Source organism: Mesoplodon densirostris, chromosome 7 (genome assembly GCF_025265405.1).
Source record: "Mesoplodon densirostris isolate mMesDen1 chromosome 7, mMesDen1 primary haplotype, whole genome shotgun sequence".
Lineage (NCBI taxonomy): Eukaryota > Metazoa > Chordata > Mammalia > Artiodactyla > Ziphiidae > Mesoplodon > Mesoplodon densirostris.
The window spans coordinates 7,355,174-7,421,874 of record NC_082667.1 but is presented as its reverse complement, the minus strand read 5'-3'; the positions used below and the strand labels follow the sequence as shown (position 1 = coordinate 7,421,874).

Genomic DNA, 66,701 nt, shown 5'->3' with positions numbered 1-66,701 from the left:
CTTAATATAAAGAGTTCTTACATATCAGTAAGGAAAAGAAAACGTGGACCATTGAAAACTGGCAAATAATATGAATGAGCTATTCACGAAAGAGCTTCAAATGATAAAACTCATATAAAAATAAACTTCACTCATAATCAAATAAATAAAAATTAAAATCAGATATAGAAGTCTATCATAAAACTGGTTACAACAGTGAAAAAGTAGGAACAATCCAAATGTTTGCCTCTAGCGTACCATCCAAAATTATAATGAAATATTGTGTATCCATTAAATATGATTTTATGAAAGTATTTACTAACAGGAAAATGTTTACAATATATTAAGTTTAAAAAGCAGATACTAAAGCAGTGTTATGGATAGGCGCATTTTCCATTTCTGTAAACACGAGTAGGTCGACATGTACAACATAAAAGTTGTGGAAGACCAGACACCACGACGTTCACAATACTAAGTTATTCTTCAACGGTGGAATTATGACTCTTATTTTCCTCTGTTTTGTTTGTCTATATTTTGTGCTTTTCTACAATGATCCCATATTGCTTTCGTCATGAAAAGAAACCTTCTTGGAGACTTTGAAAGAGTTCTTGGCAGAGGGAATGTAAAAATCGTTGCTTTCTGTATACACTTTTCATCAAGAAACGGAGAGTCTTCTCCCACTTGGTGATCACAGAGTGGGGGTGGGATGGGAATGGGTGGGAGGAAGGCTGAGGTCCAAGGTCAGCTGGGGCTGAGGAAAGAGGTCCAGGAATCCCAACTCTGATGTTGCTCTGAAGCCCCCAGGAGCCCACGACCTTGTATAGAAGGCATAGAGGATTTGAAGTCAGAGAATGTGAGTGGATCCCCGGGTCCACCAGTTGACACAAAGCAAGCCACTTTATCTTTCTGAAACTCATTGTCTAGAAAGTGGAAATCACAGTAATGCAGGATTATTACGAGGATCATATAAGACAATTATTTTCTTCGCAAGGTATAAAGCCCTAATCGGGGACTTCCCTGGTGGTCCAGTGGTTAAGACTCCATGCTCCCACTGCAGGGGGCATGGGTTCGATCCCTAGTCCAGGGAATTAAGATCCTGCATGCTGTGCAGTGCGGCTGAAAAAAAGAAGAAAAAAGAAAATCCCTAAACAAATGTTAGGTGTTGTAGTTAATAACGTTGATCAGCCTGAGCAAGAAAGCTGGCCATCTACTGTCTTCAGGGCTGTGCTGGACATGCGGGAATTGAGGGGTAAGTTCCCATGTGGTTCAGGAAAACTTGGATTTCCCAGTCCATAGTCATAGCATATAAAAATAAAATAAAAATAAAACGAGCTTGGAGGAAAGTGTTTGGGGACCCACTGTCTGCTCTTTGAGCAAAGAATATGTAGCCAGTGATAAGAGCTCCCCGGGAGTCCTGTGCTGGGCAGTGGAAAGGAGGCGAAAACGGCCCAAAATGCAGAGGTCTCTGACCCCCTCCACCTAGAGTTGTTTACTGATGTTCTGGCAAAATGCTTGGGGGCTAAGGTGGGTGGACCAAGGATGCCACAGTTTGTCATCTAAGGAGACTGGGAGAGGCTGGGTGGCAGTTCCGGTTAGATGGGTCCCCACCCTGCACGAGATGGGGGAAGCCATGGCTTCTGGGCGGAGGTGGCAGGCACACCCATGAATCATAAGCCCCTCTTGTTCAGAACCCGGGAACTGCTTCTCACAGCGCCGCTCACGGCTTTCACGAGGGATGGGCCCAAAAGTTTCCAAGGAGCACCACTTTTTTCATCCCACTGGATGAACGGGATTTACTGATCAGATGACGAGCTTTCTAATACTGACCACATTCGGAGACTTACTCTTGACTGCCCCTCTCCAGCTCCTCCAACTGAGATGCTTCCTCTTCACTCTTCCTCTCTTACGTTTTTGCTCCTTCTACAATGCCTTTCCTTCTGTTTACCCCCTTTTCAGCTTCGGGGTCATTTTAAAATTTTTATTTTATTATTTATTTATTTATTTATGGCTGTGTTGGGTTTTTGTTGCTGTGCGCAGGCTTTCTCTAGTTGAGGCGAGCAGGGGCTTCTCTTGTTGCGGAGCACAGGCTCTAGGCGTGCGGGCTTCACTACTTGTGGCATGTGGGCTCACTAGTTGTGGCACGTGGGCTCAGTAGTTGTGGCCCGTGGACTCTAGAGCGCAGGCTCAGTAGTTGTGGCGCACGGGCTTAGTTGCTCTGCGGCATGTGGGATCTTCCCGGACCAGGGCTCGAACCCGTGTCTCCTGCGCTGGCAGGTGGACTCTTAACCACTGCGCCGCCAGGGGAGCCCCTTGGGGCCGTTTTATTGCTCCTCCTCTCCTCGCTCCTTAGCTTCCTGCTCCTTCTCCCCGTGTCCACGTCCCTTTGGTTCTGGGCACAGCCAACATCTTCCTCTGTGCTCTTGATGCCACAGACACCCACCACTTGGAGCCACCCGACGCCAGGGTGTCCTGAGCTACAGCGCAGAGGACAACTGTGTGATGAGGCCACACAGACGGCCGTTGGTCAGTAGCGGGGTGGGGGGGGCTGCCCCGTCCCGCCGGGGCCACCAAGCTGGCGGATTCATGAGCTTCACTCCTCTCCTCCTCACTATTCCCCTCCTCAATTATCCACCAAGCCTTTTAAAATCTTTCCGTAGCTGAGTTTTTCTCGTGATACTCCTGCCAACCCTACTCCCTGGCCCCCAGGCCCCTCCGCCTTCGGCGGGAGCCTCTGATGTACCCAGGCCTGGCTTGTGCCGACATGCCCTGGACTGAAAGCGCCGCTCGGCTGTGGTTTCGCCTGGTGAAGAGTCACAGCCTCCTGCCTCCCCCGGGGCAGCAGGGAGCGGCCAGCAAGGACAGCCCTGCGCTGCCGCTCAGCTTGGCTGCCTCGGCTGCCTCCCTCCCATTCTAGGCTTTTCTAGGCTTTCTTGTTTATCCCCGCTATCCAGCCAAGTGCCAGGATGGGAGTTTTTCCTGTCTCCTCCATCCCTTGGAACCTCACGCCACTATATTTTTTCTAATCTGAATCTCATTTTGAAATCTCCTGCCCAAGGGGTTTCTCAGAGCCTCCCAGTTTTTTTGTTTTTTGTTTTGCGGTACACGGGCCTCTCACTGTTGTGGCCTTTTCCGTTGCGGAGCACAGGCTCCGGACGCGCAGGCTCAGCAGCCATGGCTCACGGGCCCAGCTGCTCTGTGGCATGTGGGATCTTCCCGGACCGGGGCACGAACCCGTGTCCCCTGCATTGGCAGGCGGACTCTCAACCACTGCGCCACCAGGGAAGCCCCAGAGCCTCCCAGTTTTGAATTTGCCTGCTGTTTACAGCACACCCAGATCACGAATAGAGACGTCAGGGGGTGACCGGATCTGACACTATGCCCTGAAGACACTCCTGTGTCCGCGACAGTCACTGGACTAGTGGCACCTGGACAAACAAATCTATTCCCTCCTTGTCTCCCATGAAAAAAGAAACCAAGTAGGTTCCAAGCTGAGAACAAGGACTGGCTGGAAGGCTGATGCCAACTCGGCCATGTTCCTCCCCTGGGGAGACGTGGGTGACTGTAACCACAGGTCTGGCCTGCACCCAGGGCGATGCTCTCCAAGCAGCCCCATGGAATTCTCTGCCCCCAAAGTGTCCAGTCCCTCTCAGGGGCCATTCCTCAGGAATATGCATCTTAACTCCCCATCTGTGACCAAATGGGGTGGATTTCTGGCCACAGGGATCCTAAGCCACGAGCAGCCTCAAGAACAAACACAGAGAAGTGGGTCAGTGTTTTCTTGAACAAGTGAAAACGGGTTGTTCTCTGCATACAAAGGTGACCCACCACCTGCCTGGTAACCTGAGAGCTCTCCGTCAACAGCAAAGAGGGTCAGCCTGTGGTCCCAGCCACGGGCTATGCTTATTCTCCAGAGGAAGCGGAAGGAGGAGTTTGGGGTTAAATTGGCAACCTGGGTCTCCGCATCATATTCTAGCCAATTTTATTTTCAAAATCTATTCAAAGCCCCAGTTCTGCCTCTAATTCCCAGAGAGCCAATCCTTTTATCCAAGTGAGCAGAGTGAGATCCAGACATCAAGTCAGCTTCCAGAGGCTCTCGTCACCCTCTCATTGAAGCAAATGCTGCCAACCGGAACTAAGCCTTTCTCTCTGCTCCTATAATTTGAGGCGAGAAAACATTGATGCCACAGCAAGCTCCTGCTCTTAGCACCTGGTGTCCCTCTTGCTTCACCTTGGTTCAGTGCAAAGCTTTCAATGACTGGTGGCAGTCACACCACAAAGGAGAGAACGCTCTCTCCTTCCCTCCTGCACACCCCCAACCCTCACGCGCCAGGGCAGGAGCCCAGTTCTCCTGCAGGAAGGGTAAGTGTCAGGTAAGTGCCCAGGCAGAAGGATGATGGGAGTGCCCCTGGTGAGGGGCAGGGACGAGGGGCCTCCTTTCCCAGAGCACGGCCTGGGCGGAACATCAGATCCCAGAACTGTGGGTTGTTGACCTCGCCAACATTTTCTTAAAGCTCAGAATTGCTCAGAAAACGATCACACACATGCAGACAAAAACACTAAGCGTCGCTTGGCATTAAATTGACACAGTGGCAGAAACACAGGAGCCAACCACTCATGGCTGTGAGGCTTGCCATCTCCCTTCTTCTTTTTTTTTTTTTTTTTCTTGTGGCATCTTAATTCCCTGACCAGGAATTGAACCCAGGCCACTGCAGTGAAAGCATTGAGTCCTAACCACTTGGCGGGAACTCCTCGTCTCCCTCCTTTTTAACACGTTGGCCATCACGCCTTTGTCAATCCCCAGTGCAGGACTTTGCAAATTTTGTCTGCTAAGAACACCTTTTGGCAACCCAATGAATGTTCTTTTCCCTTTTAGTGAGTCTAATTAATTAGCATCATTAAACTTCTCCTGTCGTGCTCCATCTCCGCGATCTCCCTCAGCCTCTTCTCTGTCTCTCATCAAACAGCTGCCAGGCTCCTCTCAGCAAGGATTTAATGAGCTCCCACTGGACTCTGGGCTTACTTCTGCAACCACCACCCCCCCTTTTGTCTCTAGAAGATTCCTTTGTCCTTGAGGTTCTCCTGCGGGTGAATAACCCTCATGGGCTCAGTGATTCCTCCTCTGGGGACACAGATCTAATATTCTTCTCATAAGACACACAACTCCTTCACTACCCACGAGGAAAGGTGGTTCAGGAGGAGCCTGACAGTGACAGACCACACAGGCTTAGTGGAGACGTGACCCAGGGAGTGCTGGCACGGGGAGGGCCACCTGCCCAGAACAGCCGCCCTTCAGCCACACTCCTGCTGCAGCAGGTCACAGGGTCGCCAGCCTGGAAGGGACAATAGTATCTCGCTTACAAGGCCCGTGGTTACCTTGATGTTGCCCGGTCCCTGGCTGTCTAACTGGCTGTGCTGAGTGAGAGCCCCCAGGAAGGTGGGGCGTCCCTGTGACCTCCTGCTAGAATTGTGATACCTCCACGCACAAGGGAGCGGGGCTCACTATTTCTCTGCCACCCCATCTTTGGAAACATCTTGTAAAACTGCATCTGAGGAAACAGTCCTTTCACTATACCTCTTATTAGTTCCTGGAACAGGGAACCGTGCAGCCTGGCAAGTCACACCAGGGATGGCGGAGGGCTCGCATGACGAGGGGACACAAGGGGCCAAACTACCATTTATCCCACTTCCGGGGCTGAGACTGTCGACGCCGAGGTCAGGAATGAGCAACGCTGACCCACAGTACCATGGGGTGCTGTGTCCACAGCATATCCTCCTTGCTCTCAGGCACCACCTCTGGGGCTGCCGACACAAGCCCTAGAGTGGAGATTGGTGAACTGACCCAAGTGTAACAGCGAGTCAGGTCATGCTCTTCTTGAAATACTTCCAAGTACTTTATGACAACGGTCTCATTGATCTGACCAACATCCAAGAAAGGAAAGAAAGAAGGGAAAGGGAGATGGAAGAAGAAGCCTTCTCATTTCATCAAAACAAAAGTGAATGGTTGGGGGGACTTCCCTGGTGGTGCAGTGGCTAAGGCTCCACGCTCCCAATGCAGGGGCCCCGGGTTTGATCCCTGGTCAGCGAACTAAGATCCTGCGTGCACGCCACAACTAATAGTCTGCATGTCACAGCTTCCCTTGTAGCGCAGTGGTTAAGAATCCGCCTGCCCGTGCAGGGGACACGGGTTCGAGCCCTGGTCCGGGAAGATCTCACATGCCGCGGAGCAACTAAGCCTGTGCACCACAACTACTGAGCCCGCGAGCCACAACTACTGAAGCCCGCATGCCTAGAGCCCGTGCTGTGCAACAAGAGAAGCCACTGCAATGAGAAGCCCGCACACTGCAACGAAGAGTAGCCCCCGCTCGCTGCAACTAGAGAAAGCCCACGTGCAGCAACAAAAACCCAATGCAAGCAAAAAAAAAAAAAAAAAAGTCTGTATGCCACAACTAAGACCTGGCACTGCCAAAATAAATAAATAAATAAATAAATAATTTTTAAAAAGTGAATGGGGAGGGGGAGCTTTGGGGTGAACCAGCCACTAGTCACCTGGGAACTCAATGAAGAAGTACAAACGAATTCAAAACCCCTGACCCCGGCCCCATGGTCCCAGCAAATCAGACAGATAGCTGATGACATGCATGCATGTGTGTGTGTGTGTTTGTGAGAGAGAGAAAGGGAGGGAGGGAGGGAGGGAGGCAGGGGTCCTCTCTGGTAATCTGCCAGTTCAGACTGACTTTAAAAGATGAGCTGACTTTGACCCCTCTGTGCTGGAAAAGGTACCAAAGCACAAATTCCCACCCCCACCCCCCTTCCCCAAACTTTATAAATAACAGAGACGCTCACTAGAGTAATTAGAAGAAAGAACTGTCAGCCAAGTGGTTTAAGAAGGTGTGGCTGGAAGCATTCTGTGTGTTTTCTCTAAAGCAGGACGTGTAGACAGTCAAACACACGAGTTTAATGAGCTTATAAATTTGGAGTGACTCTTCACATCTTACAGTGAGGTCTGGGGTTCAGCTATTTCACCTCTGAAATCAAAGAGGCTGCTCTGGGGGTTCTCATCCCTGAACAATGTCTCCAGAGTCTGTGCCGAGGATTTCTTCCTCAGTTTATCTTTTTTTCTGGGGTAACTGAGCCAAACAATTCAGCCCCCAGCGTCTTTGCAGAGGGAGGTAATAATTCTTGGTATTCAGAGATGTTTTCTGATGTTTTCTCTCTTTCCTTCCCTCCTTAGTCTGCCCCGAGCTACCTAAAATACTTCAATCAGCACCGATATCCTTTAGGAACTTACATGCTTCTTAGACAGGCACTCGTCCTGGGTAACTCCTACAAATCCGCAAGGTTCTCTAATGCTCAAGTTCTAAGCACTCTAATCTCAGTAATCATTGTTTACTACAGTGCTTTTCTAGCCTTTTCTATCTACAGTATTTCTAAACATTAATTAATTGAACTTAAAAGACATTGTACATAGTGTGCTACAATTTGGCAAACAAATAATGTCAATGGTGTCCTGCTGACAGGGTAAGTCTCGGGCAGGAAACGACGCTGTCAGCAGTATTGTCTCACATATGACTCCAAGCCCAAAACAGCCGCAGGGCTCCCTGTGAGGGAGGCACGCGTGCGTGATGTCATTCATCTGGGGCCTCGCTGTCCTGGCTGGATCTAAAGGTGCTCTCCCTCTCCAGGTGGTTTGTTCTGCAGAATTAACACTTGGGGTGCCACTTCAATATTTTACTCTCTGTCTGGTGCATGCCAGCCTGGACACGAAGACAGAGCAAGCCTGTAGCTGAATACTTTGTCACCTCTTTTTTCAGAGCCCCAGGACAGCATTGCTAATATTCAGGGCTACACATGACCTTGCTGCCCTCACCATGGAATAATCTGTTACCTAAACAGATAGACAGACAATCTCATAACCAGGGCCACTACATATACTCCAACTTACGCCCTTGGTTCCATTCCTTGCTTTTGATTGATTGATTGATTGATTTATTGGCTGCATTGTGTCTTAGTTGCGGCACGCGGGATCTTTCACTGCGGCCCACGGGCTTCTCTCTAGTTGTGTCGCGCAAGCTCCAGAGTGCGTGGGCTCAGTAGTTGCAGCGCGCAGGCTTAGTTGTCCTGTGGCATGTGGGATCTTAGTTCCCCAACCAGGGATTGAACTCACGTCCCCTGCATTGGAAGGCGGAATCTTAACCACTGGACCACCAGGGAAGTCCCTCCATTCCTTCCTAAGATTATTTAGAGGGAATTGCTCACTGGCCAATAATGCAGAAGTGTTCTCCTTACACCCCAAGGTGGACTCTTTGTCCACAGCCACCCTCAAATATCCCAGAGCTTCTGGCATCTGCCCCAATAGCCTGAGTCTCCTCTGTGCACTTTTGTTTTCCAGACTCTGTCATTCTCATGAGTTTTCCTGTGCTTCTGAGGATATAACCAAGACAAAAGAGATGCCCCAATCCTGTGCACACTGGATGAACGGGTAAAAACTTTAAGATAAGGGAACTGTGGAGAAACCTCATAACATCCTAAGAATTCTTGGTGCAAAAGTTCCCGATGCCACTCTCCCGCTACCAAACCAGCTGGAGACACAGACCTGCCCTTCCCCAGGCTGATTTAGCTCGACCAGGGAGCCATCTAAAAGCTGTGTTATCTCCCTCCCAACTGAATCAGTGCACAACCGGTTACCTCCCTGGACTCCTCGGAGACATCACCAAGCAGAAATCCTTTCTAGGGGTGACAGCACCCCTTGGGAAGCCTAGCATCACCCGAGAGTGCCGCCCCAATCCCTCTGCCTTTGGCAGGTCTGTAGGTGGACTCAGGAAGGGTCTTGAGGGGTGTCCTGGGAGGTAGCAGCCCAGGTGCGAGTGAGGAACTGTGCCCAGGGGGCAAGGAGAAGGCCTGAGAATGAAGGAGCTTCCAGAGGCGCTGCTGCACAGGTCTGAGCTGGAAGGCTGAGCTGGAAACTGAATGATGAAACAGAAACGCATTCTTAGTGACGATCAAACTCCCAGATAAACTCAGCTTGCTTGCTTGCTTTTTAAATTCATCTCTGTAGCATCTGTTTCCCTCCAGGCATGTGAAACTTTTGCTTTCTCTCTTCTTGTTCAGTCCACTTCCAGAGGCAAGAGGAGTGAGAAGCACTGGCTTCTGATTCTGCGCCAGATTAGGTCGCGAGTGGATGTACTGTTTTCCTTACACGCATCAAATCTAACTGATAAACATGTTGATCTGACAGTCACTGAGCGTTCTGAATGAGGAACCACAGCGGCTAGGAGCTGTGAAAGGCACAGCCTCTGCTTTGAGGAGCTCCTGTGGGACCGATCAGGCCAGCACAGCCATACCTGGCTTTAGGCACCTGCCCTCAAGTCTGCACAGGTCAGATTTTTCTAAATGGAGGTCTCAGCCCTTACTGACTCACCGGGTAATCAGACCCTTTGTTTTCATATAAGACTCATCTTCCACTGATAACAACTTTTTATAGTTAGCCTCTGGTTTTTCTGTCTTCCCTCCTATTTACATGCTCCAGGAAAGTTTCATATTTAAATAAGTCTAATCTCTGGTAAAGTGAAGACTGTTTCTGTAAAAAGGGTAAGTCTTCCCAGATTTGTGTGCCTCAGCTGGGACTGGCACAAATCTTTCTTTTTTTAGAATTGGTCTCCATTGCATGTTCCATTTTCTTTTCATCTTTGATTTTTCTTTTCCTTTTCTTTTTTTTTTTTTTGCGGTACGCGGGCCTCTCACTGCTGTGGCCTCTCCCGCTGCGGAGCACAGGCTCTGGATGCGCAGGCTCAGCGGCCATGGCTCACGGGCCCAGCCGCTCCGCGGCATGTGGGATCTTCCCGGACCGGGGCACGAACCCGTTTCCCCTGCATCGGCAGGCGGACTCTCAACCACTGCGCCACCAGGGAAGCCCTGATTTTTTTTTTTCAATCAAGAAAGAAGAAGTTTGCCACCTAAACTGAAAAAAAAAAGGTAGATAACCAATTTCTGTCTTGCTGTATCAAAAATTCTTTAAGGTCCTACAAATGCAGGTAATTATTACCAAAAGACTTGCAGTTTTAGGGAAGAGGAGGAATTCAGCATACCCCGACGAGCGCAGGGACTCGGGGCTTCACAGCCTGGGTAAGGTCATTCCTGAGGAGATAACATCTGTCACACTGCTAACAGGCCTCTCCAATGACCACATTTTCAGAACTGAGAATTGGTGGCAGTCTGACGCGTGGCCTGGCAAAAGGCCAGTGTCTTCTGTCTCAGAGATTGAGATTGTCCCAGAAAGCTGATGCCACATGGTTGCCCACAGCACAGTACGAAGAAACCTTTCACTGCTGCACTCAGCTTAATAGGTGAACCCAGGGATCTCTCAATCGTTTCGCCCCTCAGTTCTCTCCCGCTGCCCTCTCTCCTTGGACACCAGAGTTTATCGCATTGATTAAAGCAGACGTTCAAACTGTACTCCAAACTGACCTATCCACAATTTTCATTTTCATTTTTTCCCATCAAATCAGCGCCTGTCCCCCCCCCCCTTTAAAAAGAGACATGTCAGCAGTACATGAACATAACTTCGCCTACTGATTCCCAGCAGGAGGTGTTTCTGCTCTCTATCGGACTGGCTCTTTCCAGATTAAAAAGTAATTCTTCCAAAAGAAGGTTTTATGGTTAAAATTAAACCACAGTCCAAAAGCTATTAGAACCTGGACTTTGGACAAATGCCAAAGACGACAGTCCTGGGCATCTTCCAGACAGAAGAGAAAAGAGACCCACTAGAAGGAAGAAATCTTCAATGATCACATAAAAAAGCTAAGTAAAATGTTGGAACCTGTTCAACCACCTTACTTCAGTTAGAAGGTACTTTTTAACAACATTAGGAAAGCGAAACTAGCTGTGGGTGGGGTGGAAATGCTGCCAGGTCATGCCGCCTAAAGAAACCCCAAGATTGTGCCTACATGATGGACGTGCTGCAGTGGCACCACGGTGGCACCGCCGCACCACGTGGCCACGAGGATCACACTAGCATTTTCTGGACTCCTGCCCCGGGGGGCTCTACCAATGTTTCGGTGATCACTAGCTCATCACTTGAGGTCACTTGGGTTACTAGCTCTAATTTGTTATTCCACAGCATGATTAAGCAACAATCATCTAGGAAAACACAGATGCACACATCAGTGTGCATGAAAAGGCCCGAGGGTGCTGAGAGCTTGCTGGGTCAGGCGTCTCGGTTGGAGGGTGGGAGGGGAGTGGGCAGGAGGGCAGGACCCAGGGAGGTCTGGCGAAATGACTCCGAGGCCTAGCAGCACCTCCCCTGGAAGGCTGGGAGCAAGCCATTTGGGCTGGGTGGATGCAGACCAACCCGGCGCGTGCCTCCGTGTCTTCTTCCAAACAGGTGTGCGACTGCCCTCTATTGGACAAAATGTTTTTCCATTTTGCCGGACAGATGGCTGAAGCGAAACATTGGCTATAAGGGCCGCCAGGTGGCATTAGGCAAGGCATGACCTTCTAAGTCTCAGTTTCCACATCTATAAAATGGGAGTCATGGTAACAGTATCTGTCCTTGAAAGGGTTGTTATCAGGAGGAAATGAATGAAGTACCACTGTTTTCTACCTTTGCCTGCCTGCTCACTCTCTGCCCTGACATCATCCAGGTCCCTTTCCTGAGGTGATCTTTCACTCCAGTGTCTCTGAACCAGAGGCATGATGATAAAAACAGTATAGTCATGTTATTCTAAGCTCTAATAGCTAGTGGCATCTCACTTCTGGTAGCTTTAATAACTTCACAAATGTTTTAAACATAATTTTCAAAGCATTTTTTCTTATAAGCATTTATATCATAATTTAAATCAATTTTCTGATAACTTATGTTCATTGTCTAAATCCCCCAGTGGATTATGAGTCCTCTAAATGCAGGGACCTGTGTGTCCTCTGTAACCTCAGTACCTACCCAGCATAGTACCTACTGCACAGCAGATGCCTGATAAACAATCTGCTGAATAAACACATAGATGAATCATAAGAATTGGTGAAGGCCAGCAAGGAAGGGCGGTCAGATGTGGGGGAAAAAGTCCTTTTTCAAGAGTGGTAACATAAACTAATATCAAAAATGAAAAGGCAGGGTGATGAAAAAGTTTTGGAACTAAATAGAGGTAGTCATTGCACAACAGTGTGAAGGCACTAAATGTCACTGGGTCATACACTTTAAAATGGTTAATTATACGTTATATGAATTTCACCTCAATCATAAAAAAAAGGATAGGGCAGAATCGTAATATAATAATTACGATCCATGATGATTTAGACATTCTACAAATACTTGATAAGTCAATATAAAGAGAATAACTTTGATACAGTGCCTGATGGTTTACGTAAATGTTTCCACATAAGTGATTTCATCTGTTCCTCACGACAAGCCCATGGACTTGCAGAGGAGGAAACCAAGAAGTGCAGAGGTCCCGGCAGTGACTTCCTGTTCCTCTGACAGGCCAGACGCACTCGCCACAGGGAGGCGCTGTCCGTGAGGCCCCCTGCCTGAAAAGGACTTCCTCCAAAAAGGACTTCCTACTTCTCTCTCACCTCCATCTGGGCCCCACTTGGAGAGTCACCTCATCAGAAAGGCCTTCCCCAACCACCTTATCTAAAAGAGCAGCCCAACACCCCACTCTTGTCATTCTCTCTTCCTGACTCTGCCTGGTTTTTCTTCAAAATTCTTAGCTCATATTACATATTGACACACTTTTTCTGTCTCCTGCTTACAATAGCGTAAGCAACAGAACAGGGATATCTGTCAGTTTTGTTCTCTGTTACAATCGTGACTTCTGGAATAGTGCCTGGCAAATAATAGGTGCTTGATAAATATTTGTTAAGGAATGAATAAGTAGTAGAATTTTACCATGAACCTGGCTGGATCTTTTGGGGAGCCTAGGCTTTTTAAGCTACACCACAAAAATGAAACTGTAATGTGACTGAGATACAATATCAGTTGTTATAGTGGGAAGCAGCTGCATCGCACAGGGAGATCAGCTCGGTGCTTTGTGACCACCTAGAGGGGTGGGATAGGGAGGGTGGGAGGGAGACGCAAGAGGGAGGAGATATGGGGATATGTGTATACATATAGCTGATTCACTTTGTTATACAGCAGAAACTAACACAACATTGTAAAGCAATTATACTCCAATAAAGATGTTAAAAATAAATAAATAAATAAATAAATAAATAGAGAAAGGTTAAAAAAAATGCCAGTTGTTAGAGCACTGTGACAAAGTGCTACGTTGTTCAGGAATGAGTCCCTTCATGCTCCTCTTGTCTCCAAGGGTGGGGCACCTGTCTGTTGTATCTCTGGCTCAGCACAGCACCAACCACCTAGTATGGGAAATTGTCTACACGATATCAGTAAGACATGGTGGATTCCGGGCAATACAGCCGAGAATGGAAGAACTGACCACAACACGCGTCCGGGACCCACCCTGGGAGTGCACACCGGGGAGTCTCTGAGGAGGAGAGGAAGGAGGAAGGAGAACGTGTTAGGCAGGGGTCAGAGTCCAAGGAGCACCAGGGTATGGCCTCGAAAGCCTTGAGTAATCAGGGTAGAAATGGCTCCTGAGACCAAATTGATCTGCAGTGCCAACCTTGTACAATTAATTCAGGCTCTCAGGGAAAGCTTGCAGGGCTGGCCTCTTGACAGTTGGGTCAGGGCGGTCTGACAGGATGGGTGACCCTTGTGAGATGGACAATGAACCTCTGAGACCCAGTAGCCATCACAGAATGGTACCCAGTGGCCTCTGAGAAATTCATGCCCAGCAGCAGCAGCTGCCTTTCTTCAGCCTCTGAATCAGGCAGCCAAGCATGGTGGAAAACTGTCTGGGGTCACACCGATTAGGGGCCAAACTCCTGAAGCTCTGGTGTCAGCTCTGTTCCTTATACCTATTTGAACCTGTGTCTCTAAGTGCAGTTTTCAAATTGCGAACAAACTCACACAAGCATAAAAATCTATCATTTGTTCAAACTGACTGCTGCCATGGGCCTTGTTGCATCTTAAATGGAACAAAATATTTAACATGGACAGATACCTGTTTTCCATCCTGTGCCTCACATTCTAACTTAATGGTATGGAAACATGTCTTCAACTTTTAGTAAAGTCGTAAAACCTTTTAAAAATGTTCTGAAATTGAATTTCTGCAGAGAATTCCAAGCTATGTAAGCTACGACACACACACACACACACACACACACACACACGCATACACACACGTATTTTCTCTAGAAGCTTCCTTATAATATGTCCAAAGTACACAGCTCAAAATTCAAGCAAATTATTAATTACAGAACAAATTAAACAAAAAATCACAGCATGATTTGTATAGCTGCCACTACTTTGGCCATTTTCCATGGGATGATTGATATTTCATTTTAATGGGTGCTGGTTTCAGGAACCATGACCATTCACCTTTGGCCTACACTGCTTGTATGTAACCCTCCTCCCTGTGGGCACTCAAGCATGGGTGGGTATTTAGTTTTTCTCAGTTCCCACAGCATGAAAGACAAAACAAACAAAGCAAAATACGTTAGTGTTTTTATCTTATATTCCCTAACATTCAAAAAGAGTATTTGGTCATCAATGGAGGCCTCAGCTTGACACGAGATCAAATGCACAAGCACAGCTTGGCATCAAACTGGACCAGCAGGGCTTCCCTGGTGGCGCAGTGGTTGAGAGTCCGCCTGCCGATGCAGGGGACACGGGTTCGTGCCCCGGTCCCGGAGGATCCCACATGCCGCGGAGCGGCTGGGCCCGCGAGCCATGGCCGCGGAGCCTGTGTGTCCGGAGCCTGTGCTCCGCAGCGGGAGAGGCCACAGCAGTGAGAGGCCCGCGTACAGCAAAAAAAAAAAAAAACTGGACCAGCAAAGTCGGGCACCTGCAAAGGTGGGCAGGGACCCCAGGCAGGCAGGCGGGCTCTGGCCAACTGCAGAGCACAGGAATGCAGACAGGCAGCAAGGGTTGCCATATGGGCCCAGGGTGGCCAGATCTTCTTACTTTTCAAGAAAAACCAGAAACCCAGGTTTTAATATGAACTCTAGATTTTTAAACATTAGCAGTTTGTTCTAAAAACTGCTTTAAGAATATTCTATCCAAACACTACACGTCTGCGGCTTGATATGGTGCTTGGGTGGCCTGTTCCTGAATCTGGGGAGTAGTAGGTGGTTCCAGTGGGTTCCAGCCCGGATCTACCACTCATTAACTGCTCCCTGGTTGGTTGCTTCACATCCCTCCCTTGGGTTCACATCCTTAGGTTCAAAGTGACGTACCTGCCTAGTCACTTTGATTGACCAATCCAGGCTCCAACTTCCTCATCTGTAAAATGCAGATAATAACACAACCCCGCTCATATGGTGATTATGGGAGTAAAGGAGATCCTGCAGGCAAAGCACCTAACTGCAAAGTAAGCATTTGGTGATAGATATCAGCCACCGATTAGCTGTAAGCTTGGTGCCTCCCTCCGCACTGTCATTCACAATTAATCAGCAAATCCTGTTAAATAGGTCTCCTAAAACCTTCTCCAGTCTATCCTCTTGTTTTCATCCCCACTTTCTGTGCCGTAGTTCATAGCCTCGTCCCCTCAACCCTGAGCTGTTCCTTACATCGATCTAATGAACATACCTCCTGCTTTACTGAGCAGGGGACTCTGTGTCGGGGAGCTACTGAGTGTCCCACTTTGACCCACCCTCATACTGCGCCCAGCTGATTCGATCTCTTGGCTCAGCAAATTACTTAAAGCAAAGATCTGCTGGTGTCATTCTCCCTGTCACCTGCAGAACAGAGGCCAACTTCCTTAGTCCTGCATTCAAGGCTGTCCCCAGGTTCTCCCCCAGCTCACATCCTACCAGTCTCTATAATCCTCTCTCTGCTCCGGCCACACCAAACTACTTTTCTCGCCTTTTCCAGAACGAGCCACACGGTTCCTGGTCATCATACATCAGCAACACTATTCTTTCTGCTTAGAATGTTTGTTTCTCTTCTTCTCACCCAACATCAACCCCTTCTCACCCTTTGAAGCCCAGCCCTAAATGGTCATCTCCACCATGAAGCCTTCTCTGATCAGCCCCCTAACCAGCCCCCAGAGTCAGGCCCTCCCTCCTCTGCGTTTCCCACCACACTTAGTACCTATGTCCCTTCAAGCCCACCACACAATGTGTGGTAACTGGCTTACTGAGACATCTGCCTCAACGTGAGATAGACAGGAGGCCAAGGGCAAGAATCTGGTCCCTTATATTTGCTGCATTCCCAACTAGCACATGGTGAGTTTTCAGTGCTGGCTGAATGAATTAATGGGACCAAGAGGGCATTTGAACAAAAGCCAAACCATGATGTCACTTTTAATACAACCTGTTGTTAGAAACAGGGATCTTTGGGAATATGCAAAGAAACAATAATAAAAATACATAAAATCACTCAGGAGCTCTCAATTGCCTGTAATGTGTGCATTTTGGTTAAGTTTAGTGAAAAAGGATATTATATATATATGTAAAGTTGTAACTACCCAGATGATTGAAACTATCTGCATTTACAAAGCGGTGTCACAGTTTCTTGCTCTTCACTTTTTCTTTCTGTGGTCTCGGTGGAATGCATCTGATATTCCAGGAGAAAATGTAATCCAGCCAAAGAACAAGTCTGATTATTTGGCTCACAATTTATATACTGCAAGGCGCAATCTGAGAGACCCACACAACCGAAAACTGCTCGTCTTGACCTGGTGCCTGTGCAGGCTTCTTATAAGAAAGGCAACAATTTCTCAGTACTCAGATAATCACCAGAGGAGGCCAGCAGTGGATGGTCTTGGGAAGGCAGACATCTGGGAAAGAAAATAAACATCATTTTTTTTGGCATTTATGTTCGTAAAAACTTGTCTCTGAAGCGCTCGTTCACCAAGCATTCACTGGGACTTCCCTGCTGGTCCAGTGGTTAAGACTCCGCACTTCCACTGCAGGGGGCGAGGGTTCCATTCCTAGCCTGGGAACTAAGATCCTACACGCCTTGCGGCAGCCAAAAACAAAATTTTAAAAACAAAACAAACAAAAAACAAAACAAAACAAAAACAACAAACATTCACTCAAGGAATGGAAGGGTGGCTCCACGGCCTCACTCCCCGCCCCCCAAGCAGGATGACAGACCTCGCTTTGGCAGGCTACGAGAACAGGTTGTGGGGTTTGGTTAGTAAGAACAGAGGCAGTTCAGCAGAGTGGTTTCCCATGCGCATCTGGGGTCAGGCTGCCTAGGCTCGGGGCCTGGCCCGGGGAAGTTTCTTGTTGGTAGAGCTGATAGAGTAATAGTTTTATCTCAGAGAGTTGTTGGAAGGAATAGATGATAGAGAACAGGTGAAGTGCTCAGCATGGTGCCTATGAGATGATTCTGATTATTATAAGAATTCAGGGCTTCCCTGGTGGCGCAGTGGTTGAGAGTCTGCCTGCCGATGCAGGGGACACGGGTTTGTGCCCCAGTCCGGGAAGATCCCACATGCCGCGGAGCGGCTGGGCCCGTGAGGCATAGCCACTGAGCCTGCGCGTCCGGAGCCTGTGCTCCACAACGGGAGAGGCCACAACAGTGAGAGGCCCGTGTACTGCAAAAAAAAAAAAAAAAAAAGAATTCAGTAAATGTTAGCAATCCTCATTTGATAAAAAGATCCCACTAATAGGCTTGAGCTTTCTGCAGCTTATCTTTTTTTTTTTTTTTTTTTTGCGGTATGTGGGCCTCTCACTGTTGTGGCCTCTCCCGTTGTGGAGCACAGGCTCCGGACGCACAGGCTCAGCGGCCATGGCTCACGGGCCCAGCCGCTCCGCGGCATGTGGGATCTTCCCAGACCGGGGCACGAACCCGTTTCCCCTGCATCGGCAGGCGGACTCTCAACCACTGCGCCACCAGGGAAGCCCCATCTGCAGCTTATCTTTACAACTCTGCCCACACCCAATATCTCTACTTTATTGTCTTAACTATGAGATCAGAGCTCCTAGAGAATGGAAGAAAGAGAAACTTCTGACCGATAAATAAGCAGAAATAATGGAGCCAAGGAGAAGAAAACAGCCCACGTACACTGAACACCTGGATGTGTACAGTGGCTCAAGCATAAAATGGATCTGGATGCTTGATGGCCATACTTGAAGGGAGATAACGAAGGGGCATGCCCTCGAACTGCTGAAGGAAATTCTTTACCTAGACGAGCCTAGACAAGTGTGGAATAAGACATTTTCAGGCATTTGAGCCTTCAAAAAGTCTGAGATATTGTAAGGAACAGCATAAATTATTACAGTAACTTCTCAATAGATGTTAAATAGTATTGAGACAGGTAAAGTCATTGAATGTGAAGGACAGATTCATACCACAAATACATGCTGAGTGCCTGTGATGTGTTGGTTAGACAGTGGACTAGAACAAGTAACCCAACAGACATACGTCATTCCTTCATGGAGCTTACATTCTAGTGGGGAGAGATAGATAGTAAACAACCACAGAAGGGAAACTCCGATTCAGATGAATGCTCCAGAGAAAGAAACTGGGCCAAAAGCCCCAATTTTGGGTATACAAGAACTATAGCAGATAGAACATGCAGCTAAATGACATCATCTAGATGCAATCAGATAAATCCAGAATGTTGGCCATCTATAAGAATACAGGTCAGAATTCATTAAAAAGTCAAAGTTGTTAAAAACTAGTGGGAGATTAATGTAGATTAAAGAGTTAACAATCACATTCAACATATGAGCCTTGATTGGATCCTGGACCACGGGAAAAATTTTTTTAAAGATATTTTGGGGACAAGGAAGGACATTTGAATATAGATTGAATATTAGATGATATTAGAGAATTATTCTTAATTTTTTTTTTTCGGTACGCGGGCCTCTCACTGTTGTGATCTCCCCCGTTGCGGAGCACAGGCTCCGGATGCGCAGGCTCAGCGGCCATGGCTCACAGGCCCAGCCACTCCGCGGCATGTGGGATCTTCCCGGACCGGGGCACGAACCCGTGTCCCCTGCGTCAGCAGGCGGACTCTCAACCACTGCGCCACCAGGGAAGCCCTATTCTTAATTTTTAATTTATTAAATTAAAAAATGTTTTAATTTGCTTAGGTATTATGGGTATGTAGGAGAATGTCTCTATTCTTAGGAGATATATGCTGAGATATATAGAGATAAAGCAAATAGGGCAAACTGTTATCAACTGCTGAATCTAGAAGAGAATATTTAATTGCCTATTGCTCTAATCTTTCAACTTTTCTGTATATATTAAAATGTCCAATATAAAAAATTGGATAGGTCTTCCCTGGTAGCACAGTGGTTAAGAATCCACCTGCCAATGCAGGGGACATGGGTTCAAGCCTTGGTCCGGGAAGACCCCACATTCCACGGAGTAACTAAGCCCATGCACAACTACTGAGCCTGTGCTCTAGAGCCCACGAGCCACAACTACTGAGCCCACGCGCCACAACAACTGAAGCCCACACGCCTCGAGCCTGTGCTCTGAAACAAGAGAAGCCACCGTAGTGAGAAGCCGCAACAAAGGGTTGCCCTGGCTCGCCACAACTGGAGAAAAGCCCGTGAGCAGCAACAAAGACCCAACGCAGCCAAAAAAAAAAAAAATGTATATATACATATAGATATATATAAAATTGGATAAAAAGGAATGGAGAAGTAAGCATAGATAACTTTTTGGAGGAATTTAGCTGTGAAGGGAGTGTATTAATTTCCTAGAGCTGCTGTAACAGATTACCACAAACTCAGTGGCTTAAAAGGACAGAAATTTATTCTCTCACAGTTCGAGAGGCCCAAATCAAGGTATTGGGAGAGGCCACACTCCCTGCAGAGGCTCTAGGGAAGAACCTATTGTGTGCTTTCCAACCTCTGGTGGCTATTAACCTTCCTTGACTTGTGGCTGCATCACTCCGGTCTCTGCCTCTGGGGTCACACTGCCTCCTCCTCTTCTGTGTGTGTCTGATCTCCTTCTGTACCCCTCCTTATAAGGACACCTGTGCTGGCATATTGGGCTCACCCAGATTATCCAGAATAAGCTCCTTCTCTCAAGGTCTTTAACTTAATCTCATCTTTTACCATATAAAGTAACATTCACTCTTCTGCCACAGGGGTAATATTCACAGGTTCCTGGGATTAGGAAAGGAATATATCTTTTGGGGTCACTTCTGTGCCTAGCACAGGGAGGAAGAAAAATGGGACAGTAACTAGAGGGGAATGTGCGGCCAGAAAAGGTTTTGTTTGTTTTTTTTTAAGATACGAGAAATTATAGCATATTTACAATAACTGATTTGGGACAGTTTGTTGTACACTGCAGTAGCAGTACAATAATACAGTAGATTTGTTCATCGTGTTAGCCACTTGCACACAGGAAAATTCATAAAGAAAATAGCAAGGCCTTCATCAAAAAGCCTACAAATAATAAATGCTGGAGAGGGTGTGGAGAAAAAGGAACCCTCATACATTGCTGGTGGGAATGCAAATTGGTACAACCACTATAGAGAACAGTATGGAGGTTTCTTAAAAAACTGAAAATAGAGTTACCATATGATTCTGCAATCCCACTCCTGGGCATATATCTGAAGAAAACTATAATTCAAAAACAGACAGGCACCCCAATGTTCATTGCAACACTATTTACAATAGCCAAGACATGGAACCTAAATGTCCATTGACAAATAAATGGATAAAGAAGATGTGGTATGTGTGTGTATGTATGTGTATATATGTGTGTGTGTAATGGAATATTACTCAGCCATAAAAAAGAATGAAATAATGCCATTTACAGCAACATGGATGGACCTAGAGATTATCATACTAAGTGAAGTAAGCCAGACAAAGACAAATTTCATATGATGATGCTTATATGTGGAATCTTAAAAAAAGAAGATACAAATGAATTTATCTACAAAACAGAAATAGACTCACATAGAAAACAAACTTATGGTTACCAAAAGGGAAAGGGGGAGAGGGATAAACTAAGAGGAGAAAAAAAGAAAATAGCAAAGTACCTTCAAGATGAAAATAACAGTTACTCTTTGAGAATTTGATTAAGAACAATGAAAAGGTAACGGAGGAGAACTTTTGTCAAACGTGGCAGATTGAACAAATATATATGTTTATCTCCAAACCCCACCAAGATGAAAATAAAGGAATAGATATGGTATAAAACCACAAAGACAAAAGGAGCAGGAGAGCAGACAACAGTGGATCAGAGAGGTCAACACAGTTTTGGAGATGGAGGGGGAACTAACTTAGCAGAGTGTGGGAAGCTGGGACTTAAGGAGGAGAATACAAACCGAAAGAGTAACAGGTCACTCTACTTGTCCCCCCAAAAGTTCAGGACCTGAAGGGACCAGATACCTCAGGTGGAAGGAGAAAGTCATGGAGCTGAAAACAGGGAAATTGATGAGAAGTCTGTATATAAATCAGTTAAACTCACAAATCCCCTCTCCAGGCCTTTTTAGCCTGGCAATGACCCCTTGTGGGATATCAGAGGGTTCATTCTTTGGAGAAATTGAGTCTTCAAAACATTGACTCAGGGCCACCAGGCACAGCTGAAGGTAGTGGTGAGCACTGGGCTGAAAACAAAAGGACTGGGTGAAAACAGGTGGGCTGAATGTTGGATCCAAAACCGTATCCCCCTTGCCCTGCTGCCAGAACCTCAACAGTGGTGGCCATGCAAATAATCCCCAGACAGGAGACTGGAGAATCTTCTCTGCAGAAACTGAAGAGTTCCTGCAATGTGATCTACAGATTCTGACATTTGAGGGTACCCACTAAAAAAACCCACTTCTCCAGCCACCTTAGAGTGAAGCCCATCAATTAACAAGCCCCATCTCTGCACCTAGAGTTTCCAATTAGCTCTGCTCAGTATCCTGTTCTTAAATATTAATAGACAAATATCAAACATTTGAGGAAAACCTCCAACAACACACACACACACACACACACACACACACACACACACTCACACACCAGAAAGGGTGGAAGGGAATTCAGAGGAAACAGTGTGAAAACCAGAAGAAAACTTAAAAACAGGAAAATTCCTCAGAGAGCTAAGAGCACATGTACATGAAACAAAAACAGAAATGCTATATGTAAAATAAGGAGCAATCAGTGTACAAGGGAGTTAAAATTAAAAATCCAGTAGAAAGGATAAGATAAAGTTAATAACATTTTCTATCCAGAGAGTAGAAGAAAAAGAGGGTGACATAAGTAGAAAAAAAAATGAGTATAATGCAGGCTCCCACACCCTGAAAATCACAGAAAATGGGGTGAGAGTGCAGGTTGGGCCTTGGCGCGGCAGAAAACAGGTAATTTACATATGAAAGGAAAACAGATCACATCCATAGAGTTTAAAAAAGAAGAACAAAACTGTACTTTTAAACAGCAGCACTTGGAAGTTAGAAGAGCGTGCCTTTGAAATTCTAAGGGAAAACATTGCCAACCTAGAATCACACACCCAGTTAAACTATCAGTCAAATATGAGAGAAGAGTCAATATTTTCAGATAGATAAGGTGTTACAAAGTTTACCTCCCGTGGTTACTTTCTTTGGAAGCTATTAGATGATGTGGTTGACCAAAATGAGGCTGTAAAACAAAAAAAGGGGAAGAAGATCTAAGATCCATGCAGTAGGAGAACCAACACAGAAAAACAGAGAGAAGTGTTAAGAAGCTCAGGAAAGCAGCTCTGGAACAAGCCTAGAACGAGCCACCCTATATCAGACCCAGAGGACAAAGGACTCCAAGAAGGAAATTGCCAGGAAAAAAAAAAAAAAGAAATTGATAGATTATCTGTTAGATTTGACTATACGAACAAAATTATGGCATAGAGTTTAACAGCACTTTTGGAGATGGGAAAATTAGGTAGGGGTGTGTAGAAAACGTAACAATTAAAAAACATGAGGCTACTATAAATTTGTGTTATGAGACTTATGATATGATGAAGTTTCTACCCCTTAGAAATTGTATAGACTTTAAAAAGTATGTGGAGGAGAAAGGGTGATGTATTCCTTTCATCCTAAGTATCCATGACTGCTTTTTGCCATCTCTTAGATCCCTACCCAAGAGTCTTGATATTGATGCCTTGACACTAGATACTCAGAGAATCTTCTCTCTTCCCTGGGGTGACAATGGATGGTGGATGACATGTGGAAGACAAAAGAAAGCCCCAAAGGAGACAGACACAAGGGGAAAAGTCCATGTGATTAGATGCATCATTAAAAGTAAAAAATGGAAATAATAATAATAATTCAAAATAATTGAGACCACTTCAAATTCAAATTTGATGTGGAGGTAAGGGGAACTTGTGGAAATGGTGATCATGGCGAAGTGATTAAAAAGGTGGAGCTCAGGAACTTCCCTGGTGGTCCAGTGGTTAAGAAACCTGCCTTAGAATGCAGGGGACGCGGGTTTGATCTCTGGTGAGGGAACTAAGATCCCACATGCCGTGGGGCAACTAAGCCCACACACCTCAACTACTGAGCCCACATGCTCTAGAGTCTGCGTACCATAACTAGAGAGCCCATGTGCTGCAATGAAGATCCCTGCATGCCTCAACTAAGACCCGATGCAGTCAAATAAATAAATAAATACATATTTTTTAAAAAATAGTAGAGCCCGGGACTTCCCTGGTGGCGTAGTGGTTAAGAATACGCCTGTCAATGCAGGGGACATGGGTTCAATCCCTGGCCCGGGAAGATCCCACATGCTGTGGAGCAACCAAGCCCATGCGCCACAACTACCGAGCCTGCGTTCTAGAGCCCGTGAGCCGCAACTACTGAGCCTGCATGCCACAACTACTGAAGCCCACGAGCCTAGAGCCTGTGCTCTGCAACAAGAGAAGCCACTGCAATGAGAAACCCATGCACCACATCGAACAGTAGCCCCCAGTCGCTGTAACTAGAGAAAGCCCACACGCAGCAACGAAGACCCAAGGCAGCCAAATAAAAATAAATAAATAATAAATTTATATATTAAAAAAAAAATAGTGGAGCCCAGCAATTATTCTGGATACAATCTGGGGGCTAGTTAGAGGGAAGATCAGGGAGGCTGGGCTCAGTCCAGATATACAGGGCCCTGCAAGAGGCCTGTCCCATTACACTGTAAAATTGGCTGCATGGGAGAGGAGGGTACAGAAATAGTAAAGGAAATAACTTTAAAATCCAACAAACATAATCACTATTATGGGATTTGGCTTCTTACTTTTTTTCTTCACTTCTTTATTTTCTTATCTCTGCTCTTGCTTTTGTCACTTTGGGGCCCTTCATTATTCTTTAGGATCCTCTCTCAGAAACTGCACTCCAGCCTGCATCTCTGTCCACAACTTTCATGACCTATCCTTATCCTGCTGTAACTTTCCATTTTTCTCACTATGCATTCTCCTACATCTCATAAACCCAATCATGTGTTAAGCTAAATCATTCTAGCCTGTCCTAAATCCATTTCTCAAACATATCTCTATAAGCTCCTCAGTCACAGCTCTTTTCCAAGAAACCAATGTCCACTTTTCCTCTACCTATCAACACATTAACGAATCTTCTTTTTCTTCTCAAAATGTTCCATTTCCCTCCTTATCACTTCCATTGGTCCTGGTCTCCGCCTTCATCCCCAGTAGCTCTTCATTCCCATTCTCTCTTCTCTTAGGCAAAGATGCTCTCCTTTCCCTCTCATATTTACCCCTTCAGGGTCAGTAACGTTCTGCTTGTCTCTAATTTCTCCTCTCTGACTTTCAATACTTCCCTTATCTGCTTCTCTTTCCTTCTTTACCTTAAATCCTTCATCTGCCTCATTCACTGGTACCTTTGTCTATAATCTTTCTCTTCCATAGAAACAGATTCATCAGTATTATCATTCACTTCATCCAAGACATCCTCCTCAACCTCCACCCCTTCCTCAATCTCTTCATTGTTCTCCTCTACCTTTTCAAAAGGAATGTCCATCTCAGCATCAGTAATTTCTATCAATCTTTCATCACCAGTAACTTCCACCACTCTTTCAATTTTCTCTTCATTTATGCTCCCCATTCTATTTTTTTTTTTTTGCGGTACTCGGGCCTCTCACTGCTGTGGCCTCTCCCGCTGCGGAGCACAGGCTCTGGATGCGCAGGCTCAGCGGCCATGGCTCACGGGCCCAGCCGCTCCGCAGCATGTGGGATCCTCCCGGACCAGGGCACGAACCCGTGCCCCCTGCATCGGCAGGCGGACTCCCAACCACTGCGCCACCAGGGAAGCCCTATGCTCCCCATTCTTGAACCCTCCAATTTCTCTCCACTAGTCCCCAGTTTCTCTCCCCTGGATCCCTGCCTTTCCCCGCTGAACACCAGCTTCTCTCCACTCGACCGCAGCTTCTCTCCGCTCGACCTCAGTTTCTCTCCACCTGACCTCAGCTTCTCTCCACTCGACCTCAGCTTCTCTCCACCTCACCTCAGCTTCTCTCCACCTCACCTCAGCTTCTCTCCACTTAACCTCAGCTCCTCCGCATTCTGCCCTAGTTCGTACCCTCTGGATCTCGAGTCCTCTCCACTGGTTCCCACTCCAGTAAACTTCAACCTCTCTTTAAACCCAGATCCCCCCCTAGACCCCGCTGTAGTCCCTGCATTCTCAGATTCAGCCTCTATTTCGTGTCTGACTTCTTGCTTTCCCCACACCTCCTTGGAGTTGTCTTTCCGCAAACCCGCGGAAGCCTGTAATACACTTGCTACACTGCGCACTCGTTTCACATCCATCCTTTCCTGACTCCGGCCTGACTTTCCTCTCAAGACTGCCTTTTCCACATCTTCTAGTCTCCGGTCCTCAGACTCAAGCTTCGGGTCCCACATCCTAGGCTTTTGCGTGTTTCTACCCAGGAGCTCCATTCTCTTCCCGATCACGATGAGCCCGTTCCAGGGCATCCACAATTTTTCTCGCATCGTCTGCGCCCCTCTACTTCCAGGCTCCAGTTGCGACCGCCCGCGGGTCCGCGCCTGGCCTCGGGCGCCCTGGCCGCGGGCCCTGTCGCGCCCCCTCGCCGCCCTTTGCGGCTTACCCAGCCACTCCCTCTTGTCCCAGAGCGGATGTCCAAACGGAACCCCTTTCTCCAAAGACATTAGCCCTTGTCCTTGTCCCTAGTCCGCCACCCAGGGCCGGCTCCCCATTCCCCTCACCCACCCCACCCTCCCACCCAGCCCTCTGGCCTGCCGCCCCGCCCACCGCCTGGAGGGCGCGAGACTAGGGTAGTGCGCACGCGCAGGCCGCGCCAGGCCTTTAGAAGGCGCGGCCCAGAGGGGCGGCGGGCGGGAGTCAGCCAGCCTGGGGCGTGGGCTGACGCGACACTAGACCTCTGCGATCCTAGAGCCCCCCCCCAACCCCACGATTCCATCCCCCACGCTGTCGACTGTTCCCGGCCCTCTCAGTTCCGCGCTGCCCCTTAAAAGCTGGGGCCCGGCAAGGAACGACAGGCGTTGCAGCCAATGGCGTCCCGCACGGTAAACCTGCTACCCAATCAAAAGGCGCGGCTGCGAGGGAACGGCGTGGAACCACGCCCGGCTCCAGGTGACTCCTTGGCAGGGAGGGGAGAGTGCCTCAGTCAGCTGATAGGATCCCCACTGGGTCCATTCCTTGGGGCGATTTACCGGGGACCAACCCACGGGAGCGCGCGGGCAGTGACCCGCCGCGGAATTCTTGTGTGCTGTAGTCGAGAACGAGAGTGATGGAGGTGCATCTAGAGGCTGGGAAGGAGAGCAAGGTACAGAAAAGATGCAAACACCCTCCCAACCTTCACCTCACTCCATGATACCCAGTGATGCACAATCAGGGAATGGTGTGTGTGTGTGTGTGTGTGTGTGTGTGTGTGTGTGTGTGTGTGTGTGTGTTCGTGCCCACGCATGAGGCAGAGAAAGGCGAGACCTGAGCAAGGGGGTGGGGCGCTTCTGTGGCATCAGCATGGGGGCTGGTGAGGATGTCAGAGGAGGCAGGGTTTACCGTGGCCCCGACAGATGGAAAAGGACCCGTCGCTCTTACTCATCCCCTCCCCAGGACCGACTCATGCTGGTTTGATGGGGAAGAAGAAGGAAGGATGTTAGGGATTGAGAAGGGGCTGGAGTACCCTCCTCCTTTCCCAAGGTGGGGGAATACTGTTCAGCACTAATGGCTTCACTTGTGTATCTATGTTCATGTAATCATGAGACCATTCATTCTTTCCTCTTGACTTCATTCAACAAATAGTTTCTGAGCATCCTTGTGCCAAGGATGGTTAGGGGTGGGGCATACAGAGGTGCACACTTTTAGGGGTAGGAGGAATGTGCCTAGTGGGCTGTGACTGAGGATAAGGATGGAGCAGCTGTGGTCCATCTTTGAAGTACCATCTCCCTCAAGAAGTTACCAAGCAGGAAGGAGACAGGGGACTTGGGGGCCTATTGCACCAATGAACCAGATTTTGGGGGTGGGGGGCAGTTGGACAGAGGAAGAGCCTGCCATGGGGGTGTCGGAGAAGCCAAGAAGTGAGGAATGGGGATCAGTGGAATTTGAAGAAGTGAGAGGGGTGAGAGACCAAAGTATGGAACAGAAAGCATCTATTTCAGTGTTTATCTATGTTCATATTCATAGTTAAATTAGTTAACACAGGGACTTCCCTGGTGGTCCAGTGGTTAAGACTTTGCCTTCCAATGCAGGGGGTGCAGGTTTGATCCCTGGTGGGGGAGCTAAGATCCCACATGCGTTGTGGTCAAAAAACCAAAACATAAAGCAGAAGCAATAAAGACTTTAAAAATGGTCCACATCAAAAAAAATCTTTAAAAAAATTAGTTAATATATATAAAATGCTTAGAGCAATGCCTGGCATATAGGTAAAGCAAATATAAGTGTTAGCTATTATATTACTATTACTGTTACCAGTAATAGTGGATGCTATGTGTTCTGAGGATATACTGGGCTGTCAAACTGATGGGTGCACCCCTAACCTTTGTAGATGCCATACTCTTTGAAAATCTATTATTAGACCATGTCCTCCAGAGTAATCATTGCCTTCTTCAAAATTCTCCTATAAATATAGAGAAATGAAAACAGTAATAAATGAATATGTAAGTAAAAATATAACAGAGAAAATGAAATAACATAAAATACTTGACTAACAGAAATCAAGAAAGAAAGAATAAAGCAACTATACTCCAATAAAAATTAATTTTTAAAAAAAGAAAGAAAGAATAAAGGAGCAAAAAACAGATGAGATGAAGAGAAAACAAAAAGTAAGATGGCAGGTTTATAGCCTACTATATCAGTAATTACAATAATGATGAATGGAACAAAAGCTACAGTTAAAAAACAAACATCTGGGCTTCCCTGGTGGTGCAGTGGTTAAGAATATGCCTGCCAATGCAGGAGACACAAGTTCGAGCCCTGATCCGGGAAGATCCCACATGCCGTGGAGCAACTAAGCCTGTGTACCACGACTACTGATCCTGCGCTCTAGAACCCGCAAGCCACAACTACAGAGCCCAAGTGCCACAGATACTGAAACCTGCGCGCCTAGAGCCTGTGCTCCGCAACAAGAGAAACCACGACAATGAGAAGCCCGCACACAGCAACGAAGAGTAGCCCCCACTCACCGCAACTAGAGAAAGCCTGCGTGCAGCAACGAAGACCTAACACAGCCATAAATAAATGAATAAATAAATAAATAAGTTTATTTTTTAAAAATCTTCACATTTGATTTTTAAGAAACAATTCTGGGGCTTCCCTGGTGGCACAGTGGTTGAGAGTCCATTTGCCGATGCGGGGGACATGGGTTCGTGCCCTGGTCCGGGAAGATCCCACATGCCGCGGAGCAGCTAGGCCCATGAGCCATGGCCACTGATCCTGCGCGTCTGGAGCCTGTGCTCCGCAATGGGAGAGGCCACAACAGTGAGAGGCCCATGTAACGCAAAAAAAAAAAAAAACCCAATTCTGTTAAAAGTGACATACTTTTTAAGGACACAGAAATATTGAAAAACTGATGAAATATGTACACTATGAACACACTAACCAAAAGAAAGCTGGTGTGGCTTTATCAATTTCAGACTGGAAGACAAGAAAGAAGTATTACTAAAAATAAAGAGGAACATTTTATAATGATTAAAGAGTCAATTCAACAGGAAAACACTCCTCAATTTTATGCACCTAATAACAGTTTCAAAATATGCAAAATAAAAAATTACATGTGCCACAGAGCAGCTAAGCCCGTGTGCCACAACTACTGAGCCTGCACTGTAGAGTCCACGAACTACAACTACTGAGGCCTGCGCACCGCAATGAAGAGTAGCCCCCGCTCGCCACAACCAGAGGAAAACCGCACACAGCAACCAAGACACAATACCGCAAAAAATAAACAAATAAATAAATTTATATATATATATAAAATTACTGAGAAAAATTAAAGAAGACCTAAATCATTGGAAAGATATTCCATGTTCATGGATTGGAAGATTCAGTATTGTGAAAACATCTGTGCTTCTCAATTTGATCTATAGATTCAGTGTAATTTCAATCAAATCCCAGAAAGTTCTTTGGGGGTAGAAATTAACAAGCTGATTCTAAAATTTATTTGGAAATGCAAAGGACCTACAATAGCCAAATGATCTTGAAAAAGAACAAAGTTAATTCTACCTGATTTCAACGTTGCCTGTCAACTACAGTAATCGAGAGAGTGTGATATTATCAAAAGTATAGATATATAGGGCCTCCCTGGTGGCGCAGTGGTTGAGAGTCCGCCTGCCGATGCAGGGGATACGGGTTCGTGCCCCGGTCTGGGAGGATCCCATATGCCGCGGAGCGGCTGGGCCCGTGAGCCATGGCCGCTGGGCCTGCGCATCCGGAGCCTGTGCTCCGCAACGGGAGAGGCCACAACAGTGAGAGGCCCACATACCGCAAAAAGAAAAAAAAAAAAAAAAAAAAAAAAAGTATAGATATATAGATCAGTGGAACAGAATAGAGAATACAGAACTGATCACACTTATGAGGTCAATTGATTTTCTACCAAAACAAATCAATAGTGAAAAAATAGTGTTTTTAAACAAATAGTGGTAAAATCACTGGCTATTTATAGGGCAAAAATGAATCACAACCCATACCTTACACTGCATACAAAATGAATTAAATGGATCATAGACCTAAAACTGTTAATTTCTAGAAGAAAAAAATAGGAGAATATCTTCATGACCTTGGGGTAGGAGTGCTTCTTCAAGAGTACACAAACCACAAAAGAAAAGATTGATATGTTGAGCTTGTAAAATTATAAGCCATTAAGAGAGTGAAAAGGCAACCCATAGAGTAGGAGATATTGGCAAAACATATAACTGACAAAGGGCTTGTCTCTAGGATATTTAAAGAGTTCCTACAAATCAGTAAGAGAAAGATGATCTGATTTTTAAAAGATGGCAGGGAGGAGCAAAAGACTTGAATAGGCACTTTACAAAAGAAGATATCTGAATGTCTAATAGGTACATGAAATGGTGTTCAATATCATTTCTCACCAGGGAATACAAGTTAAAGCCACTATGCACTATTTTTTTTTAAAGATGTATTTATTTATTTGGTGGCTCTGGTCTTAGTTGTGGCACATGGGATCTTCGTTGCCGTGTGCGGGATCTTTGTTGTGGCATGTGGGATCTTTTTTCTTTAGTTGCAGCATGTGGGATCTTTTTTTTTTTTAATTTTTTTTATTTTTTTTTCTTATTTTTTTTTTATTTTACAAATTTAATCAGTTATACATATACATATGTTCCCATATCCCCTCCCTTTTGCGTCTCCCTCCCACCCTCCCTATCCCACCCCTCCAGGCAGCATGTGGGATCTTTTAGTTGTGGCATGCGGGATCTAGTTCCCCGACCAGGGATTGAACCCGGGCCCCTTGCATTGGGAGCATGGAGTCTTAACCACTGGACCACCAGGGAAGTCCCCACAATGCAGTATTACTGTACCTCCACCAGTAAGGCTAAAATTAAAAGGACTAACAGTTCTAAGTATTGGCAAGGATGTGGTGCAACTGGAACTTTCATTCAATGCTGGAGGGAGTGTGAATTAGTACAGTCACCTTGGAAAACTGTTTGGCAGTATTTATGAAAGCGTTTTAAACACACGCCTACCCTCTGACGAAGCCATTCTCGACAAAGCCATTCTCATTCCCAACAGAAATGAGTACTTAGGTCCCTCAAAAGATATATGCAAGAATGTTCATGGAAGCTTTATTCATAATAGCCCCAAACTTGAAATAATGCAAATGACCACCAACAGTAGAATGGATAAACTACGATACGGTCATATGATGGAACACTACACAGCAATGATAAGGAAACACTGCACTCAATGACATAGATGGGTCTCACTAAAGAACATGGACACAAAATAGTATATACTGTGTAACTGCATTGATACGAGGCTCAAGGCCAGGTAAAATTAATCTATGGTGCTAGAAGTCTAAGAGTGGTCCCACAGTGTCCCAAATAAGTGCTAGAGCCTGTGAGAGGAGAGAGGGAGGCCTCTGGGTGTGAGAGGTGGGCAGGTGTCAGTTTATACACTGGTGAGTAGTACTTGAAGGGAGAGTGGCTTCTGAGCCTCTACCTCTCTCCCTAGTACCTCTTGGCACAATGGTGTGGACATAGCAGGTGTTCACTAAATGCTTGTTGAGATAGCTCAGTGTAAGAATGAACTAGTAACTTGGTGCCTCAGGGATCTTTTCACTTAGAGAAAAAGTACAAGTGCTTGGCCTCCAAGTCAGTGCCTCTTGGCACCAAACGTAGTGAATGGAATGGTCTCAGGAGCCCCTCAAAAGGGGTGGGACCGTCTTATCCAGCTCACTTTACACCTGGTGAAAGGTACCTGAGGTAACCAGCTGAGAAGGGGTGGGCAGGTAACTGAGGAAGTGCATGGGGTTTGGAACCGAGAAACTCTGTTCAAATCTGGCCCTGCCACTTTGCACCTGTGTGATCTCGGCCAAATTATTTCACCTCTCTGGTGGTCGCAGCTTCCAGGCCTATAAAACAGGGAGAGTTCTGCCTACTTCAGAGGATGGCAGGGTGGGAAAGTGTCATTGTGAATCCCTGAGCAGTGACTTCTCAGGATCCCTCGGGAGGTGGGGGGGAACAGCCGGCGACCCCAGGGCGTGGTGGAAGTAATGCTGCTGAGGTGGTCTCTGCAGGAGGACCAGAAGCCTGCGGCGAGGATGGGCGGGGGGGGGCCGTTGTCAGTCATGTCAGGGACCTCCCTTCCCCCACAGCCCTCCTCCACGTCCGCGGACCTGCAGGGAGACAGCTCCTTACAGGTGGAGATCTCTGATGCCGTCAGCGAGCGGGACAAGGTGAAATTCACTGTTCAAACCAAGGTGAGGCTGCACCGGAGCAGGGGGGGTTCAGATGCCTGCTTCAGGAGCCCGGCGCGCAGATGTCCGCGAAGCCTCTGGGCACCGCTCCTCAGCCTGGCTCTTGGCCCCTGGCCCTCTGAGAAAGAGGGCATCCTGTCTAGTCTCGTACAGCCTTTGCCTGCCTAAGGCCCCAAGTCCTACCATCCCCTGCCCACCCTCCTGAGGGTAGTTATGGACGCGTGAGCCCCAACTTGGGCCTCCCCTGGGATGTGGGATTGGGGAGGCCCAGAAGTGGGTGCCCACGAAGCTTGGTGGGTGTAGGGTTTGGGCAGGGGAGGGAAGACACCTCAGCTAGGCTCCCCGGCTTCCAGAGCTGCGTCCCTCACTTCTCCCGGCCCGAGTTCTCAGTCGTGCGACATCACGAGGAGTTCATCTGGCTACACAATGCCTACGTGGAAAACGCCGAGTACGCCGGTCTCATTGTGAGGAGGGGCCTGCCTGGGCACCTGGGGGAGGCCGGGAGGCTGGGCCCGGCTTCGGGGTGCGGGTGACGGCCTTCTCAATGACGAGAGGACTTCCAGCTCTGTCCCTCCTTGGAGCAGATCCCCCCAGCCCCTCCAAGGCCAGACTTTGAGGCTTCAAGGGAAAAACTGCAGAAGTTGGGCGAGGGAGACAGCTCCATCACGCGGGAAGAATTTGCCAAAATGAAGGAGGAGCTGGAAGCGTGAGTGCCGCCGCCCCTTCCTGTCTGTGACAAAGCCCCAGGGTTTCTCCCCTGACTGTCCCCTGTGGGTGTTTAGGACCCTGCTCCTCGCTCCAGGGCTGCTGAGGGGGAAGGGGGCAGGAGGGGGGAAGGAGCCAGGGAGGGCCCGCGAGCTGCCTGCCGTCCTCTGCAGGGAGTATCTGGCCATCTTTAAGAAGACAGTTGCGATGCATGAAGTCTTTCTGCAGCGCCTGGCGGCCCACCCCACCCTGCGTCGAGACCACAACTTCTTTGTCTTTTTGGAATACAGCCAGGATGTGAGCTGGGCCACAGAGCTGGGGTCCCCCCTGGGGGTGGGGGACAAGGCTCTAAGTGGGCTCAGGCCTCTGTCTCATCAGCTCGGCGAGTGGTATATGCCCGGGGTGGGAGGTGCAAATGCCCACCCTGACGTCGCACCCTCCCCACGTGTGCCTCAGCTGAGTGTCCGAGGAAAGAACAGGAAGGAGCTCCTTGGGGGGTTTCTGAGGAATATTGTGAAGTCTGCAGATGAAGCCCTCATCACTGGCATGTCAGGGCTCAAGGTGACTTGGGGAGACCCCTCTCTGGATTCAACCCAGGGCCTCAAGTCCCCAGCAAGGATTGAGACCCTGGGTCCCTGTGGGAGGGAAGCCACTGATGGGGCCCTGCCTAGAGGGAGATTGTGCCACGCCCGGGAGCCCAAGGCTGCGCTGCTGCTCCTGGTGACTCGGTGTGAGTGGGTCCTGTCTGGCTCCCTTAGGAGGTGGATGACTTCTTCGAGCATGAGAGGACCTTCCTGCTGGAGTACCACACCCGCATCCGGGACGCTTGCCTTCGGGCAGACCAAGTCATGCACTCTCACAAGTGTACGCAGGGCTCCAGGGGCCCTGGATTCTCCCCAGTGGCCCTACTTCCCAGGGGAGAGGAGAGAGCAGGAAATGCCCTGTGTCTGTCCGTGGCCACAAACACCAGGGGTGGGGCTTGACGTGCAGACCAAGGGGCTCTGATAGATGGCTCTTCCCCAACAGGCGTGGCAGATGATTATATCCCTATCTCAGCTGCACTGAGCAGTCTGGGAACACAGGAAGTCAACCAGCTAAAGACGTGAGGACTCCCTCTTGCCCCTCTGCCCTCTTTCTTTGCCTGTAATAGTGTGTCTGTCCATGAGGGGTCACTCCGTGGAAGCCTACTATCAGCTCTAGTGGGAGATGCAGAAGCTCCTTTTGGGCTTTGGGAGAGAAAGAGAGGGAGGGTTCCCCAAGGGGGACCTAAGGGCAGGGAAGCTTTAAGCAACCCCTAAGACCCCTGCCCTAACTCCTCCCCACTGCCTCCTAGGAGCTTCCTCAAATTGGCAGAGCTCTTCGAACGATTAAGGGTGAGTACTGCCTCCGTGTCGAAAGGCCACCCAATGATCCTTTGCAGGGAAGAGAGTGTCCTGGGAGAGGGGAAAGCTCCAGGGTCATTTTGGAATGTTCAGTGATAACTTGGGCTCAGTGAGGCCCTGGACTCACTCTGCAGACTAGTTTAATAAGAGATGGGGGCTTCCCTGGTGGCGCAGTGGTTGAGAGTCTGCCTGCCGATGCAGGGGACACGGGTTCGTGCCCCGATCCCGGAGGATCCCACATGCCGCGGAGCGGCTGGGCCCGCGAGCCATGGCCGCGGAGCCTGTGTGTCCGGAGCCTGTGCTCCGCAACGGGAGAGGCCACAGCAGTGAGAGGCCCGCGTACAGCAAAAAAAAAAAAAAAAAAAAAAAAATAAGAGATGGAGTGGAGACAGGGATCCAGCCTCAAGTGTGGGTGTGTGGTGATGGGGGAGGAGGTGGGAAGTGGGCTTGGCGAGGCACTTACAAGGATGTGCCATGTGCCTCTGGCAGACTGTTCTGTGCTGCCAGCAGCCTGCCCCAGACACGCTCTTCCTGAACTCCTCTCCAAGAAAGTCACTGGAGTGTGCCAGTATTCCTAAAATGTCCATTGGACCCCATCTCTTCCCTGCTTAGGGCCCTTCAGTGACCCTATCCATCCTAGAAACTACCCAAGACACAAAGCCCAAAGTCCCTAGCTTGCATCTTAAGCCTGTTGTGATCTGGCCCACTGCTGCCCAAGTGCCCCACTGAACTTATGGTTCCCTGAAAACATAGCAGGCTTGCACACCTGCAAAGCCTTTGGCTGTTGTCTAAGCCCTACTCGACCCCCAAGATCCAGATCAGATGACACCTCCTCTGTGAAGCCTTCCCTGGCCTGCTCCCCTGAACCTCAGGGCTTGACATAGCATGGGTATCAAGTGACCCTGCTTGGTATTTAGATGAACAGCAGCACCCCCAGTCCTTAGCTGCACCCCCCACCAGCCTCCACTTTCCTGATTCAGAAACTGGAGGGCCGAGTGGCTTCTGACGAGGACCTGAAGCTGTCGGACATGCTGAGGTACTACGTGCGCGACTCACAGGCAGCCAAGGTGAGAGGTGGCCCCAGAGCAGACCTCAGGGCTGGAGCCACCAGGGAGGGCGGGCAGGCAGGCAAGGGCCGTGGGCCAGGGATCCTGTGCTCCTGCCGGCCCCAGGACCTGCTGTACCGGCGGCTGCGGGCGCTGGCGGACTATGAGAACGCCAATAAGGCACTGGACAAGGCGCGCACCAGGAACCGGGAGGTGCGGAGCGCCGAGCGCCACCAGCAGCTGTGCTGCCAGCGCTTTGAACGCCTCTCCGACTCAGCCAAGCAGGGTAAGCGCCACGGCCCTGGAGGCCCTGCCGCTGCACTGCTGACTCTGCCGCAGTGCCCACTCCTGTCTCCTCCAGAGCTCGTGGACTTCAGATGCCGTCGCGTCTCCTCCTTCCGCAAGAACCTCACCGAGTTGGCGGAGCTGGAGCTCAAGCACGCTAAGGTGAGCCCCCCAGCCTCACCGAGCCTTCTTGCTGCTTTCCTGGCCTACCACCCCTGGGCCTCTGGGCTCTTACCAAGTGTCTTGGTGCATGGGGGGCGCGGTGGAGCTGGGCGGGGAGGTCAGGCTGCCAGGAGCAGCCCCAGCTGTTCAGGGCCACAGTTCCCCATCTTGGATCAGGACCATTCCCTTCTGTCATTGGTAGTGAGGCCTCAATAAATGGTGGCTGTTATTGCTGAGAACAGAGATGGGGACAGAGGGGCTATCCAAGGTGGGGTAACAGAGGGGGTAGCAGCAGATGGGAGCCATCAAGAATCTCTCTTCTGCAGGCCAGCACCCTCCTTCTCCGGAACACCCTTGTCATCCTCAAAGGGGAACCTTAGAGCCACCAGAGTCCCCCCCCCCACCTCCCACTCCGACAAGATGCCTCCTTCCCCACCCCAGGAGCCACTCACCATGCCCCGTGACTTCTCGGGGCAAGGCCTACCCCTACCCCAAGGTGCCAGGCCCTGAAAGATAGGGCAGCACGGGCACCACACTTGGCCACAGGTAAGCAGAGCCTTAACCTGGGGAAACCCAGGGGCCCTGACCCCCCTCCCCAGAGGCTATGGGGCAGCCTCAACCCACCTCTGGCCCCAGAGTTCATTTGTCTCCAGCTTGTTCACAAATAAAAAGCCTGATTCTGTAGCAAGGAGGCTTGCCTGTCCTGACTTCCCATTTGGAGAGCCCACCAAGTACATTCTCTATCGGGGCACCATGGTAGAGACCAGATCCTGGGGGGACATGGCGGGGGACACCCCTGCAGTGTCTTCAGCCACTTTTCAGAGTTCCAATAGTGCTCTCTATGGGAAGGTACAAGACCCAGAACTTGGAATCCAGGAGCAGTCTTCAAGGCGTGCCACCACCCCCATCAACCCTGGCAGACCACACATAAGACGAATTATAAATCCTCTACCCCCATTTCCTAACCAGTAAAATGGAACTACTCCTCCCTGCCTCCCTACCAGATACTGGCAAGCTCCAAGGAACTAAGGAACCAGTTAACTCCAGGCGGCTTTTTTAAGTTGATTGGTGGGGGCGGGCAGGGTATAAATCCTCCATCACCACCACCCCTAGGGCAATACTTCCACCTTTACCTGCGGGGCAGGTGAAAACCCAAAGCATAGGCTGGAAAGAGCCCACAGCAATGCCAGCAAGAAGTGTGGGGCTCCAGCCAACACCCTCTTGGTTAAACACAGGAAGATGGAGCCCAAGACACCTGGGTCTGAAGTCCTGGACTCCACCTGGCTGGCCCCGCCTCAGATCTCAGCCACATCTGCAGGCCAAAGACTCAACCTGGCTTCTGACTCACAGCAGCCACTGGACCCAGCCCTCATAAGTGAGTCAGCCATCCAGGAGAGAGGGCAGAGCAAAGACCAAATACTGAAGGTGGAGAAAAAGCTCAAGAAGCAACCAGTGACTTGCAGTCTTGGGGCCCGCACCTGGGCAAGACTGCACAGGGAATCAGAGAATGGGCCTCACTGTCCTGCTGCCCACCTGGGTCAAGGCAACAGAAGAAACCAGTTCAGGGATTAAGCTCCTCTATTCAAGGAACCCCTGCAGCCAGTAGCAGACACACCCTGGCTCAGCTACCTTCCAAACAGCCAGGCTGGTGCCAACTATGACAACAGGATATAGAGAGAACTGTCAGAAAGGAGGCTCAGCGAGTCACTGGGGCCAAATGAGGGTGTGTGGGGCTGGCTGGAGGAAGGTTTAGGGAAGAGATGCTGCTCATTCTCCTGGGCTACCCACCCCCGCACCAAGGTCCCCTGGGCCCCAACCTCAAAACAAACATCCCATTAGTGAGCCTTTTTATTGTTGTGTTTTTTTGTTTTTTTGTTTTTAATTGAGGGTCCCTTACTGGTCCTGCTTCCATAAGTGGCTGTGACCAGGGGCAAGGGGGAGGGGAACCAGGCGGCGCAGGGAGGGGTCATCTCCACAACATTCCATTTATACACAGAACTAAACAGACAAGCACAGAGTCACTATTGTGGTTAGAAGTTGGCAGCATGGGAAAAGGGAGGAACAAGGGGGGAACTGGGGTGTCGTTAAAAAAAATACAGGTCCCCCCCAAACAGGGGTTCCTGGGGGGAACTTGGTCTGTTTCAACCCAAGAGGAATCAGAAGATCAAAAGCGGTTTGGGAAGGCCAGAACCGTCAGGGATGGAGGGAGGAGGAGGAAGGTCCAGGGGGTGGGGGGGCTGTTTGGCAACTGGGGTGAAGGGACTGCCCTCCCCCTGCTGGGATCCCCCCAGCCCCTCCGGTCTGGCAGGAAGGGGGCAGCCTGCAACCCCCACGGGCAGGTCTGGGGCTGCCAGATGCTCCAGGCAGGGGGCTGGAGGGGGCTCACAAAGGCTTGCCCTCCAGAGAGATGACGGCGCTGCCCCCCAGCTTCTCTGCCAGGGTGCAGCGGTCCTTGACCTCCTCGTAGCAATTTGCTTGCAATTCATGCTTGATCCCTGTGGAGGAGAAGGGGGAGCGTCTGTGAGGGGGAGCACTGGGGCGGGGGTGGGGGTGCTGCGGCTGGGAAGGAGCCAGTAGAACAGATGGCGGGATAAGGCTACATCCAGCAGGCAGTGAATAGGAGACAGAGAGGGCTCTCCTCCACCATGCCGTCCACCCCACCCTGCAGCCAAGGCCTGAATGCAAGGGCATACGGCACCACCAACGCTGGCCCTTACCCGTCAGCTTCTTCTTGATGGCGTCCTTGGAGCTGGCATAGATCATTTTGCTCTTAAGGGGTGCACACTCAGGAGCCCTGGAGGGAAACAGAATCAGAGAACTTGCCGCAAAGCCCCCTCCTCCAAGTCTAGCAAGTGCCCTGAAGCGATACAGCACTTCCAGAAACCCCTGGGCTGGCCCCTAACACTCAAGCTTTTATCAAGTTCCTCACTGACAGGCATTTTATTACAACACCCTCCCCTGAAACGCGCACCTCTGGGTTAACGAGGAGCCACAGACCTTCCTGTCCTGGGAAAGGGGGGCGGGGCAGAGCTACGGCAGGTGACAGGAAAAGGTGCCTGCACGAGCAGCTCACCAGAAGATGAACACCAGGTCCTCCTTCTTGCTCTCCTTGGTCTCATAGGTTGCGTCGTAGAGGGCGTAGCGGCAGTCCTTGTCTGGCAGCATCTTGACAAAGGTGGCGTAGGGGTCGTCCACAGTCTGGCCCACGTCACCCACCAGGATCTCCTTGCCCTCCTCCAGGATGATGTTCTTCTTGTCTTCGCTCAGGCAGAAGAGCACCGCCTTCTTGCGCTTCTTCACCTCCTCCGGTGTCGACGACTTACGCACCTTCATGTCGTTGAACACTTTGATGACCCCATCAGAGACAGCCACGCCAGAGGCCTAGAGGACGAGCCACACGCACCTCATAAGGAACAAGTTTCTGGGACGTGCCCTTAAGTCCCTCCTTTGCTTTCTTAGGAAATCTGTCTAGATGTCAACAAATATAGTCCTCAGCCCCAAGAGATCATTAATCCCCTTCCCAAGACAAGTATCACTATTTTCCCTCCCAAGTCACTGTCAAAGGATCAGATGTGACACAACCCCAGAAAAGCCGCCATAGAAGAGACCTCTGATCACATAATTCAACACCATTCCTCCCCACCCCAACATCCTGCAGGCTAGATTAAAAACCTGTGAAAAGCAGTCTTGGCCAAGATGTGAGCCCAGAATTAAAAGAACCTACAGACGCACGGTACTCAGTCTCAGCTTTTGCATAGTGCTGACTCAGAACTTCACAGAGAGTAGAAGGGGACCCAAACAACCAGGTCATAATCATCTCTGAGAGAACCAGGACCCACAACGCTAGAGGGGTCACCAACGGTGCTCAACAGTTCTAGCAAGCCCACCAGAACTGTTCAACGCAGTTATCACACAAGGTATCCCTTTCTCTGCTGGAGTCTTCCTAAACCAAAGCAGGAACAACAAATCCCTAATTACGGCCCTACCCGACAACTCCCTGTTCTCCGGAAAAAAATGCAGGCCCCAAAGGTCGCTGATAGAAGTTAGCAGCCCAAACTCAAGGGCCCACGGTCCGTAAGAGCTCTTTAAACTTCTATTCTGGGTCGTGTTGGGGGCCACCCTAGCCAGGAATGGGAGTGAGACTGTCCACGGTGAAATCTGCCCCCGCTCCCGGAACTGCAGAGGAAGCCGGCCACGTGATTGAGCCGCTTCCGGAGTAGGCGGGGAAAGGAGATCGGCTAGACTCAGCCCCCTCCCCGAAAAAAACCCGTACCTAGAGGAAGCAGCACCTCCAGGGCCTCAACCCTAAGGAAGCGCCCTTACCGACAAGCTTACCGGCCCCCTGCGCTGCGGGCCTGGACAAATTACCCAACCTTCGGCTCTCACAGCCCTCGGGCCGAACACAGGGGACGGGGTGGTATCCGGGCGGTGCCCGCCTGGGTCACTTCCCTAAACTCGGCCCCACCCTCAGGCCCCATCCGGGAAAGCCGACAGCCCCGCTGGTCCACGGCTTCGGGCCCAGCAGCCAGGCCTGACCGTGTGCGCACGCGCCGGCCGGCAGCGCCGTTCCAGCCTCCGCCGGGTGTACTCTGCGAACCCAGCTCGCCTTGTGGGCTCGCTAGCTCCCGAGCACGGCCGTGATCAACGCGCTGTCCACTCTGTGCTGCGCGGTGCAAGTCTCTAATCCCAGGCGCCTGCGCCCGGACCCGGACACCCCCGCATCCCCGCTAGCCGCGCCGCCCCCGCCCCTTGCGAGCATCCCTGCCACCTGCTCTCGAGACAGACCCGCCAGAGAGGGAGGGTGACGCGGAGACAGGAACAGCCCCTGGGTGGGGCGCGCGCGCCGAGACCGCTCGCGCGCTTTTCCTTCGCCGCCCCCGGGCCAGGTTTGGATGCCGCGTGCTCCCGTCGAGCGCGCCCCCGTGAACCGACTCTCTTCGGCCCCGCCGCGGCGCGCGACACCGGCTGCTCAGCGAGGGACGGGCGCGCGCCCTGGACCCCTCCCCCACGGCCCTTGTCCGCGCGGGCGCAACAGCGGGGTGGGGGAGGGGAAGGGAGTCCAGGGGGCGCGCGAGCGACGTCCAAGCCGGCCCTCACCGGCGCCCGCGGGCGCGCACGCGCGTCCCGGCGCCGCCCGCCCCTCAGCACGAGACCCTCATCCCGCCCGGGGAGCTGGGGGAGGGGATGCCGACGTCGCTCCCCCGTTCCCTTTAGCGCGCGCAGATGATCGACTCGCAGCCGCCTCCCCTCCGGCGCCATGGCCTGCCGCTCACCATGTTTCCGGAAGAGAAAAGGAGATAGCAAGGAGAGCCAGAAAAGACAAGAGCCGCTGCAGCTGCTGCCGGGATCCGACTGAACGCGGCCTCTCCCGGCCCCTTCCGTTTAGTACGAGCCGCACAATGAGGGGCGGGGCGGGCTTCCGGCGCTCCCCCCGCGGGCCGACGGGAAATGAAGTCCGAGGGTCCTGCGCCGTCTTCGGGCTCGCTGGGTAACGGAGTCTTTTTCACCTGACGGCCTCCCGGCTCCACGTTGCATACTGGGAAATGTAGTTCAAAACAGCCGAGAGAGGCGGGGCTATGGCACGGAGAGCGCACCCGTTGGTCGAATTTCCCAGGAAACGCTCGGAGCTGAGCGAAGGCCTCGGTGTTGGGTAATATGACCTGAAAATGAGCCCCGACTTCGCGGCTCTCTAACTCGGAGGGAAACGGGTTTTCCTAAGATCCATCTTGGCACTATCTGGATCCTTTGGTCTGAAAATTTTCAGTGAGTTAGTATTTTGATTTTCCGAATTGAAGCACCTATGCATTGGCCTGGAATCCAGTCCTAGAGCAAGGAGAATCGCTAGTATAAGGCACCTTCTATCCAATAATCATTCGTTAAGCATCCTCCATGTGTAAAGCCACTCTTGTCTACTGAGAAAAGGCCATATGCAACGTCAATAAAATAAGAGAAAAAAACACAAGGGAAAGGCTACAGGAAATCTTTGAAAATAGAGATTTGTACTTGTTTTTAGGGTGTTTGGCAAAATCATGAGGTAATAAAGGGAGGACAGGGGTTTGTGCATTCAATTCAAGGATTATGTGCCTTTTACTAAACAGTGAAAAGCGGAAATAGATATTAAACCAAACTTGAGTCTCATTCTCATATGCCTGTAACCAGGCATATGGTTAATTAGTACCCGCAGAAATTGAGACAGAAGCTCTGTGGGAGCATAACCTTCAAAAAAAGAAACTGGGGTGGGGGACTCCGGGAAGATTCCTTTGGCCTCGAACAAAGGCCATGCCCTCTTACTCTGCAGGAGGAGAAGAAAGGGTCGCAAACAAGAGAATTGGGGGTATTGATCCCATATGCAGAATAAAGGGTGTAAAAGAAGAGGCAGAACCCTGGTCTTCAGGACCCGGGGAGCGACTCCCGAGAGTGGGGTACGTCGCAGAGCATGCCGGGGGTTGTAGTCGGGGACCTTCCGCCGCATCGCCCACCAACGGAGCTCCCGGGAGCCTCAGGTGGGGGCCACAGCTCAACCACCTCCCGCAAGCGGCCCTGCCTGGAGAGGAGGCTGGCTCCACCTTTTTTGAGCTTCGGAGTTTCCTAGAGCAACGACGAGGGGGAGGGAGACTTCGCAGTTACCCTGGAGACGCGCTCTCGCCCGCCCCTAGCTGCGGGATGCCCTAGATGTCCTTATTAGGACATGAGGCTAGAGGGGGCGAGGCCAAACCGAACGCCCGCTGGAGGCTCCTTATAAGGCAGCGTCGGGCGGGAGGCGGGAGTGTGGAGCAGGCTCGGGGGTGAGGGATCGAGGCGGGGCGGAGTTTGAAGGGGCGGGCCTGGAAGCTCTGGCGCCCGCCTCTCCGCTCCAGTAAGGCCTCGGATCCGCACCTCGCCACTTCCGGTGTAGCAGATGAGGGCTGCTCTAATTTGCTGGCGACTCTCGTGCTCAACTGGGACCCCTCTGCATAGTTCCCATCTTAACCTCCCTGAGGGTCCCCCACCTCCAATGAGTCTCAAAAACGATGAAGTGTTTTCCCCTTGTCCGGGCTTCTTACTCCCAAGTTGCTACCCCGAATCCAACAACGTGCCCACTTCAGCCCCTCCCACATATCCCGATGTCCAGTACCTCCTATTTGTTCCCTCTCTACTTGTCCTCTGCCCCCCTCTCCCCGTCCTGCAAGCTTTGGCCTTCCCTGCGTGTCCCCGACTTCGCGCCCCTCCCCCATGGAGGCCCCAGCTCGGGATCACCATTTCCTCGGAGGGTCTTTCAGCTGCACTCGCGTTACCTTTGTATCCTCATTCCCTGTACCCATTCCTAATGTCCCTCCGACAAAACTACCTGCAACCCATTTGTTCCCCCATCCCCCCGGACTCTTCATCAGCCCAGTCTCTACACCGTCCTCCGCTAGAGCGAGCCTGAAACTGACAGCCTTAGATTACTCGGTATGCACCGCCCCAACCAGACCTCCCAGCCACAGGGCGGCGCTGTCCACCTTCCTCTCTCCTGCACAAAGAGGACCCCCCCCACCCCCACCCCCGCTCTCGAATCTGGGTTGGGAGGAAGGGGCGGGTCAAGGCCTGGGGCGGGCGGGGCGCGTCCGAAAGGCCCGTCCTGTCCCGGGGCGGCGGGAAGGCGAAAGGCGGTAGAGACTGTGCTTGGCACCGACCACTTAGAGTAGCACAGGGGCGGGGAGGGCAGCAGAAATCAGTCCTCTGGTTAGTTCCCCGCATGGGACCACGTGATTAGAGAGGTCCCGCCCTCCTCCGCCGGAACCAGGTGTTCGAATCCCGTCTCCAGAACTAGCGGCATTTCAGTCCTGCCGGCGTGAGGGCTGGGGCTCACGCCCAGGGGATCATGGCAGCGCCGGTTCGCCTGGGCCGGAAACGACCGCTGCCCGTTTGCGCCAACCCGCTCTTCGTACGGTGGCTGACCGAGTGGCGGGACGAGGCAGCCAGCAGAGGGCGCCGCACGCAATTCGTGTTTCAGAAGGTGGGTTCTGGCCGGGCCTGATGGGAGACAGGTGCTGGCCGGGCCAGACAGCCAGGTCCACCCTGACCCGGTACTGTACCCCTACCCCGCCAGGCACTGCGCTCCCTACGGCGGTACCCACTGCCCCTGCACAGCGGCAAGGAAGCTAAGATCCTACAGCACTTCGGAGATGGGCTCTGCCGGATGCTGGACCGGCGGCTGCAGCAGCACAAGGCATCAGGTGGTGCGCGCTGGGAGCAGGGGTCGGTGGTCCCCTGAGCCTCCCCCAGATGCAGCCTCTGTAACCACCTGGGATACTTTGGCTTCAAGCTCCCTACTCCTGTCCAAATTGCTGTTTGACGTCGGGCTAGTGGCTGACTTTTTCAGAACCTCACCGCTCTCACCAACCACTTGAGCTGGCCGCGTCCCAGACCATCCTACCTGCTGGATTCCAGGGTCCAGGGTTGACTCTCTTCTACTCCCGCAGGTGACCATGCCCCATGTTCACCACCTGGAGCGAAGAGTCCAGCCCGGGAAAGGCCTGCCAAAGTCCAGGATCCTTACATGCCAGTGAGGAGAGGGCAGGGGGAGTAGAAGGGAAAGCGGGAGCACCAGGAGTAAGATTTTCTGGCTTGGGGGACTTAGCTGGGCTGGGTCCACATCCCACCAGTGACACCTGGCTCTGGGCAAATGACTTATTCTGTCTGATGCTTAGTTTTCTTATCTGTAGATGTAGATAGTTATAATAGAGTCAGTTGAGAGAATTCCACGATCAAGCTATTTAGGGGGCCAAGCCCAGTAAGTTATGGAATTTGCTGTTGAGTCTTCTCGTCTTACTTTCTCTGTCCTGTGCTAGAACTGAGGCTGGGCCAGGCCGATTACACCCCTACCCCACCCCCCATCCCCTGAAACTGTCCACCGTCTCATCGCAAGTTTGCAGGAGATCATACTATCACGTGGCCCATTTTACAGATACAGAAGCTAGAGAGGCAGCTGAGTAATTTGCTCAGGGCCATTTAGTCTGCTGAGATAGAACCTGAACCTCAGCCTTGCCAGGGATTCCGTCTGCAACAGCTGGCTGGCTTTTGGCTTCAAAGGCCCCCTGTACCTTTCAGGGTCCAACCCAGCTCAAAGCAGGAGGCTCTGGCAAGTATTGGCCAGCTCGGCACTCGGGAGCTCGAGCAGTACTGCTGCTGCTGTACCGGGAACACCTGGTGAGCGTCTGACCAAATCGGGAGTCCGGGGAACTGAGGCCACGGGCCTGCGGCTCCTGGGGCAGGCTGCTCGGGCACTGAACCTAAGTTGGTTACATTTCTGCCTTGGTTACAGAATTCTAGCGGCCATGGCTTCCTAACCAAGGAGGAGCTGCTGCAGAGGTGTGCCCAGAAGGCTCCAAGGGTGAGCACTGAGAGGGGGAAGGAGGGAGCCAAGTGGCTCTGGATCTGACCCTGAGCCCACCACAGGCTGCCCTTCTTGGGAGCAAGCAGCGGGGTGGGGCCAGGGAGTGGGCAGGTGGTAGCCCTGGGAGCTCTCTAAGGGTCTTCTCCCCTACGAACAGGTGGCCCCTGGAAGCGCTCGGCCCTGGCCAGCCCTCCGCTCCCTCCTCCACAGGAACCTGGTCCTCAGGACACAGCAGCCAGCTAGGTGGGGAGAACGACGTGAGGTGCAGGAGGCAGGGCGGGGGAGCAGGCGTGCTGTGCTGAGGTGGCCCTGCAGTCTGACGTGTACTTGCTGACCTGAGGAGTGGCCCTGGGCAGGTCCAGGGCAGGTCCAGGGGCCCTGGGCAGGTCCAGAGGCAGCTGATCTGAGGGGCGAGAACATGGCTAGCAGGAGGGGGGTTGGGCAGCCACTGGCCTTGTTTGTGAAGGGTCGCCAAGGCTGGTGAGACCAGCCTAGCTGGGGGCAGGCAGGGGAGCCCGCCAAGTATGAGTGAAGAAGGGAGATCTGTGTTCTCCTTTTCCACCCACCAGGTACTCACTGACTCCAGAGGGTCTGGAGCTGGCCCAGAAGCTGGCTGAGTCGGAGGGCCTGAGCTTGCTGAGTGTGGGCAGCGGGCCAGAGGAGCCCCCTGGGGAGGAGCCTGCGGTGCCAGGAGCGGCCTCAGCTGAGCTGTGAGGAGGGGGAGGGGGGAGAACAGGGGAGCAGGAGTCGTCCCCAAAATGAGGCCAGGACCCCACCCTGTCTCCATCAGTTCCAGCTGAGCTGTGGCTGCCCCACCTCGTAGGGGTGAGAGGAGCAGCCCCGGCCTTGCACACGCCGACTCCCACCCCTTCTCCCCGGTAGTGGCGCCAGCGAAGGGAACGTCCAGCAGCCACCGCTGGAGCTGGGGCCTGGAGAGTACAGGGTGCTGTTGTGCGTGGACGTTGGCGAGACCAAGGGGTGAGTGAGGTGGGGGGAGGTGAGGGAGAGGACGTGGCGAGGGCCCTGGCCTGCCCTGCCTCAGGCCTCCCACCGTGCAACTCCAGGGCGGGACCCAGGCCAGAGCTGCTCCAAGAGCTGCAGCGGCTGCACGTGACCCACACGGTGCGCAAGCTGCACGTCGGGGACTTCGTGTGGGTGGCCCAAGAGACCAGTCCCAGGGACCCGGGTAAGGGGTGTGGATGGGCAGGTGGGGGTCAGAGGCAGGGCCTGGTGGGTAAGGGGACGTGAGCCAACGGGACCCTTCTTGGCCTCCCGGCAGCACGACCTGGAGAACTAGTCCTGGACCACATCGTGGAGCGAAAGCGGCTGGATGACCTGTGCAGCAGCATCATCGACGGCCGCTTCCGGGAGCAAAAGGTTCCTTCACTGGCCTCACCACCCTCCCTGCCCCGGGCCCGCTCGGGCACTTCTGGGTGGTTTCCAGGCAGAGCTCCCACACCTCCAGCCACACCCCTTCTAGAGCTGCTCCAGGGCAGCCCTGAGATCAGACCCCCCTCGGGCCCCTCCAGGCGCACAGCAGGTGTGCAGGGTCTCTGGGCGGGGCTGGGGAGCAGGAACCCTAGGGTGTCCAGCCCCTGCAGTCCGGAGTAAACAGGGCTCACCCCTCAAGGAGTGGAACCGCAGCAGCTGTGTGTCAGTGCTGGCTGCTAGGCTGACCCCATAGGCCACGTATAGGCCAAGGGAAGCTTGAAGAATGGGCATCGCTCAGACGGTGGCAGGGCTTTCTGTGCAAGAGTAGCAGCGTGAGCAAAGGTGTGGAGGCCACTCTGAGGCAGGTGGAGGAGCTAGGGAGGATGAGGAGGTGACCTGGTGGGACCGAGGTCTCGTGACAATTTTGAGGGTGACTTGATGGACACCTAGCATATGAGCATCCAGGTCTTGACCCACCTGACCCTCCCCAACTGCCTGCCCAGTTCCGGCTGAAGCGCTGCGGCCTGGGGCGTCGAGTATACCTGGTGGAAGAGTATGGCTCAGTGCGTAACCTCAGCCTTCCCGAGGGCACGCTGCTGCAGGCTGTCACCAACACTCAGGTGAGCCGGGAGGGCAGGGCCAGGCTGGCAGGGACCCTGTGGTCTACGGCTCCACTCAGGAGCCACTCTCCTTCCCTTGGATCCTCTTTTCCAGGTCATCGATGGCTTCTTTGTGAAACGCACAGCAGATATTAAGGAGTCAGCAGCCTACCTGGCCCTGTTGACAAGGGGCCTGCAGAGACTCTACCAGGTGAGCAGGTGCATCTGTCCAGCACTGGCCCCTTACTTGGGTCCCGTGTTCCCTCAAGGAAGGCGAGGTGAGTGAGATCCCTGTTTCTCAGGCTGGCCCACTGAGGCCTGGGATGGGGCAAGGCCTGGCTGGGGGCTGTCCCCTAGAGCTCTGGCCTGGCCTCAGTTCCCTCTTTCCTCAGGGCCACACCCTCTACAGTCGCCCCTGGGGAACCCCAGGGGACCCTGAATCAAGGGCTGGGCCCTCCCCAAACCCTCTCTGCTCACTCCTCACCTTCAACGACTTCAACGCGGGAGCCATCAAGAACAAGGTACTGCCTCTGCCCAGCCCCTCCTTACAAGGTCCAGCCCTGGGCCGCTCCTCATATGGTCCTCCCCTGACCCCAGGCCCAGTCTGTGCGGGAGGTGTTTGCCAGGCAGCTGATGCAGGTGCACAGAGTGAGCGGGGAGAAGGCGGCAGCCCTGGTGGATCAGTACAGCACCCCTGCCAGGTAGGCCGCCACAGAGCCCGTCCTCTGCCCCTGCCCACCCTGCGTGGACGTCAACTCAAGCCAGTGCCTTGCGGGTGGTCTGGCTCTGTGAGGGCTGGACAGACCCAGCTGATACCTGAGCAGTTCACGGAGGTCCGGTGGTGAGGAAGACAGAGCCAGCCAAGACCAGACAGAATCTCAGGCATTGGGAGGAGGGAGGGAGAGACATTCTACAGTAAGTCCCCTACATACGAACAAGTTCCATTCCGAGAGCACGTTCATAAGTCCGATTTGTTTGTAAGTCTAACAAAGTTAGCCTAGATACCCAACTAACACAGTCAGCTGTACACCGCTGCTTTTACGCTTGCTTCTGGACATCCAGGCTTGAAATAAAGATACTGTACTACTGTGCTCTATACAATACTGTAAAGCACACGGAAGCACAACCACCTGTAAAGGATGCACATGAGTGAGCGTGTACACCAGATGTGTGAACTAACTTACGTGATTGGACACGCGAACATATGTTCGCATCTTTGAAAGTTCGCAACTTGAAGGTTCATATGGAGGGGACTTCCTGTATCTGGTGCAGCAGAGAAGGCTTCCTGGAGGAGTGGGTGGGCCATGAAGACTGGGCCAAGAACAGCCATACTTGGGAAACATTTGCAGGAGCATGAAAGGATGAGCAGGATGGAGCAGGGCCTTGAATGCCAGGTTCAGGAAGTGCGGCCATGGTCCTGACTCTAACCCATGCCAGCCTCTTCAGCCCGTCTTCTGTGACACTGGCCTGAGCCACTCAGGATGGGCCAGCAGTCAGCCATTTCCAAAACTTAGAAACTCATACTCCCCACCCCACCCTCAGCCTACTGGCTGCCTATGATGCCTGTGCCACGCCGAAGGAAAAGGAAATGCTGCTGAGCACCATCAAGTGTGGACCACTGCAGAGGTGAGGGCAGGAGACAGAACCTGGAGAGAGTAGGTGGGGCGCGGTTACCCTCACCCAGGCCTGACCCTTACTTGCCTTTCTCTTTGTGCAGGAATCTGGGGCCTGCTCTGAGCAGGACCTTGTCACAGCTTTACTGCAGCCATGGCCCCCTGACCTGAGCTATGCCACAAGACAGACCCCCGCCCCCATCTTCCCAGGCTACGCAGCCTTTTAACCGGAATCTTTGGGCTACAATAAAAATCTTAAGTGTTTGCAGCTTTATGTGTTAGGAGGGGATGCCAGGCCCCAGGGGTCTTGTAAGATATCCAGGTAGGAACTGGGGACACCATTGGGTCCAGTTTTTAAACTGAGCTCCTCAGGACCCCTGGGGTCCCCTGGCAGGGCACTGAGACTGCCGGGGAGATGAAGTCAGTGAGGCGTTGCAACTTTGAATCTAGTTTATGTCATCAGAGTTCTCTGATCAAATAAAATTTCCTTTGAGAAGAAGTTCTGTAGCTTGGAAAAGAAAAGTTTATAAAGCGCTAACAGTCCAGTTGCCTCATTTTATGGATTGGAACACTGAGGCTCAGGGAGCTACTAGGATTTCTCCAAATTGATTGTTTGAGGCCAAGCTAGGATTGAAACCCAGGGCCTCCTGGCACTGTCTAGAGCAGGATCGTTCGGGCCCACTGCAGACCAGCCAAGCCCACATTTCTGGGCTGGGGCCTGGAGTTGGCAGCCTCATTACCTCTTGCCTCCTCAGGGTGATTCTGATGCCCATGGTATATAGGCCAGTTCCAGTCTTGGGGATGCAGCTCCGAGCTCCTGTCAATGGAGCCCTTCAGCCTGGACAGAGATAACCCCCACCTTTAGGTGGACGTGGCCCGCCTCCCATGAGCCTGCCCTTTCCCCACTCTGGGGTTCACTGCAGTGTGACCCACCCACCTCAGCCACCAGGACTCCTTCTTTCTCCCTTTATTGCCTTTCTCTCTCTACCCTTCACAACAGCGTCTTCCCTTTTTAGCAGAACAGTCATCCCTGAGCCCCAGGCTCCTCGGCTACAGGGAACCTCCCCCTCCCTGAGAGCTCCCCCGCCCACTCCTCAGAAGGTGTAGGCCCCCACGAAGACGGTGAGTCTCAGTACAGAGCTGGCCCGGTAGCTCATGAGGGAGTTCATGGTGACCATCTCGAGGTCCAGCACGTACTCCCGGGGGCCTGTCACAGGCCGCGCGAGGACCAGCATGGCGCTGACATTGTTGATTTGCTGCAGGGTACAGTGGGTGGGGGGACACGTAGATTGCGTCAACCTACACACCAGGACCCTACCCCGGCATCACCTCCCTGCCCCGAGTCTGGTATCCACAACCAGTTGGCTGTGAAGTGGAGAGAGCCCTGGTCAGCCTGGGACCCCAGGCGCTCATCCAGATCTGTGACTCCCTCGACATCTGCACCCGGGCTCCTGCCCTCAGAAACATCCCCTGGTGCTCTTCCCACCCTTTCCAGCTAGTTCTTCTTTTGTCTAACCACAGTCAACTGATTCAGGGCCAGGTGTGAGACTCTGGGGAGCGGTGGGGCCTTTGGTGACCTGGAGCAGGCAGACTCCCCTTCAAAGCACTCAATTCCAGAAAGAGAAAACCAGCACTGGTACCAGACAAACCCTTACACCCCTCACTGTGTCACATCCGGACCCTGCCCTCCTCCCACCTCCACCAGCGGAGAGCTGGATTCTCAGATCCCAGGCCCCTGCGCCAACCCCTGCTACCTCTCTCTCCAAGATCCAGCTCCACTTGCTTGCCCTTCCCAGACTCTGCTGTGTCTGTTACCTCCAGCCTCTCATGCTAGTCCTTTGTCCTAAGGGTGAAGCAGTTGAAGCCAGATACACAGACCAGCACAGGGACTCAAACCCCAGTGTCTGAGTGCCTTGCTAGAATTGTATTTAACAATCTGTAGTTTGTACCAAGGGAATTTAGAACACTCCTGCCTTGCTATAGAAATTCTGACCCTTGGGGGGAGGGACACTGAGAGAAGAGGCGGGGCATGGTGGCATAGTTGCGTCTCCCACTTAAGGTTTCCTGGAATTCAGTTTTGGATTATGCAAGTCAGTTGAGGGGTGGGGTTAGAGGAAAGCCTTACCCTAATGTAGAAGTCTCCCTGCGAGTTTCCAGCACGGATCTGAAAAGCATTGTAGGCGCCAGGGTAGACGGAGGTCGCTTGGATTTGGAACACGTCGGCCGGTACGCTCCGCTCCGAGGTGATGCTCATGTAGCGGTGCACGATGGACGAGGGCTGCTCCCGGCACAGGGGGTTGGAAGCCGGACAGAGGCAGCGACTGGAGACCCCGAGATGGGAACACAAATGAGGTCATAGCCCATCCTTTAAATCTGGCCCACCCCCAAAATTAGGGATCCCAAAAGGATCCTCCCACTCCCGCTGTAACAGCATGCGTGGTTTAGTCGGACTACAACTCCCATCGGCCCTCAGAGCACTCGGCAGCCCGAACAGGTGCCAGTCAGCCGCAGAGCTCTCTGGGAGTCGTAGTTTCTGCTATGGCTTGGTGTCGAGTTGACTCACTTGTCCGACACCTGGACATAGGGCTCCACGCAGCGGTTGGTGTCCACGCAGCGGTAGCCCCCGTGGAAGTTGACACACGTTTGGGCCTCAGAGCACTGGTGCGCACCCGACTCACACTCGTCAATGTCTGTGCCGGGGGAGAGGGGCTGGAACCCGGATACCAGGCCACCAGCCCCTGACACCACCCTGCCCGCTGCACCGGGGCAACCTGTACCTTGGCACAGGCGCGTGGCCAGCAACTGGTAGCCCTGCGGGCAGTGGCAGGAGAAGCGGCCTGGCTCGTTGACACAGCGGTACTGGCAGAGGTAACTGGAGTAGCTGCACTCATCGATATCTGGGGGGGGGGGGGGGGGGGCGGGGGCGGGGCTGAGGACTGGGCTGCCGCAGTCCTCCAGCTCAGCCCCACACATGTTCATCTATCTCATCGACTGAGCCTGGCCCCAGGTTAGGCTCAGTGTAGGAAGAAGCAGAAGAGACAGGCCCTGCGGAACTCAGCAGCGGACAGAGGGTTCAAGAAAGAACTGCCCAGGGGACTTTCCTGGCGGTCCAGTGGTTAAGACTCCGCACTTCCACTGAAGGGGGCACGGGTTCCATCCCTGGTCCGGGAACTAAGATCCCAGAAGCCACGTGGCCAAAAAAAAAAAAAAAAGAAAGAAAGAAAGGACTGCCCAGCTCACAGATCTCTCTTTGCCCCAGGACTATAAGGTGATATTAATGAGAGCACTGGGAATCTAGAGGTTTGGCTTTATATTCTACTGAGTTTGGGGAACCTCAGTTTCCCTGTCAATAAAATCAGTGGCTTAGGGCCTCCCTGGTGGCGCAGTGGTTGAGAGTCCGCCTGCCGATGCAGGGGATACGGGTTCGTGCCCCGGTCTGGGAGGATCCCATATGCCGCGGAGCGGCTGGGCCCGTGAGCCATGGCCGCTGGGCCTGCGCATCCGGAGCCTGCGCATCCGGAGCCTGTGCTCCGCAACGGGGGAGGCCACAACAGTGAGAGGCCCGCATACCACAAAAAAAAAAAAAAAAAAAAAAATCAGTGGCTTAGACTGATGAGCCCTCGAGGCATCCCAGCCTGCTCTGGGTTTCAGTACTTTGCCCGAATCCTGCAACCTACAATCCGCCCAAGCACAGTCACCTCCTGCCAACTGTGAGCAGCACAGGCAGCAGCCAGGTTTTCTCCGCTGTGCTCCTTACGCTGCCCGGCACCTAGCCAGATACCAGTGCGGCCTTCCTCGGCAGCAAAGCACAAAGCATAACAGAAACAGAGCACGTGGCCGGTTGACATGGAATGAGATAGCGCCCTGGCCCCATGGGGCAAGTCACTCAACCTCTCTTCATTGAAGTATTTTATCTTATTTTTTGTAATCCTCCCAACAAAATTTGAGGGAAGTATTAATGTCAATTTGCAGAGGTGGAAAAACTGCTATTTATCTCATAGGATTGTTGGCAGGATCAAATAAGGCCAAATACGTAAGGAAAGCATACTGCACAGGGCAGGTTCTCAATAAATGCTAATTCACTTTAAAGCGTTGCTGCTTGGGACTTGAAAAAGTCTGTCGTCATTTTCTCACTTAATTCTCAAGACAACCTATTCTACAGAAGAATAAATGGACTCAGAGAGAAGAGTGACTTGCCCTGGTCCAGGATTCGCATGCACATCAGCCTGATTCCCAGGGAGGGGGGCACCTACATCTTCGTTCAGTCTCCCTGCTGAGCTTCGGTGAGGATCTAACTGCTCCCCTCTGTGCCTTCCCCACCAGGCTGGGAGTTCTGGTGGGCAGCTCTGTAGGTGCCCAGCCACCAGCTGGGGTGGAGTACCAGGAGGCACAAGGGTGCAGGATGGACAGGACGTGGAGGCATCAAGGGGAGGGCTGTGTGGCAGGAGGTGCAGCATGACACAGGGCCTGGGGGACCAGTGGAGGGACATGCAGCAGGGGTAGAGCTCTCACCACTGCAGGAGAAGCCATCCCGGTGCAGCTCATAGCCCTGGTGGCAGCGACACAGGAAGGTCCCATAGGAGTTGAAGCAACGCTGCTCACACGGAGCCCCCATGTCGCATTCGTTCACATCTGGGGGTGCCGGGAAGAGGGGAAGGGGTGAAAGCCGAGGAGCAGCCCAGAGCACCCGCTGCCCCTGGGCTGGTCAGGAAGGGAGCTCCCCCACCCCACACCACCCTGCGCAGGACCCAGGAGCCTGGCCCAGCCCGGCCTCACCCACACAGGAGCGGTTGTTGGGCCCCAGCTGGAAGCCCGGCTCGCACTGGCATCGAAAGGAACCAGGCAAGTTCACGCAGCGGTGCTGGCAGTAGCGGTAGCGGCACTCGTCTATATCTGGGATGGAGGCAGGGGAAGGACAGCAGAGGGCAAGTGTCAGGTGCGGCCCAGGCCAGCTGGGACTCATCACCCGTAGTCTTGCTTGTGTCTGGGCTGGGCCAGATCAGCCAGGACTCACACATACACGCATACAGTCCTGTGTCTGGGGACAGTAAGGCAGAGGTGGCAGGGGACTGGGGTAAAACCTGGGGGTGGGTTGGAATGGGGATCAGGTGCTAGAGTGAGAGCCAGGCCATGGGCACAGAGCAGGGACCAGAAAGGCCACTCCCCAGACTCACCCACACACTCGGGCCCGATCTTGCGGTAGCCGTCGGGGCAAGTACACTGGTAGGAGCCAGGTAGGTTATGGCACTCCTGGCTGGGGCGGCAGTCGTGCAGGGCCTGGGCACACTCGTCCACGTCTGCAGGAGACACCACTCAGCCCCTGCCTGGCAGCCCATGCACCACCCGACATGACAGACACCTCAGCATGGGAGCACACAGGTCAGGTACCACTTACATGGATGTGTGGGTCCACAATAGGAACACGTGGACCCGCCCAACAGCACAAATAAGAGTTTACCAGCTTGGAGCCAATGAGAACGGCACCCCTACGCTGGGAGACCTCATGCCAGGGAAGCATAGGATAAGGCCCTGCCCATACTCCGAGGAGCACAGATTCCAGGGCCTTCCTCCAAGGCCCGAGGCACCCAGGGGTGGGGTGCAGACCAGGAAGGGGCAGGGGCAGAGGCTGAGAGGCAGAGCTCTTGCAGTACGACTGCAGCAGTCAAGGCGAGGGTCCCAGAGGCTGGCTGGGCAGTATAACAGGAGCTGGGGTCACCTGTGGCAGGCCCCACGCGAAGTGAGGATCTGGACAAGGGTCTGGCTGTTATCCTAGTGGCCCTGAGGAGGCTCTTGAGCAAGGGAGGAACGTGAGGTGTAAGTTTTTAAGATGCAGTGAGAGATGCTCAGTAGAAGGGTTGGAAGCCTCAGTGCCAGGGTGACCCTTACTCACCCGTGCAGCTCTCTTGCTCATCGGGCTCATAGCCCGGGAGGCAGGGGTTGGGGTGCTCAGCAGGGGGCACTGGTGGTGGTGGTCCCTCACCATGCAGGTCACTGATGACAGCAGCAGAGCGGGGCAGGCACAAGTAGCCCCCATAGTGGTTGATACATTTCATTTCCCCCTTGCAGGCCTCCGGGATGGTCACGCACTCATTGACATCTGCGGAGAGGGGCCTGCTGGGCACAGCCAGTCTCCTGGGCCGGCCGTGGAGGGGGTGGGAGGCAGGAGCCCATCTCAGCCTTCTCTAAGCTGAGTGACCCGGGCAGGGCCTTCCCTCTCTATTCAACAAGCTAAGGCTGCCTGCCCAGGGCCCCTTCCCAGGGCCTGCCAGGGCTGATGGTGGGGCAGTTGTTCCTATAGTCACCCCCGTTTTCTTGCCCCCAAGAGGGTCTCTGTCCCTCCCCAAAGCCCTGGCCCTGACAGCCTAAGAGTGATGTGCAGGCCTCCTTACCCACCCCCACAGGCACTGCTCTCCTGGAGCCGTGATGGGACAAAGCTGGATAGGACAGTGATTAGAGGAGGTATCCAGGGCAGCGCCCTGCTGCTCTCTAGACTCCTGAGGGGGCAGGGTGTCCTGGGTTTCTCTGAGAGGGAGGGGCCTGGATGGTTTCTCCACCCCTAGCCAAGCTGGCCCCCTGAGAACCAGAGCTGGCCACGGCCAGGCAGAGCTGGGCAGGAGACAGAGCAGCTCTTGGAGGTGGGGTTCCAATCCCCTTCCCAGTTCTCGGGGGTGGGTCAGTCCCCTAAGCATCCTCACCCCGGCAGTGCTGGCTGTCAGGGTCCCACTCATAGCCGTCTGTGCATTCCTACAAGGGGACCAGAGGTGGCCAGTGATCACCCCTGGCCCCCTCTAGCTGACCAGGCCAAGACCAGGGCCCAAGCCTGGCCACCCTCCCCGCCTGCTCCAAACAATGGCCCCAGCTGCCCCACCAACCAGGGGAGGGGAGAATCTTCCCCAGCAGCAGCCACCCCAGGATCCTGGTCTCTGTGTCCCTGCCCAGCCCAGCCCAGCCCAGTGACCCCACTGTCCCCACCGTGTAGCTGTCGGGCTCCTCGGAATCCTGGGGAGACGCTGCCCCCAAGAGCAACAGCAGCAGCGCCCAGAGCAGTAGAGACGCGGGGAGGCAGGAGGCGAAGGGGAGCATCCTGGGGCTGGGGGATGGTGGGCGGGGGTCAGGGCGCCTCTGCCACAGCAGCCCGCATTCCCGGTACCAGGACTCAGAGCCGTGGCCCCGGCCGCCTCCCGCCCGGAACCGTGCTTGGGGCCCCGGAGCCTCCCAGGGCCGAGGGCCGACTCCTCACGCAGGCCGGGGTTCAGGGCCCACCCGCCCGGGGCCGCCCCGCCCCGCCCCCGCCCGGTCCCCCAGCGGCTCCGGCCGAGGAGCGAGGGCCTCTCGGCTCCTTGCTGACGCGACTCGGCCGAGACTCTGGCTCGCGCCCTCCCCCCATGGACGGCCACTCACTTGGGCCCGCGACGGCCCCGCGGCCCGCGGCTCCGGCGGCTCGGCTGGCTTCGGCAGTGTCTGCGGCAGACGGACAGGCGGACGGCGCAGCTCCCTGGACGCGCGGCCCCAGGAAGCGCCCCCCGCCCGCCCGCCCGCCCGCCCGCCCGCCGCGGCGCGGCCCACCCCGGCGCCTCCGCCCGCCCCTCAGCGGATTCCTGAGCCCGCGCCAGGGGGAGGGACCCCGACCCCCCACTTCTCCGCCCCCAGCCGGCCGCAGGCCCCCACCCGGTCCCCCGCGGCGCCGCCCGGAGCCGCCTCCCGGCGCCGGGCCAGGGTCCCCTGGCATTGGCCCTGATGCCAGGCCCCCGACTCTCTTAGGAGCCCCCACGCTTTCACTTTGCGCACCCCAAAATGTCATCCTGCGCACCTAGACCCTACCTAATCTGCGCCCCCAGAATTCCTGTGCACTTAAGGCCGGGGCCCACAGACTCTTTCTGCGCCTCCCAGAATGTCATCTGGGGACCTAGACCCCACCTAATCCTGGGACTTCCAAATCCTCACTCTGCACCCTCCAGAATGTTATTCTGTGCACGCGGACAGTCACTCTGGAAATACCAAAACTTCGTCCAGGGTCCCCAGACCCTCGCCCTAAGAAGAGACGCTCCCAGGTCCAGAACTGTCCATCTCGGTCCCTTCTCCCCTCCATCCCCAGGGCTGTCTTCAGCCAGGCGGTCCCTTCACTCCAGAACGGCCTCCTGCGAGTCCTCAGTCCGAGAGGCTACCTCAGTTTGGGGCGGGGGCGGCAGTTCACTTCTGGCCCAGAATGAATGGAAGCCCCTGAGAAGGCGGGCAGGGCCGAACTCGGGCGTGCAGGACGCCAGGGTCCGGTGCCATCGCCTTCCTGGCCATCGTCCCACCAGCGTCCCCCGACCCCACACACACACCCCGCCCCCAGTTCCCGGGTTTCTGCCTCCTCTCCCAAGCCGAGGGAGAGCCCTAAGGGGAGGAGTTTGGGCGGAGCTGGCTCCCAGGAAGGGGTTGGGGTCTTGCCCTGGCCACGTCTCAGGGCGGGGCCAGACGGGAAAGGGCTGCGTGTCTAGGGGTCCCCCGCCTGGAGGCAGACAGCGTGTGGGAACTGCCGAGCCCTCGGTTCCATTTCCCACCCCCGTTTATCTTCACTATCGCCCCGCCCGGGGAAGGGGTGTAAGTAGGAGAGGACTTAACGGTGGGTCCTGGGGTGAGCCTTCCGGGTGCGGTGTGAACTGGAGAGCACCTCGCCACCCCCAAATCCTTCCCAGCACCATCCCCCAACGTGGGGGGTGGGGGGAAGGAGGCTAAAAATAATAGTTCTTTAAAACCAAAAAGACAGACAGTAACAAGTGCTGGCGAGGAGATGGAGAAATTGGAACCCTCATACACTGTGGGTGGGAATGTAAGATGGGGCGGCCACTGTGGAAAACAGTCTGGCAGGTCCTCAGAAATGTTACCACGTGACCCGGCGATTTCACTCCTAGGTATATACCCAGGGGGATTGAAAACACAATCCACACACACACACACACAAAATCTGTACACAGTGTTCATAGCAACACTATTCATAAGAACCAAAATATAGAACCAAGGGCTTCTCTGGTGGCGCAAGTGGTTGAGAGTCCGCCTGCCGATGCAGGGGACGCGGGTTCGTGCCCCGGTCCGGGAGGATCCCACATGCCACGGAGAGTCTGGGCCCGTGAGCCATGGCCGCTGAGCCTGCGCGTCCGGAGCCTGTGCTCCACAATGGGAGAGGCCACAACAGTGAGAGGCCGGCGTACCAAAAAAAAAATATATATATATATATATAACCAATCTAATGTTCGTCAATTGATGAAAGGATAAGCAAAAAATGGTAACACGGTGGAATGTTATTCAGCCATAAAAAGGAATGAAGTACTGATATATGCTACAACATGGATGAATCTCGAAAATAGTACACTAGTTGAAAGAAGCCAGACACAAAAGGCCACATATTCCACTTACTTATATGACACAACCAGAATAGGCAGATCTGAAAGACAAACTAGATGAGTGTTTGCCAGGGGAAGGGGGAATGGGGAAATGACTTCCAATGGGTATGGGGTTTCTTTTCGGGTGATGAAAATGCTCTGATATTAGACAGTGGTGATGGTTGCACCATTATGCAAGTACGTGAAAAACCGCTGAATTGTACGCTTAAAAATGGTGAATTTTATGGTATGTGAATTATACCTCAATAAAGCTGTTATTTGAACCTCCAGCTCTGAGGGCTGACGTGGGGCTTTAGTCATAGGTCACACACAGCCAAAACCAGCTTGGGACACATGCCTGGGATCTAGAATCATGAAGCCAGGTACACCTCTGTGGATGGTCTGTCTACTGTATTTTTATTAAATAGGCAGCATCACCCTTTTTTCCAAATAGAGGAGTCCCTTGGCTTACTATCTGGGGTGTGTGGGTGGAGGGGGGCAGGGGCTGGGTGCAGCAAAACGGGATCTCACAGCTTTGGGAAGATTCCTAATGAATGAAGAAAAGAGGTGGTGAGCTCATAAGTGGATGGATCCCTTCTCGTCGCTCCCATCCTCATGGAACCCCAAGAAAACCAGTTTTTTTTCACCCATCTCTGGTATTGGGTGCTGGTTGCCAGCCTGGAGACCCATACGGGAGCTCCCTAGCCCAAGGACCCACTTAAAACCAAGGCAGAAGTAACAGGTGTGAACACCCCTGCCCAGCCCTTAGCATCCGGCCTTACTCTGTCTGAGATGCCAAGCCTGCTATCTTTCTGCCCCCTCAGGCCCACCCACACCCCTCATCCCCATCCCCAGACTGTGATAGGAATGAAGAACAGAAGGAGGTAGTAGATGCCACTTGCTGTTCCCTGGACCCTGAACTTTTCTATTTAAAACCCATGATGACCAATCGCTCAGTCAACAAATCCCCACTGAGCCAGCTCTGTGCCCAGCCCCTTCCTGGGTGCTGAGGACACAAGCAAGGCAGATACCTCCGGTGTGGTTGGGACGCAGATGCCAAGTAGGCACAGGCACAGCAGGGGCTCAAGGAGCTGCAGGTTACACCACAGGATGGGTGAACTTCTTGGAGGTGACTTCTGAGCTGACTGAGCTTTGTAATAGGATGAACAAGAATGCTTCCCGGGGGGCACTGACCACCCTCCATTCCCCCAGTCATCAGGGCCTGTGGCTTCCATAGCCCCCTGTTTCCCCCTCAAGGCACTGATGGCCTTATACTGTCACTGCCCACTTAGGATCTGTCTCCTCCTGTCCCCTTAAGGACAGATCCATCTCCACATCCCTAGAATTGCCCAGAACAGGGTGGGCAGAGAACCTCTGTTGAATAAAGGGGCGGAGCGGGGTACAGGAAGGCAGGGGGCCATGTAGGGACAAAAGCCTGAAGGCCTCTTGTGCTTGGGGGTCCTCCTCCCCCTTGCAGGCTGGTTTCCCCTTTGTGGTTTCTCCAGCTCCACCCTCTCAGCCCCTCCACCTTGGTCTGCATAGCTTCCTGCCCCTGACACTCTGGTCTGCGGCACCATGTCACTAACTGTCCATCTCTCCTATCTCCTGGCCCTGTTGGTGGCAGGCCTGGTCCAAGGCATCAAGAGCTCCCTCAGGGGCCAGGTAAGTGTCCCCAACCTGCTCCCCATGCCTGGGGCTCACCCCCTCAGAAACAGTGCTTTGTTCTTATTTCTCAGAGGGAGAAACTGAGGCTGGAGAGGTGATTGACATGTCCAGGCCCACACAGGGAGAAGAGCGGTGAACCAGCTGCTCCCCTAACCCAGTCCTGGCACATCTGGGAGCTGAGGTGGACTCCTCACCTCTCCCCCTCCCCACTGCCCTTGGTTGTTTTTCCAGACCCCAGGTCCCCAGCCTCTGGAGCTGAAAGAGGTCTTCACGTTGTTCCAGATCCTATACAACCGGAGTTACTCACACCCGGCAGGTATCACGGGGCGCAAATGTCTCTGGTCCAACCCCCTTTCTCCCATTTAATAGACAAGGACATCAAGGCACAGGGTGGGGAATGTGCTTGGCCAAAGCCACTCAGCAGGACAGTGACAGGGCTGGGGGTGTACTCCCTGGTTTCCCAAATGCACAAGTGGGGACAGGATCATCCTTGGCTACGAACCTGGAGGGAGGCAGCAGCTGTTGGGGGTCTGACTGGTCCAAGAGGATCCTTCTCCTCCAGAGCCACTTTCCTGTGACTGCAGGCAGCAGGCAGGAGGCCGCCATCTAGTCATGAGTTCATTCAGCAAACACCCAAGGATACCCATTTTGTCCCCAAGCTGAGGACTCCCTCTCCACCCCCAGGAGTTGCCAGCCCTGCCCCTGCCCTCTGGATCTCATCTCCCATAGGGGGACGGTCTGTGAGCACCTTTCAGCACAGACTTCCTGTGCCATGGACCTGTACGCCACCCTCCCCCGCCTCGTTCCAGCCACAGACTTGCGGTCAGAGATGTGAAGTACAGCGATGACCTGGCAGGAAGCCGGTCTCCAACCATCCACTTTTCCCTTGAGTCACTCTGCTTTCCGACCCTTTACTTGGCTTCTCCCCCAGGTGGGCGGAGATACCCCTCTTCTGGCTTCCTAGGAAAACCCAACCCTAGGGGCGCTGGGGAGCCACTTCCCTGGCCCAGGTGTCTGTAGCAGGGCCTGCAAGGACCACAGGAAACGAGCCAGTGCTCACCTGGGCTAGTGTGGATGGGAAGCCAAGCCAGTGACCACTTCCTACCCCTGGGGGCTTGGGAGCCAGCCTAGGACAACCTCCTTTTGGTCTAGAGCATGCTCGCCGCCTGGACATCTTTGCCCGAAACCTGGCCAAGGCTCAGCAGCTGCAAGAGGAGGACTTGGGCACAGCTGAGTTTGGGGTGACTCCATTTAGTGACCTCACAGGTACCGGGACCCCCTCCTGGCCCCTAGGTGGTAGGTGGGGAAGCAGAACCTTCTCCAGGGATACCAGCAGATGGGCAGGGCAGGTTTTTGGCTTTTGTTTCCCAGAGGGACTCTGAGGACCAGAGGCCTGGGTGCTTGGCCCAAATCAGAGATCAGGGGCAGGAACTCCGGAGGCCTGGGTCGCAGCCCAGCTCAGGGGGAGGCAGCAGGTGCAGGGGAGTGCACCCCAGCAAGGAACCTGGCCTCTCTCTAGGCCTCAGTACCCTTGCCTTTCTGTCTCCTAGGGTATTAGGGGGACTCAGATGGCTGAGGATGTGGATGGCTGAAGTGAGAGGCAGACTGTGGGGGAGAGGGGGTAAAAACTGCGAAACTTGGGGGCCCCATCTGTCTCCCAGAGGAGGAGTTTGGCCAGCTTTATGGGCATCAGAGGGTGGCTGGAGAGGCCCCCAGTGTGAGCCGAAAGGTAGGGTCTGAAGAGTGGAGGCAGTCAGTGCCCCTGACCTGTGACTGGCGGAAGAAGGCTGGCATCATCTCATCCATCAGGAATCAGGTATCTGCCCCCATGCGGCCTGGCCCAATCCAGCCCTGGTGGCGGGAGGGGGAGGGGGGGGCAAGGCTTGCATTCCCTACCCCACCCCCATCCTTCTACCACTAGCAAAACTGCAACTGTTGCTGGGCCATGGCAGCAGCGGGCAACATGGAGGCCCTGTGGGCCATCAAATACCATCAGTCTCTGGAAGTCTCCGTGCAAGGTATGGCTGGGGGAGGGGACGTGTGTGACTGAGGCGGGGATGCCTGAGGCCCGGGCACCCACACTGTCCCTGCCTGCACTAGAGCTGCTTGACTGTGACCGCTGTGGGAATGGCTGCAAGGGCGGCTTCGTCTGGGATGCGTTCATAACTGTCCTCAACAACAGTGAGTGCCTGTCTCTCGGGGCAGGGAGAGAGAGAGAGAGAGAGAGAGAGAGAGAGAGAGGGAGGGAGGGAGGGAGGGAGGGGGAGGGAGGGAGGGAGGGAGGGAGGGGGAGGGAGGGAGGGAGGGAGGGAGGGAGGGAGAGAGAGAGAGAGTGAGTGAGTGTGTGTGTGTGTGTGTGTGTGTGTGTGCGTGTGTGTGTGTGTGTGTGTGTCGGGGGGTGGGGGTGGGATGTTCCAGAGCTGAGCCGAGTCTCCTCCGGGGCCTTGCTCATGTCCAGGTGGCCTGGCCAGTGATAAGGACTACCCATTCAAGGGGAACGGCAAACCCCACAGATGCCTGGCTAAGAAGCACAAGAAGGTGGCCTGGATCCAGGATTTCATCATGCTGCAGCCCTGCGAGCAGAGTACGGGCAGGATGGAGACACATGGGCGGGCCCAGTGGGGGAGAATGACAGGGACAGACCGACTCGGACAGACGGGGCTACAGACAGAGATGGAGGGATTTGGGGGCAGGGGGTTGGGCGTGGGAAAGAGAAAGAGACAGAGACACCCATGATCCGAGAGCAGGGGGCACAGGACAGGCAGGGCCTGACGGCACCTCTCACCCCCAGGCATCGCCAGGTACGTGGCCACCCAAGGCCCCATCACTGTGACCATCAACATGAAGCTACTGCAGGTGGGATAAGGTAGGGAACTGGGGGTAGGGGTATATAGGGGAGGTGGCCCCCGACTCAGCCCCTCTGCCCCTGCAGCAATACCAGAAGGGTGTGATCAAGGCCACACGTACCACCTGTGACCCCCAGTATGTGGATCATTCTGTCCTGCTGGTGGGTTTTGGTAAAAGCAAGTCGGTGGAGGGGAGGCAGGCAGAGGCGATCTCATCCCAGTCTCATCCTCATCCTCGCCACTCCATCCCATACTGGATCCTGAAGAACTCCTGGGGGGCCAACTGGGGTGAGGAGGTGAGTGTGATCTACTGGGGGCGGGAGGACAGACCTCTCCCCACTGTCTGGCCCTGATGTCCCCTAACTTCCTAGGGCTATTTCCGGCTGCACCGAGGGAGTAATGCCTGCGGCATCACCAAGTACCCGTTCACTGCCAGAGTGGACAAACCCATTAAGAAGCACCAAGTCTCCTGCCCTCCCTGAGCCCACCTGGCTGCCCCTCAGCTCTCTCCTGCTGTGCCAGCTACCTCCCTGCCCACCCCACCCCAAGGTTTTTGCCTATTCTCCCAGTGTTTCTGTGGATTGAATAAACCTAGACAAGACCCCTGTCTTCCGAGTGGACTCAGCTGGGGTGGAGAAATGGATGGGGAGTACATAGATACCATTCTCTGACATGTCCTAGTCCCTGCGGGGCCAACGGACACGTACATCTTTAGACACTGTGACACTCAGAGACACACGCGTGCAACCTGCACACACTCCCACACGCGGACCCATAATTGTACCCACTCACAGCCTCCTCCAAAGTCATGGCAACTTTATTGTCAATGTGGGCAGGGCAGGGGAAGGGGGCCTCAGTCATGACAGAGACGCAGGAGGCAGCCACGGAGGGTGCCCATGTAGCGGTCCCAGAGGGCCTGGTGCCTGCAATGATAACAGTAACGGTGTTGGCTGACATTTACTGTATCCCCATCACGTCATGACACTGCTCTACATGCTCACTACACCTTCACTCGTTTAATCCTCACAATATTCCCATGGTCCTATTAATATCACCCACAGCTTATGTACGAGGGGACTGAGGAAAGGAGAGGTTAAGGAACCTGTCCAAAGTCAGGGTCACAGCTTCCAAGAGGTGGAGCTGAGACTCTAGTCAACAGAGACTTCTACCTCCAGGGCGACAGAACAGGGAACTCTGAGTCTGCAGGAGGGCTAGGCCCCAGGAGGAGGCCGGCAGGGTGAGGAGGCCTGGGGTGTCTCACCGGAAGCCATCCAGGGAGTGGACCGATGCAGAATACTGATTCAGGAAGAGTCGCACATCATTCAACGGCCAGTGGTCGGAGCGGCAGGGTTCCACGAACTGTGGGTCCAAGGTAACATCTAGCACTGGTACAGCCCAGGGACAGCCCAGGATGGGGATCAGAGGGCAGCGGGCAGGACAGCTCACCTTCTCCACAAGGTCCACAAACAGGTCTCTGACATCCTTAGTGTGGGTCAGCTTGGCGGCCACATTCACCAGCCCCCGGGACAGGTTCTGTGGGGCAGGGAGCCTGGGAGTTCTGCCTTCTGCCCAAGAGGCTGGGGGCTGAGCCCAAATCTATCCACCTCCCTCAATCAAGTAACTCCCCATTGTTTAAGAGCTGGCTCCCCCTTCACAGGCAGGCAGAGGGAGCAGCAGCGCCACCTGCCGGTCAATCTCAGGTATGAGCAGAGCTGCCCGGAGGGGACAGTGCTCTGGAGGCTGACGATGCCAATGGGATAGAGGCTGGATTGGACCACAGACCTTGAAGTTGGCTTCCATCTCAGAGAAGACCCCGAGCTTTCCCCGGAGGGCAGTGCACACCAGGCTGCAGGGAGACAGGGTCAAGCCCAGAGTCGCCTGGGCCCCCACTTCAGGCCCCGCCCCATAGACCCCCAGGGTCACCTCTTGTGCAGGTCCAGAAGGTCCTTGTCAGCCACAAGCACCTTGAGCTCCTTCAAGTCCTGGAGAAACTCCTTGTCTAAGTCCATGTCCATGTCATCCGCCTGGGGGTCTGAGTGAGGTCCATGAAGGGAGTTGGGGTGGGAGATAAAAACCCCTCTGGGACATCCCGAGCCTTCCTCCCCCACCACCTCATTGCGCCCCTTGAGACAAAAGAGCAAGTGGAGTGTGAGGGACGTGGAGTGACTGGCCCCAAGCCATAGGGAAGCTGTGGGCCCTTTGTCTGCAGACGTGTGGGTGGGAACACTGAACTGGGAGCAGAAGTGGCTGGGGAGGGGCCCTGAAGAAGAAAGGATGCTGGGAACGGGGGCCTGCAGGAGAAACCGCTGGTGGGAAGCCAGGCCCTGAGAAGGTGAGGAGGTGTCCAGGCACCTGGGTCAGTGGGGGCCTCACCGACGGCTCCGAGGGTCCAGTTCTGGATCATGAGCTCAGCACAGAAGGCAAAGTCCCCAAAGCTCAGATACTGCAGTTTTTTCTTCCCTGTCTCAAAGCGATTGTTGGCAAAGAAGACAATGGCTGCATAGTCCCTGCAGGGAGGGGAGAGTGGGCCCATCAGGGCTTGAAATTCCTTCTTAGCAAGCAGCTCCCACCTGTAACACTGGCTGGGCATCCAAGTTCTGGCCTCTCTCTACCCTAACTCACTGTGTGATGTGTTTCAAGTCACTTTTCTCTGGGCCTCCTCATCTGGGCAAAGAGAAGGTTTCAGCCCAGGTCTCCTAAGGGACACAATGGGAGACCACAGGGTAACAGCTACCATTCACTGAGTACATACTAAGCCCCAGGGGCTGTGCCATCATGGGCTTTCCATGTGGCACCTCACAACAGCCCAGTTGGTGAATGGCCAGGCTGGGATTCAAACGCAGGCCAGTCTGATCCAAAGTACAGAGCAGGAGTGGGATAACCATCCCCCCCAGCCCAGCCAGGAGGTCAAGCGGGTTGGGGTGGGGAATATGGACCAGCCTCAGGGGGCAAGGAAGGAGTGTGCAGGAGGGGGAGGCAGCTGGCTCCTCACCTGGCCCCTCACCTGGCCACTCACCTGGCCAGCCGGTCAGACAGGAGGAAGTGTTGCTGGATGTTATCGACCAGGGAGCCCCGCATTTCCTCCACCACCTTGAAGACTCGCTTAAAGTTGTCAAACTGCGGGGCAGTTAGAGGAGGAGGGAGGACTGGTCAGAGGTTGCTCACCCAATAAGCTGTTTAGTGAACGTCCCTCTATCACCTACCCACCTATCCAGTCAACAGACACTGATGGAGCATTTGTTATTCCTTCAACAAACTATTAATTATTAATATCTGTTATCAACTCAACAAGTGTTCACCAGCTTCTGCCATCTTGCCTTGGATACATGTTTACTCGCTCTTATCAATAAATTCACCCCCATTCTAGCATCATGCTCTCTAGTTCTTCACTAATTTGTGCTGAAACTGACCCTCCTGGCTAAGCCCCAGGAAAGCTAAGGTCAGATCTGGGCTTCTGAGAGGTCACTCTGGCTGAAGAGTAGGGGATGGCTTGGAAGGGACAAAAAGAGAGCAGAGTGGATATGAAGCCACTGCCACCGAGGTGCTGGAGGAGCCTGGAGGTGGGGCAGTGACCAAAGGGATGGTGTGAAGGCGCGGGCTGCAGATGAGTGTGGTGTCCACCTGTCTCCGGCAGCTCTTGAGGGTGATGCCTGTTTTGGTGCTGATGTCATCCAGGTCTTTCTTGGTGCCCTTGGACAGCTTCTTGCCCAGCACCTCCCGCACAAAGGCCTCGTCAAAGGCATAGTACCTGTGAGGAGTCAGGGGACACTGCTGACTTTCCATAAAGGAGGGGAAAGGAAAACTGGCAGGACCTGGGTTTGGCCCCTTCTGCTCACAACTTTCTCCCGGCCTAGATAAGCCCCATCCCTCCCTGGGCCTCATTTTCAGCCTGCAAAATGGGTATATGGCCAGACTGGTTGGCGTCCCCACC

The 66,701-nt window shown here is 53.0% G+C and overlaps 6 protein-coding genes across 21 annotated transcripts in view; 3 read left to right on the top strand and 3 right to left on the bottom strand.

Annotated features, from left to right (window-relative positions):
* The first annotated feature begins 26,250 nt into the window (after window positions 1-26,250).
* On the top strand, window positions 26,251-36,572 carry SNX32 (sorting nexin 32). Of its 11 annotated transcripts, none has more exons than XM_060103478.1 (13): window positions 26,251-26,449; window positions 32,212-32,316; window positions 32,667-32,777; window positions 32,877-33,019; window positions 33,192-33,315; window positions 33,475-33,579; window positions 33,777-33,882; window positions 34,045-34,120; window positions 34,352-34,391; window positions 35,381-35,467; window positions 35,547-35,732; window positions 35,808-35,893; window positions 36,220-36,572. In XM_060103478.1, the coding sequence occupies exons 1-13, from the start codon at window positions 26,435-26,437 to the stop codon at window positions 36,401-36,403; spliced, it is 1,368 nt and encodes a 455-aa protein (XP_059959461.1). In that variant the 5' UTR covers window positions 26,251-26,434; the 3' UTR covers window positions 36,404-36,572. The 11 variants fall into 11 exon arrangements, with proteins under 11 accessions (XP_059959461.1, XP_059959470.1, XP_059959460.1 ...); XM_060103487.1 differs by lacking the exon at window positions 26,251-26,449 and adding an exon at window positions 26,495-26,516; XM_060103477.1 differs by lacking the exon at window positions 26,251-26,449 and adding an exon at window positions 26,525-26,709.
* A 1,151-nt stretch (window positions 36,573-37,723) lies between these two features.
* CFL1 (cofilin 1) lies at window positions 37,724-41,276 on the bottom strand. The gene is made up of 4 exons (XM_060104918.1): window positions 41,167-41,276; window positions 38,967-39,274; window positions 38,611-38,687; window positions 37,724-38,388 (listed from the first exon to the last, which is right to left on the bottom strand). The coding sequence occupies exons 1-4, from the start codon at window positions 41,167-41,169 to the stop codon at window positions 38,276-38,278; spliced, it is 501 nt and encodes a 166-aa protein (XP_059960901.1). The 5' UTR covers window positions 41,170-41,276; the 3' UTR covers window positions 37,724-38,275.
* Window positions 41,277-43,474: 2,198 nt separating this feature from the next.
* MUS81 (MUS81 structure-specific endonuclease subunit) lies at window positions 43,475-49,383 on the top strand. Of its 4 annotated transcripts, none has more exons than XM_060102814.1 (16): window positions 43,475-43,871; window positions 43,965-44,091; window positions 44,338-44,420; window positions 44,966-45,064; window positions 45,180-45,248; window positions 45,409-45,494; window positions 45,821-45,961; window positions 46,134-46,229; window positions 46,316-46,437; window positions 46,531-46,628; window positions 47,186-47,302; window positions 47,397-47,492; window positions 47,674-47,802; window positions 47,879-47,982; window positions 48,824-48,907; window positions 48,999-49,383. In XM_060102814.1, the coding sequence occupies exons 1-16, from the start codon at window positions 43,737-43,739 to the stop codon at window positions 49,063-49,065; spliced, it is 1,653 nt and encodes a 550-aa protein (XP_059958797.1). In that variant the 5' UTR covers window positions 43,475-43,736; the 3' UTR covers window positions 49,066-49,383. The 4 variants fall into 4 exon arrangements, with proteins under 4 accessions (XP_059958797.1, XP_059958796.1, XP_059958800.1 ...); XM_060102813.1 differs by having other exon boundaries at window positions 43,965-44,094; XM_060102817.1 differs by lacking the exon at window positions 45,821-45,961 and having other exon boundaries at window positions 43,965-44,094.
* EFEMP2 (EGF containing fibulin extracellular matrix protein 2) lies at window positions 49,327-56,429 on the bottom strand. 2 transcript variants are annotated; one of them, XM_060102819.1, is made up of 11 exons: window positions 56,296-56,429; window positions 55,867-55,984; window positions 55,590-55,638; window positions 54,785-54,991; window positions 54,069-54,191; window positions 53,671-53,787; window positions 53,407-53,526; window positions 51,672-51,791; window positions 51,458-51,584; window positions 51,020-51,215; window positions 49,327-50,150 (listed from the first exon to the last, which is right to left on the bottom strand). In XM_060102819.1, exons 2-11 carry the CDS (start codon window positions 55,975-55,977, stop codon window positions 49,989-49,991), a joined length of 1,332 nt encoding a protein of 443 aa, XP_059958802.1. In that variant the 5' UTR covers window positions 55,978-55,984; window positions 56,296-56,429; the 3' UTR covers window positions 49,327-49,988. The 2 variants fall into 2 exon arrangements, with proteins under 2 accessions (XP_059958802.1, XP_059958801.1); XM_060102818.1 differs by lacking the exon at window positions 54,785-54,991 and having other exon boundaries at window positions 56,296-56,380.
* Window positions 56,430-59,834: 3,405 nt separating this feature from the next.
* CTSW (cathepsin W) lies at window positions 59,835-63,253 on the top strand. Its single transcript, XM_060103311.1, has 10 exons — window positions 59,835-59,921; window positions 60,156-60,240; window positions 61,077-61,190; window positions 61,586-61,740; window positions 61,846-61,942; window positions 62,025-62,105; window positions 62,383-62,508; window positions 62,716-62,780; window positions 62,857-63,066; window positions 63,142-63,253. Exons 1-10 carry the CDS (start codon window positions 59,835-59,837, stop codon window positions 63,250-63,252), a joined length of 1,131 nt encoding a protein of 376 aa, XP_059959294.1. The 3' UTR covers window position 63,253.
* A 318-nt stretch (window positions 63,254-63,571) lies between these two features.
* Window positions 63,572-66,701, bottom strand: part of FIBP (FGF1 intracellular binding protein) — a 3,753-nt gene continuing 623 nt past the window's right edge. Inside the window, exons 3-10 of one of the 2 annotated variants that reach the window (XM_060103309.1) lie at window positions 66,392-66,518; window positions 65,787-65,887; window positions 65,123-65,277; window positions 64,694-64,802; window positions 64,553-64,616; window positions 64,217-64,303; window positions 64,032-64,129; window positions 63,572-63,693 (exon numbers count right to left, since the gene is read on the bottom strand). In XM_060103309.1, the coding sequence (XP_059959292.1) occupies window positions 63,624-63,693; window positions 64,032-64,129; window positions 64,217-64,303; window positions 64,553-64,616; window positions 64,694-64,802; window positions 65,123-65,277; window positions 65,787-65,887; window positions 66,392-66,518 (811 nt within the window). In that variant the 3' untranslated portion in view covers window positions 63,572-63,623. The remainder of the gene's footprint in view (window positions 63,694-64,031; window positions 64,130-64,216; window positions 64,304-64,552; window positions 64,617-64,693; window positions 64,803-65,122; window positions 65,278-65,786; window positions 65,888-66,391; window positions 66,519-66,701) is intronic. The other variant, XM_060103310.1, reaches the window with a different exon arrangement.

What these genes read in the sequence shown, in the direction of transcription:
- SNX32 (XM_060103476.1), top strand. Translation starts at nt 26,674, where the DNA reads ATGGAGGTGCATCTAGAGGCTGGGAAGGAGAGCAAG. An exon ending in AATTCACTGTTCAAACCAAG is followed by an intron (nt 32,317 to 32,666) that starts GTGAGGCTGCAC and finishes CCCGGCTTCCAG; the next exon opens with AGCTGCGTCCCTCACTTCTC. An exon ending in AGTCATGCACTCTCACAAGT is followed by an intron (nt 33,883 to 34,044) that starts GTACGCAGGGCT and finishes CTTCCCCAACAG; the next exon opens with GCGTGGCAGATGATTATATC.
- CFL1 (XM_060104918.1), bottom strand. An exon ending in GACCTGGTGTTCATCTTCTG is followed by an intron (nt 38,688 to 38,966) that starts GTGAGCTGCTCG and finishes GTTTCCCTCCAG; the next exon opens with GGCTCCTGAGTGTGCACCCC. An exon ending in CATCAAGAAGAAGCTGACGG is followed by an intron (nt 38,389 to 38,610) that starts GTAAGGGCCAGC and finishes TCTCCTCCACAG; the next exon opens with GGATCAAGCATGAATTGCAA.
- MUS81 (XM_060102813.1), top strand. Translation starts at nt 43,737, where the DNA reads ATGGCAGCGCCGGTTCGCCTGGGCCGGAAACGACCGCTGCCCGTTTGC. An exon ending in TGCTGTACCGGGAACACCTG is followed by an intron (nt 45,065 to 45,179) that starts GTGAGCGTCTGA and finishes CCTTGGTTACAG; the next exon opens with AATTCTAGCGGCCATGGCTT. An exon ending in GCCTGCAGAGACTCTACCAG is followed by an intron (nt 47,493 to 47,673) that starts GTGAGCAGGTGC and finishes CTCTTTCCTCAG; the next exon opens with GGCCACACCCTCTACAGTCG.
- CTSW (XM_060103311.1), top strand. Translation starts at nt 59,835, where the DNA reads ATGTCACTAACTGTCCATCTCTCCTATCTCCTGGCCCTGTTGGTGGCA. An exon ending in AGAGCTCCCTCAGGGGCCAG is followed by an intron (nt 59,922 to 60,155) that starts GTAAGTGTCCCC and finishes TTGTTTTTCCAG; the next exon opens with ACCCCAGGTCCCCAGCCTCT. An exon ending in GCTGCAGCCCTGCGAGCAGA is followed by an intron (nt 62,509 to 62,715) that starts GTACGGGCAGGA and finishes TCTCACCCCCAG; the next exon opens with GCATCGCCAGGTACGTGGCC.
- EFEMP2 (XM_060102819.1), bottom strand. Translation starts at nt 55,977, where the DNA reads ATGCTCCCCTTCGCCTCCTGCCTCCCCGCGTCTCTACTGCTCTGGGCG. An exon ending in GATCGGGCCCGAGTGTGTGG is followed by an intron (nt 53,788 to 54,068) that starts GTGAGTCTGGGG and finishes CCTCCATCCCAG; the next exon opens with ATATAGACGAGTGCCGCTAC. An exon ending in GGATGGCTTCTCCTGCAGTG is followed by an intron (nt 51,792 to 53,406) that starts GTGAGAGCTCTA and finishes CCCCCCCCCCAG; the next exon opens with ATATCGATGAGTGCAGCTAC.